The 72,089-nt window shown below is 41.5% G+C and overlaps 4 protein-coding genes across 8 annotated transcripts in view; 3 read left to right on the top strand and 1 right to left on the bottom strand.

The window, feature by feature from the left end:
• Nucleotides 1-5,131, top strand: part of b3galt2 (UDP-Gal:betaGlcNAc beta 1,3-galactosyltransferase, polypeptide 2) — an 8,191-nt gene extending 3,060 nt beyond the window's left edge. Inside the window, exon 2 of the mRNA XM_083767212.1 lies at nt 2,592-5,131. Coding sequence (XP_083623338.1) covers nt 2,926-4,347 — 1,422 coding nt within the window. The 5' untranslated portion in view covers nt 2,592-2,925 and the 3' untranslated portion in view covers nt 4,348-5,131. The remainder of the gene's footprint in view (nt 1-2,591) is intronic.
• A 27,337-nt stretch (nt 5,132-32,468) lies between these two features.
• glrx2 (glutaredoxin 2) lies at nt 32,469-40,880 on the top strand. Of its 5 annotated transcripts, XM_083766460.1 has the most exons (5): nt 32,469-32,531; nt 35,588-35,682; nt 36,575-36,632; nt 36,914-37,090; nt 40,395-40,880. In XM_083766460.1, the coding sequence occupies exons 2-5, from the start codon at nt 35,603-35,605 to the stop codon at nt 40,563-40,565; spliced, it is 486 nt and encodes a 161-aa protein (XP_083622586.1). In that variant the 5' UTR covers nt 32,469-32,531; nt 35,588-35,602; the 3' UTR covers nt 40,566-40,880. The 5 variants fall into 5 exon arrangements, with proteins under 5 accessions (XP_083622586.1, XP_083622588.1, XP_083622585.1 ...); XM_083766462.1 differs by lacking the exons at nt 32,469-32,531; nt 35,588-35,682 and adding an exon at nt 35,305-35,555 and having other exon boundaries at nt 40,395-40,864; XM_083766459.1 differs by lacking the exon at nt 32,469-32,531 and having other exon boundaries at nt 35,547-35,682; nt 40,395-40,879.
• A 2,561-nt stretch (nt 40,881-43,441) lies between these two features.
• On the top strand, nt 43,442-56,422 carry uchl5 (ubiquitin carboxyl-terminal hydrolase L5). The gene is made up of 11 exons (XM_083768171.1): nt 43,442-43,625; nt 45,336-45,399; nt 45,491-45,596; nt 46,248-46,373; nt 46,629-46,690; nt 47,486-47,616; nt 48,684-48,747; nt 49,572-49,674; nt 51,631-51,744; nt 53,339-53,437; nt 55,780-56,422. Exons 1-11 carry the CDS (start codon nt 43,550-43,552, stop codon nt 55,822-55,824), a joined length of 990 nt encoding a protein of 329 aa, XP_083624297.1. The 5' UTR covers nt 43,442-43,549; the 3' UTR covers nt 55,825-56,422.
• A 4,816-nt stretch (nt 56,423-61,238) lies between these two features.
• On the bottom strand, nt 61,239-63,991 carry LOC310859636 (regulator of G-protein signaling 2-like). Its single transcript, XM_083766290.1, has 5 exons — nt 63,847-63,991; nt 63,651-63,740; nt 63,301-63,362; nt 62,893-63,059; nt 61,239-62,097 (listed from the first exon to the last, which is right to left on the bottom strand). The coding sequence occupies exons 1-5, from the start codon at nt 63,942-63,944 to the stop codon at nt 61,888-61,890; spliced, it is 627 nt and encodes a 208-aa protein (XP_083622416.1). The 5' UTR covers nt 63,945-63,991; the 3' UTR covers nt 61,239-61,887.
• Nucleotides 63,992-72,089: the final 8,098 nt, after the last annotated feature.

The raw sequence follows: 72,089 nt of genomic DNA, 5'->3' as shown, positions 1-72,089 counted from the left end.
GCGCGTGTGGAACAATAATTAATTTACAGTAACTAATTGATAAAAATGTGAATGCGGGGGCAGTGCCATCTGTACGTCGTACGTCTCTGTCACTGCTTTCGGCTTCTTGCTGATTACTGACCGCTGTGGAACTGTTCGGCCTCAATCCGTGCTACAGTGTAACTGATTGGATTGCATAGAAGTGACAAAGATTGGAGGCGAGGAAATTAATTAATGAGGGAAAGCGTTAGCAAGTGCAAGAATATACAAGATAAACGGCCTGAACAACAACACGCACATGCATGCATATGCGTGTTGCCTGTGTGTGTGTTTTTGTGTGTGTGTGTGTGTGTGTGTGTGTGTGTGTGTGTGTGTGCATTACATGTGAACATGTACATGTTCACATCCATGTAATTAAATAGACAGTGGAAGTCTTTCAAGCTCTGATGTAAAGTATGTTAACCTTTACAACAAAGATGTCCTTCGCCTCTCTCGTCGGCCAGTAATTGCCTATATGCCCAGTAAACACATTTGGCTGAAAAGGTTAGCGTGTTCCCACCCAGCCACTTTCCTTGACGGATATGCAACCCACCACCAGGAAATGAAGACTGGGAGTTCAATATCAGGCCCACACATGCAGGGCTGCCATGGGATGTAGAATATGCAATTCTGTATTTTATGAATACTATAAAGGCCAAGAAAAAACGACACTGGCAACCAGTAAACAGATGCACACCGGAGAAGGTATTCAAACAATAATATTCAGTAGCGTATTGTGGTGTGTGTGTGTGTGTGTGTGTGTGTGTGTGTGTGTGTGTGTGTGTGTGTGTGTGTGTGTGTGTGTGCTTGGGTGCGTGCGTGCGTGCGTGCGTGCGTGCGTGTCTGTGTCTTTGTGTGTGTGTGTGTGTGTGTGTGTGTCTGTGTGCAGGCGCACGCGCACGCGCAGAAAACAAAATATTATTTATACAGAGAGCAAGGGGGTCAAGTGTGTGTGCATGGAATTGCAAGCACATAATGACTGTATGCACTATGCAGTGTCTGGTGTATATATAATTAGTGAATAGGCAGGATATATTTTGTGGTTGTTTGCATTTGTGAGTGACTGAATCAATGTGTGCACTCCTCATTGTAAATGTTACTCTGAGAAGACGTGTGTATATGTGCATATTTATGCAAGTTTATTTACTGCATGCGTGTGTACACATTTACCTCTGTGGTTATGTGTGCACATGCGTGTGTATATATGTGCGTGTATATGTGCGTGCGTGCGTGCGGTCAGTAATGGCAGCTGCCTAGGTGGTCTTTCTCCATGGGGGTAGCACACAGAGTCGAGGCAGCATTGATATAAGCTGCAGGTGGGAGGTGGATGCCGGGTGAATGAAGGCTCCATCGCCAGAGGCTGGCTGGCTGGTTGGGTGGCTTGGCTGGCTGGGTGTGAGTATAGAGGCTCCAGCACGTCTACTGCTTGCTGGACCCTGAAAATTCATTCTGACAGACGCATCTCCTCGCTGGCTGCCGGGCCACCGTGGGGGGCTGATGGCACACACTCGCCCAAGCGGCTCAGAGCAGCGTTAAGCCCAGCACCACATGTTGTGCAAAACCCGCAATTCATACTTCTGCCCCTAAGGCATTAAGCTGGCCGATAGACATGCAAGGGCAACGCCAGACTGCCATATAGTCTCTACTACACTGTATGTGTGTTCATTTGACTCAGTGTGTGCAGTATATACACACGAGTTACGTTTGTAAACTCTCTGAATTACAAGTGGATAAAGTAACACTCTGTATTAGTAGTATAGTGTTTGAAAGAAGACATTATTAGATGGTCATTGCTGTGTGGATGAAAAAAAGTGTGTGATATTTCACGGGAATATGCTTGACGTTTCGAACTTGCTGCAACATTAGATTCCTATACGGAAATAATATGTGTTACATTGTATTCTCCGCCGACTAAATCACACATCTGGACGCATCATGTCTTCATGGTCACACTAATGTACACAGTACTATATATACTGTATGCAGTGGTTCGTTCTTCATAGCAGCAATCCTTCCATCTTTTCACAGTCATGCTCACAACAGCATTTTCGCAAATCTCCCGTGTGTTCTCTACTCTACATATCTGCCCTGTTATATAAATCCCTATCTAATCAAAGCTCTACCACCACCAGCCTGGTGATTTATTGATTTGGTCTCCTTCATTAAAAATGTGAAGTCAGCTTGCATCATATAACAGAGGACACTGTGTGTGTGTGTGTGTGTGTGTGTGTGTGTGTGTGTGTGTGTGTGTGTGTGTGTGTGTGTGTGTGTGTGTGTGTGTGTGTGTGTGTGTGTGTGTGTGTGTGTGTGTGTGTGTGTGTGTGTGTGTGCATGCACGTGTGCGCATGCGTGTGTGTTGTTTTTTTGCAATGAGGAGATCGATACAGAATCATTACGAGCATGCCACTGCCGAACCAAAAATAGAACGGTGGCTGGAGGTTACGCCTGCAAATCGCAAACGGAAACACAAATTCAGCAACTCAAATGATTAACACGTGGCTCATCGCCAAACGTGTGGGAGCCACATATTGGACACTCGCCAAGCCTGTTTCTCTCTTTTTCTTCTTTTTCAGATGAGCGAAAACAGCCCCCTGAGGAGAGGGTGACCCTTATCCGCTTTGAAGGAGCCCGGGACAGAGAGCATGACCCCGTGTTTGTCTGCCGTGTCAGAGAAGAGCACGGGAACGGCCTCTATGGCAACCGACTCATCGCCCTCTTAGCTCCCTCTAGGAGCCCTATAATCACCCCTCTCTCTCTCTCCCGGCCGCCGGCAGGCAGGGGGGGGGGGGGACCACGCCACCCCGCTCCCCATCATCCTAGCGGGAGCGAGGCGCTCCACTCACGACTCGTCTGCCCGGCTCAGATAACCCTCTGGCTGTCGGCGAAACACATGTTTGACGGGATCGCATGCGATCGCCGCCACCGCCGCCGCCGCAGCAGCAGCCCGTTCCTGAGCCGCCTCCCCCGGCCCGCACCATGCAGTGGAGACGGCGCCACTGCTGCCCCCCCGTCAAGCGATCGCTCTTCCGGACGCACGTGGCGGGCCTCCTCTCGCTGGCCCTGCTCTTCACCCTCTTCCTGTTCTTCAGTCAGCAGGACTGGCTGCCGGGCGGGCACGGCGGCCAGCCCGGACGGGACAACCCGCTGGCGTACACCGTCAGGGGCTCCCGCGGCGGCGGTGGCGGCGGCGGCGGCCCCAAGGTAGAGGCAAACCAGAGCGCGTCCCTCCGGAGCGTCTGGAGGGAGACGGCGGGGGGGAACGCCATGATGGCGCCGAAGCCTCCGCTCAACCTCAGCTCCCAGCCGGCCGAGGGGGCCGGCGGCGGCGAGAGGGGAGGAGGAGGCACGGGAAGCAGGACAGGCGTGATGATGGGGCTGGAGGACTCCATGGGCGCCAACAACAGCCTGCAGAAGGAGATGGGCGTGGGCGGCCGGCTCAGCGCCCAGCCCTACCGCTACATCCTCAACGAGCCCCTCAAGTGCCGGGACGGCGCGCCCTTCCTGGTGCTGCTCGTGGCGGCCGAGCCGGGCCAGGCGGCCGCGCGCAACGCCATCCGCCAGACGTGGGGCAACGAGAGCGTGGCGGCGGGGCTGGTGTTCGCCCGCCTCTTCCTGCTGGGCACGCCCAAGAGCCTGGATGGCCACGTGCAGAGCGCCATCGAGGAGGAGAGCCGCGCGCACCGCGACATCATCCAGCAGGACTACCAGGACACGTACTACAACTTGACCATCAAGACCCTGATGGGCATGAACTGGGTGGCCACGCACTGCCCGCAGGCCCGCTACGTGATGAAGACGGACAGCGACATGTTCGTCAACACCGAGTATCTCATCCAGAAGCTGCTGAGGCCCGAGCTGCCGCCCCGGCAGAGGTTCTTCACGGGCTACCTCATGCGGGGGTACGCGCCGAACCGCCACAACGACAGCAAGTGGTACATGCCGCCGGAGCTGTACCCCAGCGAGCGCTACCCCACGTTCTGCTCGGGCACGGGGTACGTGTTCTCGGGGGACATGGCCGAGCTGATCTACCGGGCCTCGCTCGGCATACGCCGGCTGCACCTGGAGGACGTGTACGTGGGCATCTGCCTGGCGAAGCTGCGCATCGACCCGGTGCCGCCGCCCAACGAGTTCCTCTTCAACCACTGGCGGGTGTCGTACTCCAGCTGCAAGTACAGCCACCTGATAACGTCCCACCAGTTCCAGCCCAGCGAACTCGTCAAGTACTGGAACCACTTGCAGACCAACAAGCACAACGCATGTAACAATATGGCCAAGGAGAGGAACATGAGATACAGACACCGTAAGTTTCACGGAGAGAGGCCTCAATGACACATGCTGTATACTATACCACTAATGACAGCTATATAGCCAAATAATGGCTGTTGAGGGAGCTAAGCACCATATTATACTATAATTGGCAAAGAGCACAGTGTTTTTTGGTATTGTGTACAGTCAGCGATTAAAACTATTTTTTTAATTTGAGAGAGATGTTATGTATTGTAAAACCTGTAAAACTGTTTCTTAAAGGGGAGATCGAGGAGTCTCTGTGCAATGAGCATGCACACACAAAGTACTAAAGAGTGGTGATTGATGTGAGGTGCCCGCATTGGAAGGTGCTGCTGTAATGTTGGTAGAGGTTAAAATGTGAGGTCTCTGCTCTCTCTCTACACAAGTGTTATGTGACACTAATACTGGGTATCTTATACACTACTAGTGGGGCCAACTCTGACACTTTTTTTTTTAGAACACAAATTGTGTTTACACAGACAAAGGGAAATGTAAATGTATTATGTCGAAAGTTACACTACCTAAATATGAATGAAAACTATATTTGACGTGGACCAGTTATGCTGCCCAGCTGTTTCTCAATGTTTACTTTACAGAATTATAACAAAACAAAACAAAACAAAACAAACAAAAAAGACAATGAAGAGAAGCACAGGGTTTATTATCTGTCATATTCTGTATTTTATTTACAAATGATGTGAACGCACTCAGAATCCCATGTCAGAGATGACTGAGATTGTATTTTTTAAAGCTTTACATTGAGTGAGTCTGTGCACCTCTGCAAATGTGCAATGAATAATGAACAATTAAATGTATACTGAATTAATTTGGTTTGCATTTGTGTGTGTGTGTGTGTGTGTGTGTGTGTGTGTGTGTGTGTGTGTGTGTGTGTGTGTGTGTGTGTGTGTGATCCTGTATGAGTTGAATCTGTGAATCAGATTACATCATTTCTACCAGTGTTGAATAGCTTTAATTGGACACAGCTTTGGTGATTCCATATTTACGATGTATGATAGCGCCCCTCATAAGTTGTATGATACAGTAATTGGTGGTGGCATTGTTTTCCTACAATATAAGTCGGAAACAAATACCACAGAACGAAAAAAGGGGAAATAACATTTATTTTTTTGGTGTCATATATATAAATAACCCATGGCAGTCAGTAAAATGTAATTATTGTGTAAAATATACCCTTGAGCAACTCTTTATACTCTAAATAGAAACCACATTTCTTGGTTTTCAAAGATAAAAAAAAAGATGTGCAGCGACAAAAGGAAATCATATTGGTCTGAATATGAAATATTACAAACCAAAACACCCCAGATTAGATTTTAATTAAAAATGAACGCTCATGAATTTCAAAGGCTGTTAATGTTTACTCCAGATGGAATGCACAGCCACTGAGTGTGTGTGTGTCACTGTGCATGCGTGTGTGTGTGTGTGTGTGTGTGTGTGTGTGTGCGTGCGTGCGTGCGTGCGTGCGTGCGTGCGTGCGTGCGTGCGTGCGTGCGTGCGTGCGTGCGTGCGTGCGTGCGTGTACGTGCATGTATGTGTGTCTGTCTGGGTATGTGCAAATGAAAGTGAAAGTGGGTGCATACGTGTGTGCGTGTGTACGTGCATGTACAGTATGTGTGTCTGTCTGGGTATGTGCAAATTAAAGTGAAAGTGTGTTCGTGCGTGCGTGCATGCATGCATGTGTGTCTGTTCGTGCGTGCGTGCATGCATGCATGTGTGTCTGTCTGGATATGTGCAAATTAAAGTGAAAGTGTGCATGCATGCGTGCGTGCGTGCGTGCGTGCGTGCGTGCGTACGTGCGGGTGTGCGTGGGGGGCAAATGCTTATACACACTTCACTGCTCAGGGTCAGCAATAAAAAAAAGCCACATACGTAATTGGGCGATGACTTGAAATAGCCCATATCAGATTAAAGTAATCTAATTTAGTTAATGGAGAGCGGGGTTCATGTGCTTCATCCGCAGACACATCTGTCAGGCCCATTTTAATCACCTATTGCTGTGGGTAATTCTGTTTAGAGAGCTTTAAAGTGTAAAGTTCACATAATAACGCTATATGCTAAGCCGCTAATCACTTGGAAACAGGAATCTGAAAACCTGAAGACTGGTTTGGTTTGGTTGGCAGAATATGGATGTATACAGCATCTTAGACTAAACATCTACAGAATGGACGTACAGCATCTTAGACTAAACATCTACAGAATGGATGTACAGCATCTTAGACTAAACATCTACAGAATGGACGTACAGCATCTTAGACTAAACATCTACAGAATGGATGTACATCATCTTAGACTAAACATCTACAGAATGGATGTACATCATCTTAGACTAAACATCTACAGAATGGATGTACAGCATCTTAGACTAAACATCTACAGAATGGATGTACATCATCTTAGACTAAACATCTACAGAATGGATGTACAGCATCTTAGACTAAACATCTACAGAATGGATGTACATCATCTTAGACTAAACATCTACAGAATGGATGTACAGTACAACATCTTAGACTAAACATCTGCAGAATGGATGTACATCATCTTAGACTAAACATCTACAGAATGGATGTACAACATCTTAGACTAAACATCTACAGAATGGACGTACAGCATCTTAGACTAAACATCTACAGAATGGATGTACAGCATCTTAGACTAAACATCTACAGAATGGATGTACAGTACAGCATCTTAGACTAAACATCTACAGAATGGATGTACAGCATCTTAGACTAAACATCTACTGAATGGATGTACAGCATCTTAGACTAAACATCTACAGAATGGATGTACAGCATCTTAGACTAAACATCTATTCTACAGAATGGATGTACATCATCTTAGACTAAACATCTACAGAATGGATGTACAACATCTTAGACTAAACATCTACAGAATGGATGTACAGTACAACATCTTAGACTAAACATCTACAGAATGGATGTACAACATCTTAGACTAAACATCTACAGAATGGATGTACAGCATCTTAGACTAAACATCTACAGAATGGATGTACAACATCTTAGACTAAACATCTACAGAATGGATGTACATCATCTTAGACTAAACATCTACAGAATGGATGTACAGCATCTTAGACTAAACATCTACAGAATGGATGTACAACATCTTAGACTAAACATCTACAGAATGGATGTACAGTACAACATCTTAGACTAAACATCTACAGAATGGATGTACAACATCTTAGACTAAACATCTACAGAATGGATGTACAGCATCTTAGACTAAACATCTACAGAATGGATGTACAGCATCTTAGACTAAACATCTACAGAATGGATGTACATCATCTTAGACTAAACATCTACAGAATGGATGTACAGCATCTTAGACTAAACATCTACAGAATGGATGTACAGCATCTTAGACTAAACATCTACAGAATGGATGTACAGTACAGCATCTTAGACTAAACATTTACAGAATGGATGTACAGCATCTTAGACTAAACATCTACAGAATGGACGTACAGCATCTTAGACTAAACATCTATTCTACAGAATGGATGTACAACATCTTAGACTAAACATCTACAGAATGGATGTACAACATCTTAGACTAAATATCTACAGAATGGATGTACAGCATCTTAGACTAAACATCTATTCTACAGAATGGATGTACAGCATCTTAGACTAAACATCTACAGAATGGATGTACAGTACAACATCTTAGACTAAACATCTACAGAATGGATGTACAGCATCTTAGACTAAACATCTACAGAATGGATGTACAGCATCTTAGACTAAACATCTATTCTACAAAATGGATGTACAACATCTTAGACTAAACATCTACAGAATGGATGTACAGCATCTTAGACTAAACATCTACCGAATGGATGTACAGCATCTTAGACTAAACATCTACAGAATGGATGTACAGCATCTTAGACTAAACATCTACAGAATGGATGTACAGCATCTTAGACTAAACATCTACAGAATGGATGTACATCATCTTAGACTAAACATCTACAGAATGGATGTACAGCATCTTAGACTAAACATCTACAGAATGGATGTACATCATCTTAGACTAAACATCTACAGAATGGATGTACAGCATCTTAGACTAAACATCTACAGAATGGATGTACAGTACATCATCTTAGACTAAACATCTACAGAATGGATGTACAACATCTTAGACTAAACATCTACCGAATGGATGTACATCATCTTAGACTAAACATCTACAGAATGGATGTACAGCATCTTAGACTAAACATCTACAGAATGGATGTACATCATCTTAGACTAAACATCTACAGAATGGATGTACAGCATCTTAGACTAAACATCTACAGAATGGATGTACATCATCTTAGACTAAACATCTACAGAATGGATGTACAGCATCTTAGACTAAACATCTACAGAATGGATGTACAGCATCTTAGACTAAACATCTACAGAATGGATGTACATCATCTTAGACTAAACATCTACAGAATGGATGTACAACATCTTAGACTAAACATCTACAGAATGGATGTACAGTACAACATCTTAGACTAAACATCTACAGAATGGATGTACAGCATCTTAGACTAAACATCTACAGAATGGATGTACAGCATCTTAGACTAAACATCTACAGAATGGATGTACAGCATCTTAGACTAAACATCTACAGAATGGATGTACAACATCTTAGACTAAACATATACAGAATGGATGTACAGTACAGCATCTTAGACTAAACATCTACAGAATGGATGTACATCATCTTAGACTAAACATCTACCGAATGGATGTACAGTACAGCATCTTAGACTAAACATCTACAGAATGGATGTACAGCATCTTAGACTAAACATCTACCGAATGGATGTACAGCATCTTAGACTAAACATCTACAGAATGGATGTACAGCATCTTAGACTAAACATCTACAGAATGGATGTACAGCATCTTAGACTAAACATCTACAGAATGGATGTACATCATCTTAGACTAAACATCTACAGAATGGATGTACAGCATCTTAGACTAAACATCTACAGAATGGATGTACAGTACATCATCTTAGACTAAACATCTACAGAATGGATGTACAGCATCTTAGACTAAACATCTACCGAATGGATGTACAGCATCTTAGACTAAACATCTACAGAATGGATGTACAGTACATCATCTTAGACTAAACATCTACAGAATGGATGTACAGCATCTTAGACTAAACATCTACAGAATGGATGTACAGCATCTTAGACTAAACATCTACAGAATGGATGTACATCATCTTAGACTAAACATCTACAGAATGGATGTACAGCATCTTAGACTAAACATCTACAGAATGGATGTACAGTACATCATCTTAGACTAAACATCTACAGAATGGATGTACAGCATCTTAGACTAAACATCTACCGAATGGATGTACAGCATCTTAGACTAAACATCTACAGAATGGATGTACAGTACATCATCTTAGACTAAACATCTACAGAATGGATGTACAGCATCTTAGACTAAACATCTACCGAATGGATGTACAGCATCTTAGACTAAACATCTACAGAATGGATGTACAGTACATCATCTTAGACTAAACATCTACAGAATGGATGTACAGCATCTTAGACTAAACATCTACAGAATGGATGTACAGTACAACATCTTAGACTAAACATCTACAGAATGGATGTAGAGCATCTTAGACTAAACATCTACAGAATGGATGTACAGCATCTTAGACTAAACATCTACAGAATGGATGTACAACATCTTAGACTAAACATCTACAGAATGGATGTACAGCATCTTAGACTAAACATCTACAGAATGGATGTACATCATCTTAGACTAAACATCTACAGAATGGATGTACAGCATCTTAGACTAAACATCTACCGAATGGATGTACAGCATCTTAGACTAAACATCTACAGAATGGATGTACAACATCTTAGACTAAACATCTACAGAATGGATGTACAGCATCTTAGACTAAACATCTACAGAATGGATGTACAGCATCTTAGACTAAACATCTACAGAATGGATGTACAGTACAACATCTTAGACTAAACATCTACAAAATGGATGTACATCATCTTAGACTAAACATCTACAGAATGGATGTACAACATCTTAGACTAAACATCTACAGAATGGATGTACAGCATCTTAGACTAAACATCTACCGAATGGATGTACAGCATCTTAGACTAAACATCTACAGAATGGACGTACAACATCTTAGACTAAACATCTACAGAATGGATGTACAACATCTTAGACTAAACATCTACAGAATGGATGTACAGCATCTTAGACTAAACATCTACCGAATGGATGTACAGCATCTTAGACTAAACATCTACAGAATGGACGTACAACATCTTAGACTAAACATCTACAGAATGGATGTACAGTACAACATCTTAGACTAAACATCTACAGAATGGATGTACAGCATCTTAGACTAAACATCTACAGAATGGATGTACAGCATCTTAGACTAAATATCTACAGAATGGATGTACAACATCTTAGACTAAACATCTATTCTACAGAATGGATGTACAACATCTTAGACTAAACATCTACAGAATGGATGTATACAGCATCTTAGACTAAACATCTACAGAATGGATGTACAGCATCTTAGACTAAACATCTACAGAATGGATGTACAGTACAACATATTAGACTAAACATCTACAGAATGGATGTACAGCATCTTAGACCAAACATCTACAGAATGGATGTACAGCATCTTAGACTAAACATCTATTCTACAGAATGGATGTACAACATCTTAGACTAAACATCTACAGAATGGATGTACAGCATCTTAGACTAAACATCTACAGAATGGATGTACAACGTCAGATTTTTGTAACCCATTTTTTCCACCCAGTGTCAATTATTATCCAATGTAACCCTGGGTGCTACACTTCCTCTGCCACTGACTTTGCCACCGTGCCCCCTTATTAATTACCGTTTTCGTTAACATTCTTGAGATAATCACATAAAGGATCATCATTATCGTTTCATGAGGAGTTGTGTCATAGTACTGGACCTTGTTTCAGCATTAAAAAGCTTTTTTCATTCATCCAAACCTTTATTTTATTCCCGGAAGACGTCGAGGTTGCCCTCATTTGCGGCGGCGTTGAGATATACATCGTATAGTTAAAGTACCATTGCATTTTCACATCAGTACTCACGTCAATGATGAAACAAAACACAAACAAACAAAACTATAACGGGAACGTTTCCCTAGCGTGTGATACAATGTATATGTTTCAAAGCAGTGGCAGACACTTGTGAGGTGAGTAGGTCTGCAATCTAAGATTAAAATTGATCGCATTATGGGAGAACAGATCTTTAATTTAAAGATGGAGTGCCGTAATTTTTTCCCCAAAACATGATCAATAGGTATTATTATTATATAAGGAGCTATGTAACAATGATAAAAATGTAGACCTTATTAATCCTGTTCAGTTTCAGCTTCACCCAGCTGAGGTGGTCATAGTAGTATAAGCACCAGTGGCTTGCTCGAGGACATTTTGACACACAGCCAGGGCCGGGAATCAAACCTGGGACCTTGTGCCACCCATGGCTGCCTCTCTATACCCATTAAATTTTGGCAGCTCACAGCTGAAAGGTTTGGGAGTTTGTAGATCTGTTATTTTTGCTGTTATAAGTGCAACCCTCTTCCATTGTAGCTACCACAGAAGAGAGCAAGAGAAGCAATTTCCTGTTTCAGAACATGGTGCTATTCGGGGAACTGGTTCTGGCTATTTATCACCCGTAATTACAATGATGAAATATACTTGTATACACTAACAAGGCAAAGCAAAGGATTAATAATAGGAACAAGGCTGGTTCCGGTCATGTAGGTTAACAGATCATGAGATCAGTATACCAGCGTCAAGTTGCACTCAGCCCTTAATGAGAGCCAAGGATATAAGAGAGGTAAAACCAAGACAGAGATAGATATACCATCCTTTTCTAGGAGAGAGAGAGAGAGAGAGAGAGAGAGAGAGAGAGAGTGTGTGGAGGTAAGTGTCGTGAAGGAGGAGGAAGTGAAGGTATAGTATAGGCAACCATAGAGGAGACGGAGAGAAGGAAAAAAAGCGAGGGAAAGAGGTAGTGATGAATGAAGGGGAAAGGGGCTGTGACTGATCAGTATTGAAAACCTGTGCTGCTGTAAACGTGGTGTAAAAGGCGAGCGGGGGAAACGGATTGAGATGTCTGTCATGATGGAGTGCAGGCTGTGGCCTGGGCTTAACACTGTAGCTCACAGTTCCTCAGAAAAAGGCACGGACGTGAAAATGCACTTGAGGGGAAGACAAATATCGTGACCTTTCTGTTCCAGCCAGGCGGTGAACCTGCACTAATACGTCTCTGTGGGGCTCCGATGCAGTAAGATGAATTCTAATGAAAGTTATGTACAGAGAATAACAAAATTCGACAAAAAAATGATTGGCTTCAACAGAAAATGTGTTAGTTAATTTTCTCAGTAGGACAAATAGCCTTTGAAAGTGAGAAACAGAAAATAGAACCGTTCATTTTTCAGGAAATGAAAAATATAACATTTTCAGGAAATTAAGAAAACCTTATATATATATACAAAGCAATACAGCCTCATCAAAGTTGGTGTTGTAACTTTATATATTGCCAGTTACTTCCATGAGAGGGGGAGAGGTGGTGGAGTTAGTTGCTTTAGCTGAGGATCCAATGGAGTTAAGAGGTTTTGTCCAAAGCACTTTTTACTACTTTGCATTGGTTCAATATTTTCGAAACAACACACAGACGTAAAGGGTGTTCATAGCACTGATTTATGCCGACAGCAACAATATAAGGAAGTATAAGGCAAAAAACATATAAGGTAAGGGGGTAACTCAGACTTTACGGGGGCCAGTTTCGAATTGCAGTCGTCCGTAGGTGCCCTTTGAGAGCGGTTTTAAAGGAGTCAAGGGATTCACATGTCTTAATGGCCGTTGGTAGGGTGTTCCACATTCTGGTGGCATATAGGAATGAATGGCGTCAACAGAAGCCTTTCCGTAACGTCCGTAGTTTTTTGAAGTAACGCGTCCCGCGCTGTTCCGTGTCCCATCGGCCACAGCAGAACTCACTAACGCCTTCAGACAGATGGCATGATTTCAGCCAGGACTCAAGGACTCCACGGCGGGGGTGCATGCTGCCAGCGCTGGGCCAAAATCTATTTATAAATGTCATTTGACGGTGACAATCTACAATGCAAGGGGACGGTCGGCCTGCCAGGCCCGAGATATATAAAACAAGTCCAACCCTATCAGCATTTAGAGGTGCTTTCAGGGCCGTCTCCGGCCACAAATCAGCAGGGGGGCGTATACGTTTTTACAAAGGGGGCACTTCATTTTTCAAACCCTATAATGTATAACAAATACTCGCCTATTATGCGTTGAAAAAGGCTACGACACCGCAACAACAAACAAACAAAATATGTTGAGCATTATAATGTCTTCTGCATACTGTATATGACCTTGTATTTCTATTAACTATTCAATTAATTTTACATATATATTTATAATAATAATGAAGAACTTACAGATTTAACATTTGTAAAACATAGCAAAAATATTGGTAGGGTAGGGTACTACTGGACAATCTGGACTGGAGGGGCACAATGTCCAATTTGGGGGGGCAATGCCCCCCAATGCCCCATAGAGGCGGGTGCTTTAAAGACATTAGCTATATGGCTAATTTGTCATATCAGGACGAAGACTGTAGGTCTCATTATCAGGAATCAAAAATCTAATTAATTAAACAAATCAATGAGCTGGACTATAGCTTCGTTGATGGGAGGTGTATGAAGTTATACTTTATCCATTTACCGTATAAATAACTCAGTCTCAGCGTTAGATCAACACCGGGGCTGAAATCCCGCTAAGACGGCACTATTGGACAAAAATAGCGGAAATAGCAGATCTACAAGCTCACAACGTGTCGCGCTGCGATACGTTGAGAGCTTGTAGATCAGCTATTTCCGGGCGCAACCCAGCACTCTTTAGCTAGTGGAGATGCGGTGTACAACATGGATTTCTAAACCAATCTGTTCAGTGCAAAATACTGTGTTCACGTTCAGGAGACTTTGGGGGAAAAAAGCTATTCTCATGAATGCTGCCTTCCGGCATGGCATGGAGCTGAGGAGGGCATTTGCATTTCTTTCACCATGTATACAGTAAATGCTGCATTCGTGGTCTGGAGAGGGCAGTTGTTTTACAGACGGGTAAAAGGGCAGGGGCTGAAGCCCCCTTTGATGTCTATGTATGGATTTAACTGTGTGGACTGGACCAGAGCCATCTTTGGAAGAGTTACGACATGTGGACTGGACCAGAGCCATCTAATGGAAGAGTTACGAGTCACGACATAGAGGGGCGGAAACCTACTGGACCAGAGCCATCTAATGGAAGAGTTACGACATAGAGGGGGGCGGAAACCTCAATAGAAGAGTTACGACATGTGGACTGGACCAGAGCCATCTAATAGAAGAGTTACCATATAGAGGGGGCGAAACCTACTGGAGCCATGTAATAGAAGAGTTACGACATGTGGACTGGACCAGAGCCATCTAATAGAAGAGTTACCATATAGAGGGGGCGAAACCTACTGGAGCCATGTAATAGAAGAGTTACGACATGTGGACTGGACCAGAGCCATCTAATAGAAGAGTTACCATATAGAGGGGGCGAAACCTACTGGAGCCATGTAATAGAAGAGTTACGACATGTGGACTGGACCAGAGCCATCTAATAGAAGAGTTACCATATAGAGGGGGCAGAAACCCAACGGTCGAGTGCTGTTCATGCAGCCTGAAGGCCCTGAACTGAGCCAAGCTGGAGTTGGAAATACATTGTTTTCAATGAGGGCGGCGCAAACAAGAGCTATTTTAAGCATGTGTGCAACATGACAACTCTTTGAAAGTATTGTACAGTAACAACTAAAGTCTCTGTAATGTTTCTGTTGTACTACAAAACAATCTAAAATAAAGGGATTTAAGATCATTAAAGCTGGGCTGTTGCCTGAGTCCAATGCATTTCTGCCTACTACTACGGTCCAGGACTTGTCCCAGATGGTTGTCCCCATTCTCAAAAGTCTATGTAGGAGAGCCGCCATTGGACTGTCCCCATGAAGTGAACGCAGTTTGCGTAACTCTGTCTATATCTAAGGCTCTGGACTGGACGGCAGCAGCCCATGTAGCTTGTCGTTGATTCCGTCAACTAATACTATGACGAGAAATGTCTGTCGACTACCTTTTTTCACTGCAGTTTAACTAAATGGAAACTAAATGAAAACTAAAACAAAACTAAATATATTGACAATCTTGTCAACAAATAAAACTAGACTAAAAAGTTAGGAAGGGGCTAGTGAACAATAAGAGATCCAGTAGGCTATGTAATTTTACACTGGGTTGCATGCAAAAAAATAGCAGATCTACAAGCTCACAACACGTCGCACTGGGACACGTTGTGAGCTTGTAGATCGGCTATTTTGTACTGTAAAATCAGCCAGTACGACGGCATTAAAATACATTTTAGTCGACTAAATCAACTGTAGTATATAGTTGACTAAAATCTTATGATATTTATTCGACTAAAACTAGACTAACACTAAAACATTTCAGATGACAAAAATATGACTAGAGCTGAATGAAGTTTCATTCCAAAAAGACCATGACTAAACTAAAATAGAAATGCGCTGCCAAAAACAACACCGCTTATCCGTCCCACTCGGCACAGCCATAGCAAATCTCAAGCTAAAGATACATTACTAGTAGGCATTTTGTCAAGCACAATAATAAGCCTGACAAAATGCCCTATCCTAGTGAATCTCAGAGGTGTCTCAGAGCACCTGCTATGTTGCAATCTCTCATATTATTGCTTCAGGCAAATGTCTGTTGTTGAGCCTTGGGGACTTACTGTATGCAGTACGGTCTGGTAAAAAAAAGCTGTTGCAATGGTTCTTACATCTTTTCAGCAAGAGAAAAAAGTAATAAATCTCAACTTGGGATCCAGGCTTACAAAGCCACACTAGTACTGCTGTACTAGAGAAACGGTTGGATGGCACTTACACCCGCCTTCTAATGAGAGCGCAAAATCTGTCTTGGAAGAGCCACCCATCGACTAATCTAATATACGGCAACCTTCCCCGTGTTTCTTCACTAGTCCGATCCAGAAGAACACAGTTTGCCGGCCACTGCTATACAGAGCTGACAATGAGGTTATATCTTCCCTTCTTCTCTGGAGTCCTGCCTTAAAGCAGACCAGAGGTAGAAAACTGTCGTTCCTAGGGACACATGCATGTAAGCAGGAACTGGGGGTGGCAATGAAGAACCGGAAAGTCTGGCGTGGCATTGTGGAATCCATGATCTCGACCGCGGTCAAAAAATGATGATGATGATGATGACTGCTGTCCCGTCGCAGCGGGGGAAACCAGTTTTTTTGTACTTTATTCACAGTTTGCTAATAAACACAGTGGTGCGCTTTCAGTTCACAATGAACACATTAAAGCATTTGTTTCAACATTGCAGCATGATCAATGATCAACAGTAAAGAATTCAATTGTTTCAGCCATAAGCGGCGGGTGGATTTTACCTTTAGGTAGGCTATAGAATTGCGTGGGACGACAACAACGACGACGCAGATTTATTTATTTATTTACCCCAGATGGTCTAACAATGTCATGATTTGACCTATTGTGTCAGTGGGTGCTTAAGCCCTCAAGCACTCCCGGAGTTGACGCCGTTGCTGCTGTCGCACATATTTTATAAAACCAAACCACAATTGAAAATGTGAAACCTCTCGGTTTAAGTATAGGCCTATAATATACATATTATGTGTAATTGCCACTGGCACTTATAAGCACTCATTTCACTAAACATAACCACGCCTCAGCCAGAAGTCAGAGAAGTAATGATTGAAATGTAATTGTTGCACTGATTGTCTTAAAAAGGGGGGGGGGGGGATCTAAAGTAAATGGTAAATTTATATAGCGCCTTTATCCAAGGCGCTTTACATAGATTGTGCATAACATTCACACACACACACACACATTCATACACCGATGGCAGCAAAAACCATGCAAGGCACCAACCAGCACATCAGGAGCAATTATGGTTTCAGAGTCTTGCTCAAGGACACTTCGACACTAACTCTGGGGGAGCCCGTGTTTGAACTGGCAATCTTGCAGTTACCATTCAGTTACTCTACCCCTGAGCCACCGCCGCGTTATTTCGAAAGCAGTGCTTATCAGTTTGGAATGAGCAAACACTGTATAATGCCTATATCCTCATGCCCAGAAACATTGCTGACTGGACATTATACCTATCTATTATCCAGCTTTTATCTACCTTTTAGCAATCTATTCTAGTTCATTCCTCAACATGACATCACATCACATCATAAGTCCTCAGTGAATGCTGACTGGAAATTGAATGACCAAGCTAGTGGCCAAACAAAGATGCGTTCTTAAACAGAATGGTACTGCCCTACACTGTCAAATCCAGCCACGCTCATTTACAATATGGAGCATGCACACAAATGGAACCAAAATGCTGTAAGGCTCCATTTGGTTCCAATGTGTACACTCTCTCTGTCTCAGTGTTATAAATGGATAGATAAATTACCACATTCACTGTGTATAATGAACTCTGTATAAGGGTGGAGTACATTTTATAGGTTGGAATTTCAAGGGACAGACAGTACAGCGTTGCATCAGGCGATAAACACACATCTTTAATGGTGTTTCAACATGCATGTGTAATGGTGTTTCAACATGCATGTTTAATAAGGCATTAGAATGGCATATATAGTATAATATATACAGTAAGCTACTTCATTTATGTCAATGAACGTAATCATAGGCTAGTGATAAGAAGTGTTGGCAGCCGCCCTGCACTGCTATTAGCTGTCTTAATGCTGACATTCCTTTGGCGCCAATTATCTCTTCTCTGTCTCTGCACAAATCCTCAGAAAGTGTTAATTCATTCATTGAACTCCAAGAGCGTACGAATGTCACAAAATGAACTCTTAATAATAATAATAATTAATAACAATGATACAACAACACAAGAACAACAAAGAAAAACAATAAGTTAATAACAATCAGTTAAAACAGCATGTTGACAGCAATCAGTTAAAACTGTTGTAGACAGGTAATGCACGATTATTAGGTAAGTTCCTAAAATGGCTAATTTATAGGGTATAACAGTTTAAGTTCTTGTTGCAAGAGATTCCACCAGGAATCATGGTGCACCGATGCTGAAAGCAGCCTTTCCCAGTTCAGTAGTGACCCCTAGTCCCCGACGGTAGAATTCACATATTGCAATGATGGCTCCTTCACAAAGCCTTGGCTGGTGGAGACTGATTGCTTGATTGAACAGAGGAGAGGTCGATGTCATCTGCAGGGGTCCAGATCTATCGCTGAGAGAAGAGAATGTGACAAGACTCTGTGTCGACGCTGGCAGACAGGTGCGACAGTGTCACAATGTGTGCGAGTGAGGCCCTTCACTTCGGTTAACACCTGGTGGGAGAAAAGAGAAGGTGAGAAAAGAAGAAAGAGAGAAAGGAGTTGAGAGGCTCAAGTGACACATGACAACATCAGTCCAGACCGATGTATTAAGACTAACACTAGACAAATTGTGCTTTCTATCTAATAAATCACTTTTCTCTGTGACCACCGCGCTCTGACTCATGGTGCGTTACCCATTCAAATCATGCAATAGAAATAACGGTGATGCGTCGCACACACCAAGAACTGCTTTAGTTTGTATTCTTGCATAGTGAATGGTAGACAAACGTTCCGGCTATCCAGCCTTCATCCGTGTGAAGGCTGACAAACGTTTTGTCTACTATTCACTATACACAACAATAAAAACTAAAGCGGCTTCTTGGTACGTGTGTGAGATGCATCACCGTTATTTCTATTGCTTTCCATCTAATGAAATGGAACACTGCATAGTGCTGTTATGGAAAGACAACAGGCACAAAATACCAATTATTTTAAATTGAGAGGCATCACAATAGCATAACTATGAGCTCTATTCGCCCACGTATAAACACTACGGACTGCATGCACACGGGACGTTGACCCAGTGGCGCGGTGTAGTGTTTACACAAATATGCCGAAATAACAGTATCCTGTTAAGACTGGCTGTCACTACTATATAGTATAACGTCAGAATGAGTCTAACTGCTGAGCATGACAGCTGTGTATATAGCGATGGTACCGTATTCAACATTTGAGCCACGGACCACCATTTGATGACATTTAGCCTCTCAGACCCAAAACTAAAAAATATTTTGTTGTCGTTTCCATGCTGTATTGATGTTGCTATACCATAAGGACAGATGAAGGGAGGACAATGGAGGTGCAAACAAAGGATTTGGACAATGGAGGTGCAAACAAAGGATTTGGACAATGGATTTGGCTCCTTTTTGTGGCTTTGGAAAAATAATATATGGATTTATTTTTCACGTTTCGGGTCCCTGCACTATATGATACTTAACTATAATTTTGCGCTATATGACAGAAAAATCTATAATTCGTATACGATCCGTCTTACAAACTCAATGCTGATACTTGTTTGCCCCTAAAAGACAATGGCAGACCCAGCCATGCATGCACACCCCCAGGGCCCAGACACACAGTATGTGTAGAATTGTTTAACACAGATAAGATAACACAGCAGAGAGTATATTCTGCTGCCATCATCAATGCACAACAATAGCAACAAAAAAGATAAACAGTCGCATTCCAAATTCATGACCAGCTGTGATGGGCTGGGTCTGATTGTGTCACATGCACTTTGAACTGCACTCGTTGTCTGAAATGTGCTATATAAATAAAGATTGATTGATTGATTGATTGATTGATTGATTGACATGATTATCTTTGTAAAACATATGCATATGGAACAGACCCATGCATATTGTCTATTGAGGGAATTTGCACTATACTTTCATTAGTTCCACAAAAATGCTCTAATGAAATTGTACTCAGTTTTCTCACTTTCCTGGGATCTCAACTGAGATATCATGTCACCCCTTTTGGTATGCATGCAGCACACGCATGATTGACATAGGACTCACAGTCTCACACAATGAAAAGTGTGCCTGTGTGTGCGTGCTTGAGTGAGTGCGTGCGTGCGTGCGTGCGTGCACATGGGCACACACGCACACAGATGCAAAGCTCCCAGTCGGCTAATTGAGGTGATTGATGAAGTGGACTAACTCGTAACGTCCAAGTTTCATTAAAACAAAATGCAGGAATCAAGATAAAGGGAACGGAGGCCTAAATAAAAGTGACAGCCCTGAAATTGGAGCAGATATAAACCCACTTCTCACTTAATTCCTAAAGCAGACAATTTGAGACAAGCCACATTTTTGAGGCCCTCCTCGCTTTCCGCTATAATTAGTTTTGTATTATCGATGGCAGGGAAAGGAGTGGGCTCCTCGTCTTTGGCACAAGCTCCACGGCACATTTCATGTAGAATACATATGTCGTCACTTTCAGCAGTTCACTCGGCCAAAACCACGACTGCTATCATCCAAATTAAATAGTTTGACTAGAACAAACAAGGTGTTGTGAAAACCTATACATCTATTGAAACAGCTTTGCTTTAGCTGAAATTAGTAGGCCTACAGTAGCCAATGTTAATCAGAATGCTGTTGGCTTACATTAGCTGAACAAAAAGGTATTTACCAATAAAGCAAATTATGTATTAAATCACGGCATGCCACTAATGCTAGTGATATAAGCTTGTAGCTATTTTTGGGGTGCTTAAATTGGCAGTATATTATTTGGCCAGAAAACGAGTACTAATGAAGACAAATTCCAAGGGAGATAATCAAGCTTGATAGACTCAGACTAGGGCTGATTGAGGCCACACAATTTATTTTAAATAAATAAATATAGCAAATGAATCATGGCCTTTACAGTGCCCGGGGATTACAGCATGTAAATACATTCGTATTTTGATTTATTTTTGGTGTACAGTGAATAAACTAGTATGAACTATACACAAGCTGTCATATTAGTCTGCCCCTGAGACGTGTTTGGGGGACGGGGACAGGGACGACAGTGGGATTGGCTGATAAAAACACCTCTGTTTCAAAGCTGAGGCCATAGAATGGGGAAATAATGGGTCACGAACTGGATTGTGTTTGTTTTGTTAATAAAACATTGCTTCCCAGCCAGCAGCACTTAGTTGCTTGGTGAAAAACAAACGGCATCTTTAGACTTAGAAGAAGCCATTTCCATTATTCGTTTACTACATATCTTTCTGTTTTAACTTTTCACTTGGTCATTTGAGATTTTGTGCAATTAAACTCTGTTAAACTCTTCTTTGTGTCACTGTCTTTTTAGTCTCGCGTTGCCAGACTGTTGCCTCTCGCAATTTCCAAATGCTTTCATCATAAAGTCTGGAGCAACGGAAGAGCTGTCATTAGTAAAATATAAAGTGGAGCCTCCTCCCCACTTCTGTTTCGTCTTTACAGTCGCACACATTTATTCTAATATAAATAGAAAACATCTAAGCATATATAGCTTGTTGCTTAGCAGAAAAATAATAATAATAATAATAATAAAATGTAAAGATATGTTTTAATATATTTTCCTGAACGGAAATGGCAGCTTTCTTACTGGGATTTCGGGAGGTGTAGTTCCAGACTCTATATAGCATTCGGAGATTGTGGAATAGTTGTCTGGCTACGTGAGACTACTCTCTTTTGACATTTCAGATGTGGTTTTCTTTCCCCTATATCCAGTAATAGAAGCCAACACATTGTCATTTCCTTAAGGAAATGCATTATTCCTATCCTAGCAGCATGTGCAGCAGTGCACTGGAGCACACTCCTCAGTATGCGTTTCTAGTCCAATATACTGCAGAGCCAATCAAATGAAGCTATGGGAAAATGAAGGAAACCATGGGATGGTGGTTCCCAAAGTGGGGTCCGGGGACCCCCAGGGGTCCTTGAGGGAGTTCCAGGGTGTCCTCAGCTAAATGAGGAGTTAAATTAACATTGATTTTACAGAATAAATTGGGGTCTCAGAGATATATATGCCATTAAATGGGGATCCGTACACTAGTGCATGTCAAACTGGGGGCCCTTGAAATTAAACGCGTTGAGAATCACTGCTAGAGCCGTACAAATCTTCTCTTATGGGGGTCCCTGGCATATCTTTTCAAATGGGGGTCCGCGGGCCAATTAGTGTCAATTTGGGGGTCCTTGCCATGAAAAAGTTTGGGAACCACTGTATAAAGTTATGCACAGAACGTAGGTTACTGGGCAGGATGGAAATTTAACTAAGAGTTTTATGACAGCTTGGAAGCTACACTGAACAGATACTTTCTATGAATCATGCAATATATTACATAATGCTGCATCAGTAAGTACAAGATGATTGCATGTTTTATTATGAAACAATGGCATCATAGATGTTACCAAGGACTGGATGTTCTTGCCAGTACTGGCCTGTTTGTCAAAGAAACAATGAGTCAATGACTTTTGATTTGAATAGTTCTAAATCTGGTGTTAACTTGGTTTAGGAGAAAGACTTTAATTGGATTGGAAGATTAAAATGTCAAAAAAGAACAAAACACAACATTTTGTTAGAGATATAATTATGACAACTCACAAATTTAACAAATATAATTTGTATGCATGCTGACCATGCAGGCATGAGGATTGTCTTCCTTTTAAGTTGGCAGGCGATCGACCTCGAAAAATACAGATGGAGGGAGTGAAGGTCCCTGCAGAATGCAGCTTTTTTCGGATCTTTGTCTGCGTTTTTTTCCAGCAGTCTTTTGACCTTTACTGAGTCAAATCTTCAGTAAGTATTCACAACAAGCAAGACAACCTTATCAATGCCCACCAAACTCTGGTGTATCCAGGAATTATAAAGTAGGGTGCTATTACAGACATTGGGTTATCTGTTCATGTTTTCAGGATGATCACATTTGATATAACTCTTGAGCAAAAACTTCCCCAAGAATGGAGAACTAAGTTTTGTATAGCTATTGGAACTCATTGGGTTGCATGCTAGGTTGTGCAGTATAATGTTTGCCCATCTGCCCTCAGGCAAGATACCTATACCTGCACAGCATAACGGTGCAGAACTGCTTTGTTTGGCAAAAAGCTTCGTCCCTCAAGCCTAGCACGCACGCACGCACGCACGCACGCACGCACGCACGCACGCACGCACGCACGCACGCACGCACGCACACACACACACACACACACACACACACACACACACACACACACACACACACACGCAAACACACACACACACACACACACACACACACACACACACACACACACACACACACACACACACACACACTCTGTGCCGGTCTAGCGACTGCTTTTAACCTGTGATGTGCAGTTTAATTTTACTCACATTTTATTCAGTGTGTGCAATTTTTACATGGATTCAGGGAACAAAAGCTGTAGAAGCTTTACGCACGTGCCCCTCCATGTGAGAGGGATGAATCTACACTTTCTGGACATAAAGCTGAGATTTCCGAGAGATTTGTGACGGATATACTGTCTGTAGAACACCCATGTGCAACCTCCAAAGATTGAGTCCATCCTTCACTGAATATCCACCCACTGTAACGCTTTCATGAAGTGCTATACTGCTGCTGGTCCATACGCTACATCCAAAGGCACAACTTTAAGAAGTGATTCAGGGATTCAAGGTTGGCTGGTTCCTGGTCGAGCCAATATTACCCTCTGGAGGGTGGGGGCATCAATCAAGCTTCTCTGGCAGCACAAAAGCCTGGGCCTGTGTCTGCAGTGTAGTAGTTTAACTGTATAGGCCTAGAGTTTCTGTTTTTTGTTTGTTTTTCTTTTCTTTTTGGGCTTGTCCAGCAGTGTCACAGAAATCTGCCGGAACATTCAGAGAAAGAAATGAATAAATATTTTATCCAATTAAGTCACATATCGTCGCTGTCCAGCAGTAACCAGCTAACTCCATTTGTATTTATTTTTGGTATTTCATAAATAGATTCAATTGAACACCACACACTACCAGCTAACTCCATTGTACCCTCAAAGCACTCCACCCCCCCTCCCCCCACGCCCCCACACACAGCAATCCAAGTCCAAGTATCTGACAATATATATACTCCACAGACCCTGATATTGACATTCTTATCAAAGGTAACAGTATTCAGGTAGTATCAGAATTTAAATATCTTGGAATGACATTAGACTCAAACTTGACATTTAAAAAGCATGCTAAAAACTTAGCCAATAAAATCTAATTAAATTTATCTAACTTCAGACACATAAGACTATATATCTAACCACAGATGCAGCTAAACTCTTCATGCATGCTATGATTTTCCCCTCGCATAATATACTGTTTCACAACCTGGTGGTCACAGACAAATCAGCAGACAACTCTAAAACCCATAGAATCACTTTACAAACAGACACTAAAAACACTGGACCAAAAGCCCAACCGTTACCACCATTGCCACATAGTTCAAACATATAACTTATTTAATTTCGACAGCTTTAAACATTTTGCAGATGCTTGACTGCAGTCTTCTCTGTTAGAGCCTCCCATCACTGGAACAGTCTCCCCACAGAAGTAAGAGAGACCTCCAACTATCTGACCTTCAAATTCAACCTTAAGAGGTGGCTAAAAACTAATCAATTCTGTAATCATGAGTAATTATCAAGTCTATTTATCACTGGTATCACTATTCACATCACTCTGTGGTTGTTCTGTCCCCTGTACCAGGGGACAAAAAAAAGGAGAAGATGGAAATTAGTTAACTCTGGCACATTTACATGAATGTGAAAACTGACGTGTTGATTAATGAGCATTGTCCCTGTCAAATAAATAAATAAATAAAATACAATGCCAACTTTGATGAGGCAATATTGCTTTGTTTAAAAAATATAAATATATATATTTTAATTTCCTGAAAAATGAACATGTTGGACTTGCTCAGTCAATTGACAAACAGCTGGGACAGATTAAGAAGTCAGTTCAAGCTGCCAAGTTCAACATAATAAAAATGCTTACTTTTGGACAAAATGCTTTCCGCCTCTCAAAGCCCCATGGGTTGCTCTCGTCAGCTGCATCCTGTGTATTTGGGTGTATTCCTCCCATTGCAGGCTTTAGTCCTGCAGGATCCACTTCTTTCTGTCCTGAGGCGTGCTCCACCTCTCAGACACCCATCTCACAAGACGACCGTCCTAGACCTTCCTCCAGCAGCACTCTGCAATTACAAAACATGATTAATTTACCTGGAACTCATTGAGTGTAGCAGCACATGCGGGGGCCAGATGAATATGATGGGGTCTGTCTCTGCCAGATTCCCTCTGTAAACCCCCTCCCCACTCCTCTGTCCATTGTCCAGCAATTCTCATTATTATGCACATGGCAACCTTTCTTCCACAAGGTCAGCCTTTCGGACGTGATGTACTATTTACTGGAGCTACAGTTTTCCATTTCTACTTTGGTAGAGATAATAAAGTCCACTGTTTGCAAGAGGAACACCATCCTTCTTGCTTTATTGTAATTAGCTAATATGTCATCCATTAAATAAACCTGATCAATCCTCAGACTGTGGAGACTGAGGAAGGCAGTGGAACAGCGAAGGAGACAGAGAGAGAAAGATCGACAGAGTAAAAGGTGAGAAAAGACAAAGTGGGAGAGAATGGCGAAGCAGGCATAGTGTGTGTGTGGCTGTGCACGGCACGTGTGTGTGTGTGTGTGCAGTGTGAATGTGCGTGCGTGGGTGTGTATCTGCGTGCATATGTGCATACGTGCATGTTAGGGTGGCAAGTAAAGTGTGAAATCCAGACGAAGGTGCCATAAGAGAAACACTGAGAATCCTGTTAGTGAAAATGTGATGTCCCTGCAGGAAAACCTTACCCACTGTATACTGTACAATGTTCTACTGGATGCCAGTGAAAAACCGTATTTGCTAACTCTATAACAAATTTTCCTTTTATGTGTTTCTTTTGTGCGAAGCACTAGCTATATTGCCTTGTTGAAACATACGGTATACAAATAAAGAGACAGTGATTAGAGATACAGTATATTGCACAGCATGTCCTACCGGGGGGAACATTCTACCGGCTTCATGCTGCTTTTTCCCTCTTTTCTTTCCAGTTTACAAACAACACTTCATTCACAGCCAATGTTTTTAGCCTTTTCTCCTTTGTACAGTGCTTTGTATGTGTTGACATGTATTATTGATTGTGTTATTATTATGTTGATGAATTCAATACATAGGCCCACAATGGCAACACGACGGCAATACATTTACATTCACACTCAGTTATTGTCATTACATCTTTTGAGATATAACTCTCTCTTTTGCAAAAAAAAAAAAAAAGACCTGGCTGTCAAAGTATTCTTTGGTTTTCGTCATTGTGGTGAGAGGGAGCGATGTGTGGAGACAGCTGTCAAAACCATTCTGAACACATGGGCAGTCAGAGAAGACAGCCTCGCCACTGGAGACCATGCTGCAGCGACTGGCGAGAGACAGTGTGAAACATTTAAGAGAGAGACACAGGCAGGCAGCTAGACAGAAACACCTACAGACACATGCCAAAGTGTCTCAGGAAATCTGAAGGTTCCCAGTTCGATCCCAGCTCTCCTCGGCATTGTGTCAAAATGTCCTTGAGCAAGACACCAAACCCTTAACTGCTTCCCTGGAACTGTTCAATAGCTGCATGCCCATTGCTCCTAAAAGTTAGGATGGCTTAAGTGGCAGAGGACATATTCTATAGTTATGTGCAAATGTACTTTCGAAAGAAGAGAGAAAAGAAAACCATGCATGCGCACATACTGCATATGGCTGGCTACACACTGCTGGTACAGGCTGCTTCATTTCCATGGTAACCACTGATTGATTCCCACCGTGGAGTGAGAGGGAATATTAGTGGCAGCAAAGTGGAGCACGAGATAGACAGTGAAACCCAAGCACGAAATACAAAAAAAGATAATGTATGTAAAGAGGGAAGTAGGCTATACAGTCGCTGAACAAGCAGCTAAAACGTACAAGGGATGAGTTTGGGGTTCCTCAAATGAGATTAAATTCAGACGCATGGATTCAATGATTAAAAAAAATAAAATACAAATAGTACAAACATTGATAGAGAGATGCACGCATCGAGTTCCAATGTTCGAGATAGAAAAAGGCATATAGAAAGTGTGTGAGAGATTGAGAAGAAACAAAACAGCATGTAAGAAGATACATTCCTGTCTTTTTAGGAGACGTGATATTAGGGAAAGGCTAACAGTCATTGCAACAAGCTTTAAATATTACATATTGGAGCCTCAAGACATTAAAATCAATCGTCAATCTGTCAAGGAGTAGACGCAGTCAACTATTCAATCTGATCAAATACAGTATTCCCATAGCAGAAAATCAATCATCTCAGTGCCATGTAGTAAGAAAAGGAAAAAAAAGAATATTCCTGTCAGTCCTTATCTGTCTTTTCTTTTTCATCACTACCGACGACGGCTTTGAATCTGTTGCACTAGTTCATGGACTACTGATTCACAGATGTACTGATGAGAGACTTACTTAATATTCACTCATATATCCATTGTTGATAGGATGTGAATATTAATTCACAGATTCACTGTTACACCGTACAGGCTTTTTAACCTGTATTTAACCAGTATAGAACCACATTGAGAGTAAATTCTGTGTGTGTGTGTGTGTGTGTGTGTGTGTGTGTGTGTGTGTGTGTGTGTGTGTGTAAAGTGTGAACTGACCAAGAGGCATACATTTTACACAGCTTGGCCAGCAATAACAAATACAGGGCAATACCAATGACAGACATAAAACATACATACAACACATAGAACACCTAGAAAGTGCAAGAAAATGTAATTAAAATATAAAATAACAGATCGGCAGGGACACCACTATGAAGATAATTTTCTTTTCTTTCTTTAATTGGCTGCCTACACTACTGGTTACTGGTAAGTATATGTCCCATGGTAATCCTTTTCAAACTCATTAGAGGGATCAAGGAAACCAATTTGAGTCTGGCCTGCAGATCATTTCACAACCAGGCCCAAAATACGTAGTAGGCCTGCCTCATATTTTGAAGGCACGACAATGACGACATAGCACAGCTGTAGTCTTTACATACTGTATGCCAGTGGTTTCCAAACCTTTTAGACTGAGGCCCAAAAGAGAAATTTGATGGCTCCCCCGGGACCCAAACTAGTGAAAATAGCGGATCTATAAGTAATAAATAATTAAGAACAAAATGTAGAAAACCAAGAAATATAGGGACCCCAAAACAATTCTGTGTCCCACAAATTGGTCCCGAATCCCGACCCACTGTTTGGGAGACAGTGCTATGTATACTGTATTCACATGCTGTATTCGTTGCACGCAGGATGCTGCTAGCTGGCAGGTCATTGCCTGAGGCATCCCGAGCTCAGAGCCCATCAAGTTCTCCCGTGGGAACTAACTAATTGCAAGAAGAGGCGAGGGATCGAGGCGGAAGACCTCATTCTGTATGTCGGGGTACTGAAAAAGGACACTCGAGTGGAGAAGACCAGTGAGGGTCAGCCTTTTGAAAGTACCGCTGAGGACGACCAAGTAGAAGAAGTATGCATGGCTATATAGATGTATATTCATAGTCATTCATATATTCACTGACAGTATACGATTTATTGATAGACTGTACAGTGTATGTTAACTCAGTCATTCAGTGACCCATGCAGTGCAGAAGTCTTGTCTTTTCCGGTATTTCACTCTTACTGCTGTTGTGCTACTATGACTTATGACACCTGGATTTCCTCACAGGGATCACTAAAGGGGCATACTATCTTATCTTATCTTATCTTATCTTGTCTCGTCTCGTCTCAGCTTATCTAATCTTATTTTATCGTATGCTCTCTGTGAGGAAAGAATGATGGCCTTATCCTGTATACTCATCCTGTGCAGTTGGAGTTATTCTGTGTGGCTGCTGGTATAGTGGTACCTGGGTGTGTTGAGAGCCTGCCAGCCCTCTCAGCAGGCCTGTGGTACTGCACCCCCACAGACAACCTGAGATCTCGCTAGCCTGCTAGGCCTTTTCTCTCTCTCTCTCTCTCTCTTTCTCTCTCTTGCTGATGTGCTTTCCCGAGAAAAAAAGATTATTGTGCTTCTGATAAAGAGTTTAAGTTGCCGCAAGGTCAACATTATTCCCGCTTCAGATAAAGGAGAGGAGACAGACCTGCTGGTACTCTACTTGGGGGCTCTGAAGCCTGCTGATAAAATTGCATTTGGGGGAAGGATTCTTGAAAAAGATAAGCGAGAAGAAGCAGAGAGAGTGGGGGGGGGGGGGGCTGTATTGGGGGGTGATGTGTGTGTGTGTGGGGAGGGGGGGGGGGGGAGAGATGAAGCACCATGCGGCAACCCTGGCTAACAGGACATCATGTGTGATTGCTGCAGGCAACTCACCCGCAAACAAGGACAGGGACAAGCCATCTACGTATCTACCTTGGCCCACTGAGTCGTAAGGGCATGGTATGATTAGATGAATAGATTTGAAGGTAAGAATGATGCATTTTTACCATCTGTGGTAGCTACTAGGGATGCACCGATCCGATACTCGTATCGGAGATCGGCGCCGATCCAGGCTAAAATTCTAGATCGGGTATCGGATCGGTGGCCGATCCATTATCCGATCCGATAATTATGTGTAATTACAGTATGAAAACAACTCTACCTCCTCTGTGACACAGCAGTGTAGTATTGACAGTATAACATGTGGAATGCAGCCAGGCTAGCCTGCACACACATTAACCTGGTCTAATTGTTTCACAGTTATTAATAAATAATTCAGTGCATTTATATCTGTGTTTGTTACATTTTGTTTTACAAAGTTGGGAAAGTAATGTTTAAGTCAAGCCTTGATGTTGCCTTACACAAAATAATGATTCCAGACTCCACACAGTGAGGCATACAGCTTAATAGGTCATTACGTTTCTTTGTGGGGGGTATCGGATCGGTACTCTGTATCGGCAGATACTGGACCCCTATGTATCAAAATCGGTATCGAATGCCAAAAAGCCGGATCGGTGCATCCCTAGTAGCTACTATACCGTACAGTACGTAATACCTGTTCATGTTGCATTTTGTTGTTCCAAGAACAAGAAGCACAAGTGGAAACAAGTCTTTGATTTCACTGTGTTTTTATCCTTGATGCGTAATAAGCATACATGTACCTTTGGCATGTCTAAATGATCTCTATTTTCTCTCCGTCTCTCGTTCTCTTCAACACACACGCATGCATGCACGCACGCACAAACTTATAATGAATGAACATTATTGTAATTTGTACACACTCAGAGGTAAATGAACACTTGATTTTACAATGTAATGCACATAATTGTTATTTCCATAGCCATTAAGTTTCATCAAACCTCATTTTGAATGAGTCAGGGCCCGAACTAATAACAGAAAATTAGTTTAAAGCTAAATTCTTATTAACCTGTGCCTGAGTATAAGAAAATGCCAGGTATTTATTTAGAACATTTGCAGTTTGTGTAAAAGCAACTCTGCCCTCTTCAGATATAAACCATAAATTACATATAAATAACATGTACGTGTCAGACTTGGATCTGGGAAGTCGGAAAACATGCATGACGTTAACATTCAAACCACATCTAAAACTAAAGGCTCAAGTTAAAATAAATGAATTAATAAATAGGTAAAATAAAATAAATCTTAAAAATGTAGTTGGACGGTGGGTGGTGGTGCTCTCAGGTGCAAAGGGAGGGAATTCCACAGGCATGGGGCTATATGTAGCAGAAGGCCCGGTCGCACATGGTTCAGAGCATGGTGTTGGGGACAGGGAGAAGGTGGGTGTTGGAAGAGCAGAGGCTTCGAGTGGCGGGGTTTAGGGGCGATGAATTTAATAATTTTATAGGGGTGCTTTGCCGTAGATCGGTAGATATGCACTGATGTGTGAGAAAGGGAAATCTTGTATTCGGTCCCGAAGGAGATGGGGAGCCAGTGGAGAGAACGGAGGATGGGTGTAATATGGTCGTACCTTCGCACTCTCATCAGGATCCTAGCAGTGCTGTTTTGAATGTACTGGAGCCTCTGAAGTCTCTTGCTAGGGATCCTGATGAGTAGTGCGTTGCAGTAATCCAGCCTGGAGGTGATGAAGGCGCGTGGACGAGTTTCCCGGGTGGAGGTGAAAGAGAAGGTGGTGGCTGGACTGTGTGTGAAGGGGTTGGGGTGTCATCAGTCAGTGTAGCAGTGACAAGATATTCCATACTTGCTCATGATGTGGCCAAGGAAGAGCATTTAAGGGAGAACAGGGTGGGGCCAAGTACGGATCCCTAGGGGACACCGCAGGTAACAGAGTGTGTCCCTGACTGATTGTGGTTGTGATGCTATAAGATAACAAGGTAATGGTGATTCCGGATGTTTTTAATTGTAGCAATAAGAATGTAATCAATCAAATAGCATTTTTATAGAACATATAATATACAACGTTTTTAACTCAAATCAAATGACAGGAGGACATCTTTAAAACATGTATCAATGAATTATGAAAACAACGTAACCTTTTGTAGAGGCTCACGATGAGCATTTCTCATTCTGAAATGACACAGTCATAGTGTGTTGGTGTCTAGCTCTTTAATCTTTCGGGATCGTTTTATTGGCCATCTTGTATCAAGAGCTCCAGGATTACTGTGCTCAAGGAGCCGTGAAATCTTTTTTGTCACCTCAAACCACTGAAACAACTGGCATTCGCTTATCCTGTCCCAGAAACACATACTGCTCAGTGACCATTGTGACTATCGAAGCGGGTGCAGTAGCATCGAACGAGGCAACCCCTATAAACTGAGGTTGGCTCACACACACATGCATGCACGCATGGCTCACACACACACACACACACACACACACACACACACACACACACATGCATACTGTACATGCACGCATGTATACTAATACTTCCATCATGGCACATTCTTGGAACTACCACTATGGAGCATACTGACTGTAATGTGAATGTGGTTGCTTTTCTGTTGGGTGTACAATGCAATATATAGCAATAATAATCGCAATAAAAGCCAGATTATTTCCCCCCATTTATAGGCTGTAGCAATTGAAATTCACAGGATAAACCCAAAGGACATGCAGGAGGTTGGAAATCTCTATCTTGTGAAGTATACGTACGCTACACTGGTAACATGAACACACCCCAATGTGCAGTTAACCTTTATGTATTTTAATAACCTTCCAGCCTTCCAGTCAGGACTCAGTAGGCAGACGGGCCTGTTCAGTTCAACCTGCGGCATGAGTGCAATCAGGAATGGTGCTGAATCTGCCATAAGTCCGTGGTGAGGCATGCTTGTCCACTGGATGCAGTGAGGCTGGTGGGCAGTGGTGGCAGCTTACAATTTTCACAAGATCCTGCTGCATCTTGTGGGCTGATTACACTGCTATAGCACTGCTAGGCAAATGCATGCACCAAGCCCAATATTAAATCAACACAGCTTATTGCTATGCTGCTGCAGGACCAAGCCCGGGCGTGGGTGAAATGTGTCTGCAACTCACTCCTATAAGCACTTGAGGGGGTGGAGGGGGGGGGGATCACATTTCTATGGGCACTCTAGATGAATTAGGCAATCTTACAGCCTGTGGTAATGATTAATAGTGATGGCCCCATAAATTGTGCTGCCTGAGAAATATATTGCTCTATGGTATAGTATCTGTTGTTTTGCACTGTGAAGCCACTGTGTGCCTTTGAGGTCAGTACTTAGATAAGCAAACCAGCGATCGAATGAGACAGCAAAATAAGCACTCATCCACATCCAACCCACCAAATAGGATGATTATAGGTTGGATCCATCTTAGGTGTTCATGAATTATGAAGCGTTGAATTTGATACACCGTCTGATGTGAAACAGAGCCGGTGGAAACAACACTGTGAGATATTGATCACACTTAACGCTCATCTAAAGTTAATCCTGTTTGCTCTTTGCTAGTCGAGGGTGCAGAATGGTAACACATGCAAAAGCTAACGGTCAATTTAAACTTAATTTCATGATGGTGTGGCTATAGCCAAAAATAACAACTCATCACATAATGCCTTGTTAGCTTGCAGATCTGTTCTTTTTGGCCCGTGAAACCACTGTGGGCCAGAATATCCTGACCTACGTATATAGGCCTAAATTAGGCATAAGTAGTCTGGCTACAGCACAGCTCACGTTGTGACTGAAAGTTACAGAGTGAAAAATCACAGTGACACGCACTTTACTTATTCGCATGGTAAGTGCTATAGATTTTAGTGTTAGTTTATTGATGAACTGACTAAAAATGAATGATTATGCACTTTGCCAATTGCCCATTTAGCAGAATCTCCCCAGCACTCGATCAAGTCCTGACCGAGAGCTATACTTTGATCAATGCAGACCACAACTGAGATTTTTCTACACAGCCTAAAGCAACTGCGGCTTATGTCGAGAAAATGTAATGAAATATATGGGTCTGGGTGGAGAAATTGGGAAAACAAACCAATGAAACTCATCACGTTGTGTCCTAGAAAATGTTAACAGATACGGTGAATTTATTCAGCTAAATAACAACACTGTGACGATAAACAGCTATGGCATTTAACTCTGCCTGTTAAAATATGACATCTGGAGAGCATGCAACTAATAAAAATGGCATTGGTTCAATTTCAATGATTAAAACAAAAGGTTTTAGAAGGACAATTTATTAACTAATGGCACCATTGTAATGGGGGGGGTGGGGGTGTAAACTGGAATAACATTATTCTGTGATCATTGTGATAAAATGCAGCCATTATTCAGATTGGCAGAAGAAAAATCTAAATAAAGTCCAACACACTGATTAACTCATGCTAAAACGACATGATGCATCTCAAGGGACCATATCCTGTGAATTAAATTAAATTTCAATATATATGCTTAGACTGTAAAACATACTCATATAGGCTACTGGTTTAATCAGTTATCAGTAATCAGTTTAACCATAGTCATAGACAGTTATAATAAAACAGACTCAATTGATGAAAAACGTTGCCCAGTCAGACATGCTTATGCTTATTATGCCCCCATGTGTTCACATATCAGAATGCACCAGAGCAAAACTGGTATGGATTGACATTATGTCCTTCTCATCCCAGTCAGTTCTTTGTTATTCACCTGTTTTTAATTATGCATCCGGAGTGATCCGTGTGAATTATGGATGGGACCGTGACTTTGGAACATTTGAAACATAAGGAGAATTAGAAAATAGATGGGCACTGTCTATTATAGGCATTGAATAAAATACCGGTATTCAAACTATTTAATTTACATGTTTAGGTGTTTTTAATTTTGGAGCAAAATTGAAAAAGAAATCAAGCAAACAAACAAACAAACAAACAAACAAACAATTCAATCTATTTTTACGTTTGTTCACCTTTATTTTTGATTTTGGACTATTAGAAGCTCGGGTTACCCACAAGCAATTCAATTAAACCACGGATATCCCAAGCCGTGTATATCCACAATTACCTAAACATGAGAGAGATGTGCCATATATGCGCACGCACGATGATTCCTTTGATGATTTAGCCCTTGACCCAAAAGATAAATTAGCCTATAGGCTACATGTAATTCCCTGGGACCCAATTTAGTGAAAATAGCAGATCTACAACTTAAGCTTGTAGGCTATTTTCATTACCGGTACTTCAATGAGCATATATTTTTTTATTTCATTTGTCAAGGAATTACTCATTAATTTGGTATTAATTCATGAAAACTATAGCTATTTGTGGGAATATTTATTTTAACTTAAGGACAGCTAAACATGGGGCCAGCCGCCAGGCTGTTTTCTGCCCCCTCAATGTCGTAACTCTGTCTAATGGCTCAGGTTTAATGGTTATCCCCAATCTTACGGTAGCAGTACTGCGCATGCGGACGGGGGTTGAAGCGGTGTTGACTGTCACTGGACTACATTTTTATTTAAGCCTGATTTAAGCAGTTGTTTCACGCCTGATTTAAAATGTTACGTGCCTATCCTAAGTTTATCATCTGTAGCTCGGTTCTGATACCTTTACTTTATGGAAACGATACTGCGAAAATGGTTCTCGCCACTGTTTTTTTGGACGGCTCGACCCCCGTTCTACCGATACAGGGATATATTCTCCGTACGTAACCTCTTCTCTCTCGGAGCTAAAGGTAATTAATATGACATGCATCCCTCGCTGCAGGGGCTTCTCTCAAACATGAGGCAAACGGAGCTGAAGGACAGCCCCCTTCTTGTGGATCTTTACTCTCTCCATGTGCTCACGCCCAGAGAGCTTGCGTAAGTAAAGAAACTACTTCCGGGGGTATATATCCACGTAAGGTAGGCATTGTGCTGTTGCCTGTTAATTTGTAAACAGAGCAAAACGCCCTGGGCACTCACTGACGGGCAGTCAGGCAAACGTCGAGACAGACAGCAGGGAACATAACCGCATGTTTCTTTTAGATCGGCTGTGGCATTCTTTTTTATTCGCTTGTTATTGCTCCTTCTTCTTGACCATGATTACTCCAGGAGGATGTCTGACTAGACTGGCATGGAACGGTTGCCGAAGGTCATTCCCGCTTCTGCTTAAAAACAAGTTATTAACCACCTCTCTTTAGCTGTTTACACGAGTCGTTTAGAATAACACACCACTAAATCATGTTGCCAACGATCGTACTCAAATTAAAACACGAATTGTGTGCTAACATTGTCTGCAGTGGCTCGTTCACGGTGCTGTAAGTAAGGTTTCCACTGGCGCCTGTGCAACGCTGCCAGTGCTCCCACTCCTCCCACATCAACAGAATGCATGTCAAGACTGGTGTTGATCAAGAGCAGATTATTAATTGGATTGTCAAATCCTAGATTAACACTGAGGTTAATCCTGTGTGTGAGTGAGTGAGTTGTAGTGAGGTAAACGGCAGGTCAGACAGCACAACGACGAAGATATTGCATGATGGAGTTGATTTCTACTAGATGGCCTGGCATTTTCCAATGCATAGTTCTATGTGCTCTGATCGCAGACGTCAGATTTGTTTCTTCTTATGATGTCTTCACATTTATAAGGTCATTGTTTGAAGGACTTTGAAATTAAGTAGAGAGAGAGAGATAAATGGGAATGTAAAACACTGAAAGCTATCACTGGTGCTATATAACAGCAGGTCAGATACTAATGATTGTTTTTGTTGTTTAGAATGGGAAATTTCACATCATCTGGTCTGTCCAGTTCAGCGTGCACACAGTATGTTCAGGTACGGAGATGAGATATTAAATGAAAGTGTGTGTGTGTGTGTGTGTGTGTGTGTGTGTGTGTGTGTGTGTGTGTGTGTGTGTGTGTGTGTGTGTGTGTGTGTGTGTGTGTGTGTGTGTGTGTGTGTGTGTGTGTGTGTGTGTCAGTCAACAGGCATGTTTGTTGACTCTTAATTGCTCCTTTTTGCATCATTCTTTTCAAGGGCATGTGCATAAGATTGATTTGTGTTCTAATTTATTACTGCGTCTGCTTTTTATCTTTTATTTTCTTCTGACCTTACAGGAGGTGGTGTCGCATAACTGTGTTGTAATATTCTCCAAGACAACGTGCCCCTATTGTAAAATGGCAAAGAATGTTTTCAATGAAATTGGTGCAACTTACAAAGTGGTTGAACTGGACGAACACAACGATGGGAGGAGGATGCAAGAGGCTCTAGCTCAGATGACTGGTGCTAGAACGGTAATTTACTTTTTTTCATATTTCAGGATCTATATTCACTGACAAACTTATTAAGTCACTGAGAGGCTAAAGCCGGGAAATGTTTACCAGCCAGCTGCGCTGCTTGCCAAGAAATCACTTCACCTTTTTGTTCATTTACTAAGGTTGTTAAAACAGTTCATTTAGTGCAAATAGTGTTCAGGTAACCGCATGGTGTTGTCTTTACGTTTGCGTTCGTAAAGCGGTCAGCAAAGTTTGACTTCCCCCGTTCACCCCCTCTCCTTCGATTCATAAAACGCCACTGGTGAACAGCTGACTTTAGTACCTGACTGACCAACGTAGCACCCAACACCAGGTCAACCGTTTGTGAATGGTGTGAAGACCATTGATTCAATTAAAAACCATAACTATTTATTTTTTAATGTTTTTTTAGGTGCAGCGTTAACTGTGAAATTACGGCTTCTCAGCCATGAGCCATGCATTCTGAACTGTGGGCATTCCACCAGTGCTAAATACATCTATGGTAAATGTCTTTATGTATAACTAGATAAAGTGCCCCTCTGGTCACAGGTCTCCACCAGGGCAGGTCATGTTGTGGCCTCCTGGTGGTGCTATAATAGGCCAATGTGAAAAGGGTGCCATTTCTTCTTACGCCTTGGATGGCAATTGGATGATTTAAGGCATCTTGTTCCAAAAATATGTTTTGGAAAAATCCACCTGTTGGTGGCGCTATAACAGGCCAATGTGAAAAGGTTGGGATATATTCCTCAGCCTAGTAGGAAAGTCTGTGAAAGGTTTCACGTAAATTGCACGCTGCGTTCATGATTTGAGGCTTTTTGTTCAAAACGGGCCTGCAAACTTTGAAAGCCAATGTTAGCCAATTAGGATGGAATATGAAATATCGGACAGATCCGGCTTGAACACATGACTATAGAGAGAGAGTGTAATGATTTGCGGGATTTTTGGACAGAATCTGGAAGTTCATCGTTGGCATATTAAAGTGTGTGAGCAAAATTTGTCATCGACCGGGTGCCGGAGATTAGCTGTACACAGACGGACGGACACACACACACACACACACACACACACACACACACACACACACACACACACACACACACACACACACACACACACACACACACACACACACACACACACACAGTGCAAAACATGCTCTCTCCCCATGCCTTCGGCCTGGTGGAGACACTGGAGACAAACTATCACACTCTGCACCATTCTTTCAATGATTTGCTATTTCTTGCAGAATATTGGCCCCAAGCCAGAACAATTAGGCTAAAGTTCATGTTAAAAGTGATGTAACCCACTGTTGAGGAATTGGAGTCACTTCATATTTCTAACAGAAGTTTATTGACATGATAGTGAGAAGTACATTAAACAGTGGTTAGTGGTAAGAAAAAAGAAAATTATACTATTTGAGTATACCTGACGAAGGCCCCTGAGGCCAAACGTATTGTTTCCTGCTCTGTTGTCAATAAATTGTTTTGGGAGCTTTTAAAAACGGTGCGCGGATCTCCAAGGGAGAAGCTTGCGCCATCCAATCTGTACTCAAACTGTAATCCAACAAATTCCAGGCCTGTACAGCATGGTGTCTTGATTCTTTAATATTCAGAATGATAGGCTATATGAGAACATACTTTAAGGCAAAGAGTGAACAACATGAAAAACAACACCGTTGGCCATTACCTAAAAGTGAATATAAACTACGGTATTATGCCACACCAAAAATCCATCGGAACGGTTACAGAGACGAAATTGAAAACATCCCATATATGATCTGCTCCTATTTTTCATCTATTACAAACTTTGCTCGCAACTTTTCATTGCAATAATGTTGTGCGCATTAATCTTGTGTTGTGAGCTTGTGAATCTATTGTTTTTGGTGAATTTTTGCCAAATGTTTGCCTAATTTGACACGCCCAAAAGAGGGTCGCTAGGGTTCAAGTGGTTAATGTATCTACCAAACTATACAAGTAATTTAATAACTTTACTATACTATTACTATTATTAGAACTGATTGTTGCAGCACATCACAGATTTACAAAGTAAAAGAGTGGGTGAAATTTGTACAATAATGAAATTATTGTCTCCACCAGGCCGAAGGCATGTGGGGAGAGTATGTTTTGCACTTCGTCCGTCCGTGTGTCCGTCCGTCCGTGTGTGTGTGTGTCCGTCCGTCCGTCCGTGAACAGCTAATCTCGGCCACCGTTAACCCGGTCGATGCCAAATTTTGCACACACACTCCCTGGATGCCAACGATGAACCTCTGCCCCAAACTTTCCAGAACGGCCTGTTATAGCGCCACCAGGAGGCCGCTTTGTGCAAAACAAGTTTTTTCACAGTACACCTACAGATTTTGTCCAAACATCACGCAAATTAGTACACAGTCTCTCTAGAGCCATTCAACGAAACGGGTCTTTCACATTTCTCAGACTCCATCCTGATTGGTTAAGATTGGCTTCCAAAGTTCACAGGAGTGCTCAGTTTCAAACAAAATGCTGCAAATCATGAACACATTGCGTGATTTCCGTGAAATTGTGCACGCACATTCCCACTAGGCCGAGGACGAAATGCCACATGAACAATTTCAACTCAGCCTCAAGGTGGCGCTATAACTGGCCGAAAAGTGTTTTACCTCTAACTGCACAGATCTGTGGATAACCTGGTGGAGACCTGTGCCCAGAAGGGCACTTTTTCTAGTTATAAATATTTTGTATCTGGTCTGACTGAGACAGACCATTTTTGTTCAAGACAATCTCAAAAGCAGCAAGTTGTAGTTAATGCGTGTTAAAAATAATCACCCGTGGCTTCCTGTGAGGTTAGGGTTTAGGGTTTGGGATAGTGTTAGTGGTGGTCTGACTAACGGGAGGTCGGACCAATGACATGTTACCGGTTTTGAAGGAGTCATGGGATGACATATGAAACCGCTCTCAAAGGGCACCTACGGACGGCTGCAATTCGAAACTGTCCCCCGTAAAATCTGAATCCCTCCACCACCCCTTTTCCCCTCACTGTATATGTTTTTTCCCCCCTTTTTACCTCCGTTATGATGATTTCCTGTTTTTAGCTATATAGAAGTGTATATTTGTACGTCTCTAAATGTTATGATGAATTGAAAACAGTGGACCCTCTTGTAAACAAGTGTAATGCTTTATGGTGTCGTCCACTCACAGTTAACAGTTTTTGTATTGAGTTGTGCTTGAAAAGTACTGTAATTCTGCAAACTGTTAATACATACTTCAATCAATCAATCAATCAAAACCACATGAATGTGATAATGTGACGTGTCCCTGGTTCACTGCAGGTGCCAAGAGTCTTCATCAATGGCAACTGCATCGGGGGTGGCTCAGACACCAAGCAGCTTCACCAGCAGGGGAAGCTATTGCCCCTGATCGAGCAGTGTGCTCCTTGCTGTGCGGCCACGTCCAACTCCGAGGGCTCGGGCAGTGGCCAATTTGAGTCGTCGACTAAATGACTAACCGTTCTTGTATTTCTTTATGGTCAACCTGTATTTATTGAAAGTGTGCTTGATTGTGTTCTTTTAATTGTACATTTCTTGAGAACTGTTCTGTTGTCTATTTATCAAAATGCGTTGAATATTGTATTCGGTGCTACAGTACCTCTTTATGGGTTTCTTTTTCATTAAAGGGAAACGTCACCCTTTTTGCAAAATAATGTGTTAATGACGTTTAGAAGATTTAGAACACTTTCGTGGGGGTCTTTATATGTGTAATATGTGGTTTTAGATATTTTAGATTTTAGCAGTGAGCCCAGTGTCTCTGATGTCATCGACACTGGGCTCACTTCCTTCCTGGACTACAATTCCCATAATGCTTTGGTGCACTGCCTCTCCTTGTGGATAGGGGGAGGGCAGTCTTACTGCCTGGGCACACTTGAACTTCCATGTGCGGCCAAAGCTGTCTTTTGCGTAATTTCCGGGTTTTTAGACAGCTGGTGGATGGAAATAAAGCTCCACCCACGCGGCAGAATGCCGCTGGAGCAATCTTTTCCGGGAATCTGCCGCGTGGGTGGAGCTTCTTTTCCATCCACCAGCAGGAAATGATGCAAAAGACAGCCTCTTTTTAATCTTAAGTGTAGACACAGCCTTACTGAGACAACATGGAGTCCAAGGACTATTAAAAGAGGATAGGAAGCGAAGACCGTACGGTGGACTCCATGTTGCTCCCTGGAAGGAAAGAAAAATGCGCAATGGGCTATATGCAGCTAACACTTCCGCGTTCAGCTTCCTTGGTCTCAATTGCGTATGTTTCTTTCCTTCCAGGGAGCAACATGGAGTCCACCGTACGGTCTTCGCTTCCTAACCTTATGTAATTAACCTTGATGTAGTCCAGGAAGTAAGTGAGCCCAGTGTCGATGACATCAGAGACACTGGGCTCACTGCTAAAACCACATATTGCACACAAAGACCCCAGGAAAGTGTTCTAAATCTTCTAAACGTCATTAACATTTTTATTTATTTTTACAAAAAGGGTGAAATGTCCCTTTAAAGCTGCCATATTTTAAATAAGACTCTTGAATTTGAATTAGTGCTGACATTTCTGCATGGTTGATTTATTGTACATATGAATCTGATGTAATATTGCAAGATATCTCAACACTCCTGGAATTCCATAAATATTTGGAAAGCAACACGTGTCTTTTGGGATTTTATTGTATTTGAGTAGACTCGATTTTATTTAAAAATAAATGATGTTGCTTTTTTTTATACACAACCATTAAAGTGGTCAGTGATTTTGCATTTTAACGCAGGTTTATCTGAATTGAGGATTCCACATTTTTCAGCATGTGCAGGGTTTTCTTGGCCAAATTAATAGAAATAAACATCACAATACCATAGGCCTACAAGGCATACATGATTAAACTTCAAACCCATTTTCATAACATCAGATACTAGTAATAAAGTATTATTACTACGATTTGTATTAGTAATACTTTAGTATTTGTTACTCAATTGGTTCTTATCTTAAGGTGTTATAAGGTGGCTTCTATCTATCAGATTATCGTGGCCACATATTAGGGTGATACAATAAATCAAGTAAATTAGTCACTCTCATTTAGTTTCTTGCTTTTGAGTGCCATCTGCTGGCAAAACAAGATACTGTAAAGTCAATTCAAGCTTCATTGGCATGAGAAAACATACTGTTTACATTGTCAAAACAATTATCCACGGATATCCCAAGCCGTGCATATCCACGGCCTATTCCCACTACAGGCTGAGGAAGAATGGCCACTTGACAGTTGCCTCACACGCAACTTGGCCTGTTGTAGCGCCACCATGGTACACACACGCACACACACACACACACACACACACACACACACACACACACACACACACACACACACACACACACACACACACACACACACAAACAAACACAAACAAACATTTTGCCAAACATCACACACTCCTATCCTATCCTCCTGGTGGAGACCTGTGCCCAGAAGGGCACTGCATCTCTTAGGGCCCATTTAACCATATAATGCATTTGGATGGCAAAAATGGCAGATCTGCTTAAATTCAGTGTCTTGAATGAGATGTGCTGTGAGTTTGCATCTGCTATTTTCCAGCATAGGACCGTTGCACAGTGAAGTATAAACAAGGCTTTATGATTTATAAGTCGTTTTTAGAATCCTCCTCCTGTTTCAAAATAACTAAGACAGTTTAAAATGGGTAAAGTTATATAGGCTACAGTTGGAGCGCCAGGAGCGGGTATAAAGCTTTTTGAAACAATTAAATAGCAATGTTTTTTGCAGTCACATTGGGGCAAATAGCAGCATTATTTAAATAGACTTTTTAAATAGCATATAAGTAAAATATAGTCAGTGTGTGGCTGCTGTGGCATAGCTTTCCCAGATCCAGCGCCGGCGGTTACACGACACCGTTGTACCACGAAGTAAATATCGCTAACCTCGCATCACCAGGCTTTCCACCGCAAAATATCGCAGTCACAGACAGTTTTGCCATGTTGGCTTATTATAAGCGACTGTGGTGGTCTTCTTTTTCTGTAAAGTTCTTTGTAAAGCAAGTGGGCTTGTTTCCCCAATCTCGTTTAAACCAGTGATTCTCACACAGTCAACGATCCACTAAGGATCCTACATCTGTTGTGTCAGGCAGGAACACCCATACAACATTTGTGTTAGGTAGATATTATTCCACATTTTGTCACATTTTCTTTTCTCCCATGATTGTTTAGCTCACAAACAATGGTTTTGTTCATTATTTTGTTGATAATTATATATTTTTTGCTTCTAGATTTGGGCTTGTTTTCATGGATCTTGTTGCTTGTTATTCTCACACAATCTGGCAACCCTGGTCCCAGAGGCACACACACACAGTCACACACATCAACATTGAACATTGCCTGCCAAGTCTCAACAACCACTGGTTTGCAGAGAAGGTGTTTGTTCTGTTGGTTTTGATCATCGACAGTAAACATGTCTGGAAGTGCAGGAGAATGGTGTCTGATGGAGAGCGACCCCGGTGTGTTCACAGAACTGATCAAAGGTTTCGGTGAGTGGAGTGGGAGGGAGGATGGGTGCAACCACGGGTTAGCATGAAGGCTCGTTTATGCTTGGTCTGGACCACCCTTAGCAGCGAAATGTCTTATTTGATCTGCACAAACAAACAAACGTGTATTTCCAACTGAAACAAAAGCGTGTAGTACACATTTTCAGTTGAATAGTGTCCAGTGCAATGCTCGTTCTGCGACGGCATGGATGCTTATTCAATGTAACGTGGCTTGTTGTGTTTGGCTAGCTTGTGTAACTATCTTGCAGGCTGTCTTTAGTTTAAATGGTCAGATAAATCATACAAAAGAATAATTCCATGGTGATATAATAAGGCGTTATTCCAGAGCCATGCACTTCGTAAATGTGGCCTGGAGTCAAACGCCAACCTATCGTTGCATGATGTGTTGAATTGCATATGCGTGATATTGACAGACATGCTAGCTATAGCCTAGCATTACTCAGCGTCCATGGGCGGGTGAAACAAATCCTGGACCTCATTCGTGAATAGTGGTTTGCTTTTCAACCCGTTTCATATCATCAAGGCCAATCATTTATTCAGAATTTGAGCCAATGTTTTGTTGTCGGATAAGATTTTGTCCACAATTCCATGCTGGTATTGATGTTTGGTTCATTCAGAATCATTAGGAGATAACGGCAAACGTTGATCAAAATAACTATTCTTCTACATTCTCTAATTGTGTAGACTTCTTGTAAATTAAATGATGCCAGATGTTTAAGAATAATGTAACTGTTGATTGAGAGTGTAAAATGAAACCAAATGGACCCTTATGTTATGGGTCACTCTTAGCCCCTCTCGGAACCCTCCATAAATCTTTTCTGAAATTTGGTTGTCGATTTGTGTAGGGTCCCTGTCCATAACTATATTTTCGTATGGGAATTTTGGAACGCGGACATAAATATGCTCCGTAACATCGTATCTGTGGCGTTTGACGGCCTTCTTTTGTTTAAGTTATTCTGAATTCGTGAACTATAAGTACCTATATATACCCCTGCGAATATCTCCTGTGGTGCGAAAGCCGTTAAGTATTTTTAATCTTTGTTTGACCGATTTGGTTGCTTTATTTCTTCTTGTTTGTTTACCGTTTATTGTACCGCCTCCCGGTGTGCGGTTGGCTTGTGCGGCTACGTCCCTGCCTCTGATCTGCTCTGTCATAGCTATAGCGCCACTAGCTAGCCAGATAGGCGGTACAATGAGGTGTCAATAAACAAGGAAGGAAGAGAAGAATCAAAGCGACCAAATCGGTCAAACAAATACTTAACGGCTTGCGCGCCACAGGAGATATTCGCAGCGGCATGTATAGGTACTTATAGTTCACAGATTCAGAAGCCCTCAAAGGAAAAAAAGTCGTCAAAGAGCGCAGACAGGCCGTAAACACGGTGTTTATGTTTTATATATGTCCGCGTACCAGGTGGCATGGTACTGCTGGAACAGGACCCCATGGTCTGTGTCGTCAAAAATGTCAGAAACTTCAGTACCATTGGGTTCTGCTTGGAGGGCTAGGTCACTCTCAAAAGTTAAAGATCTATTTAGTATTTACCAACTTTCCATAATTTAGCTGGGGACCACTGATTTAAAACCACTGCTGTAATGTGTTAATTTCTCTGCAGGGATTATAAAGTACATCTCATGTCAGCTTCCCTTTCCAATAAATTGTGCTATAAACTGCCCTTTTGTTTGTGTGGTTTTCAGGTTGCAAGGGAGCCCAGGTTGAGGAGATATGGAGTATGGAGCCAGAGAATTTTGACAACTTGAAGTAGGTTTAACTTTCACATGCTTGCACGTCCCATTTAATTTGGCCTCATAAATAAAACATTTTTTGTTTGTTTTAAATGTTATTTTCCCAGACCAGTTCATGGGTTGATTTTCCTGTTTAAGTGGCAGCCAGGCGAGCAACCGGCAGGATCGATTGTCCAGGATTCAAGACTTGACAATATATTTTTTGCTAAACAGGTATGTGTCCAACTTCAAGTCCAAAACGATGCATTGCATTCTACTGTGTGGGGCGTTATCCGCTCACATCACAAGTGATGTTGAACTTTGCAACACAGCTAATATTTTTCATGTCATGATTATGAATTGAATACCTAGCACCTGAATGGAATCAAGACCACAATAACCTTTTTCAGTGCTATCCTTTTAGACTAAGTGTTTGACTGTACTCTGTGCTGTTTACATTTCTGCCTAATAAAATATTCAATCAATCTAATCTTGCTGAGCTCAGTAGCTGCAGCTCTGGTTAAACCAGATATCGCTCACAGAATCAATTCTGCCTACCTTTTGTACTACAGCTGTGCTGAATGGTCAACCGCCATGCAATTTGGGCTTATATGGCAGATGAGCTGCAGCACACAACTATCACACTCTCAGTCTTGATTACTCCTAAAGGCTGGAATATGTGGAAATGTGATATCATGCATTGCGGTCAGTCATTAGTTGCAAGTTTGCAAGCAACTCTTGGATCCTATTTTTGATACCTGGCATCTAGAATTGCATTCCAACCCTTGACGGCACCAAACGAAAATGTCTCATCTGATTGTGTTTAAGGCTGTTAAACTCAAACTTAAAATAAATTAAATTAACATGTCTCCTGTTTATTTCCAGGTCATAAACAATGCTTGTGCTACCCAGGCAATAGTCAGTGTGCTGCTCAACTGTACCCATTCCGATATGTTGCTTGGTGACACCTTGACAGAGTTCAGGGAGTTCTCGCACAGTTTTGATGCTGCTGTAAGTTTGTTTTTCTTTGGCGACAATAGTATTTTAAATTTTGTGTCAATAGTATTTTTAATGTTTTTGTCTAGATAGCCTTGACATTTGATTTTGTCTTAACATTTGGTATTGTCTTTAGGACTTAACATTTGGTATTTTCTTCAGATAGTGTTTGTGAATATGACACATGTAGTAGCCTGTTGCCTTGATCAAGCTAAGCCCCCTGACATCATTACGTGCAATAAGGATTATGGATCATGTCTCTCTCCTTAGATGAAAGGTTTGGCTCTCAGCAACTCTGAGGTCATCCGACAAGTCCACAACGGTTTTGCCAGGTAACTTGATCCTCATATCGAGCTCCATTTAATTGCCTGGCTGCTAGTTGTTCCTGGTAAACATGTATAGAGATTTGTTAGGCACAACTTTGATTTAACAAATTAGGTCAATGTGAGCTTGCAATGTATTGGTTACCAACCATGCAGTGTTTTATTGCTTTCCACCAGATGGTGGCACTCTAACACTTAATATTTCAGAATCTTTTTTTAACATTTCAATTACAAGTCTCAAGTCATGTCTCTCTAATGGATATACTAATGGTACTCAACACAATGTACTTGAAAAAGGGGAGAAATTTATCTGTTTCTTGCGAATACACATTTTGAAGCATTCAAAAGTGAGTTGACAGCCTCAGCTTTGTTTTTCATGATTCTGCTTTTGCAATTTCACTCGGTACGAAGAAATGGAGGATTTGCTTTATTTTTGCTTTGAATCAACAGATTTAACATAATGCGATCTAATGTGGTCCCTGTAAAACAAAAACAAATAATATGGTGCTAAATCACAAAAAGTTGTCTCAAAACAGTTTGCATAGAGCAGAAAGCCAACATCACAAAACATGAGGTCAGTCCGCTGCCCCCCAGGTTGGCAGAGGAAGTGCAGTGCCCAGGATTACATTAGATAATTTACACTGGGTGAACAAATGGGTTGCAAAATCGTGGGATAAAAACCCCTTTAACGGGAAGAAACCTCAAGCAGATCCAAAGCTCTAGGGTCGTAGGCCATCTGCTAAATCTCCACTGCTAACAGGTGTAATGCATCATAATTCAGTGTGTGTTTGCTTCCATTCCCAGACAGCAGATGTTTGAGTTTGATGCAAAGTCTTCAGCGAAGGATGAGGACGCCTTCCACTTTGTGAGCTATGTGCCCGTAAACGGTAGACTATATGAGCTGGATGGACTCCGAGAGGGACCAATTGACCTAGGTAAGAATATGTTATCTATTATTGGATTACTCATGCATGCATTCGTTTATTTTTATTTTTTTTAATAATCAGGTTCCCTGCATATATATATATAGGATGGCTGTTTTCCAAGTGAGAGAACAGGGAAATGGAGCACAATATTAGCATATGTTTTAGCTCTTTAGTACAGGGGTTTGTACATATGTGTATATCTGTCCCGTCAAAAGTAATCATATCCCGAGTCTTGTAATGGATGCTTCACAGGGCTGAAATTGCACCTGAAATTTTATCTGCAACCTAAACGTATATTTAGGAGCACCAAGCAATTTCAAAAACCGGTACTTGCTGTAATGAGACCAAAATGAGTGCTCCCTGCCATTCAAGCGTGCAGTACCTTCTACTCTGAGCTGCATTGGCTGTAGATGCAAATTTAAAAGCGTGTAATTTACTCATTGATGCAACGGACCAGGGCTGAGCGCTGCATCGCTGACATTTCACCGCTTTCAGTATCTGCATTGTCACTGCGTGTCAGAAAGTACATTTTCAAGTATTTAAGTTCAGAAATGACCCGAGATGTCTTCTGAGGGAAAGACAAAGTGTGTGTGTGGATCAAGTCATAGGAAGAGACGGTTGGTTGACAGCATATTGACAAATGTACATGAACATGACAAAACTTACAATTGATAGCTAAAGATTGGACAGGGAGGACGCTATTATTAGAATGTATTTCATGTTTGTAATAGGTTATCCTATTTAAATAGCTGTTCAGAAACCTTTCTCATGAAGTAGGATTCATGAAAACCTGCCTATTGTCGTTCCACAAAAGGCTTAATTGCAGGTGGCTGTATCTGTCAGATGTTGCTTATACATGGTAGTGAAATGTATAATTATTGCCAAAACAACCATTTAGAATAGATCATACTGTGATAATGAAGCTAATTTGAGTTCAACTTTTGTCATCATGGCCCATTTAATCGAAAACTTTCCCTTTTCATAGTGACAAATACTGACCATTATACATGGACACCTGGAATGTAAAAAATGTTTTTAATATTATTTTTCAAACTCTTATTTGTCTTTTACTCCAGGCACATGCAACCAGGATGATTGGATCAATGCAGTACGTCCAGTGATTGAGAAGAGAATACAGAAGTGAATATCCCATTGATTTTATTTGGCTTAATTTGATGTTTCCAATACCTTTTGAATGACTCAATTTGTTTGTTTTCTTTTGTATTTCTTATACCTTTTACCTCTTACTCGCCTGATTTTAAAACCTGTATTATATTAGCCTAGGATTATATAACTATCCAGAATAATTCTACGTCCACAAAGTATGTAATTCCATTTGGATTGGACATGGCCAGTTTTATTAACTACTGTGTGCACCTGAAGTATTTAAGGCACAACCTAACACAACAACCTGACTGTGATAATACTTTATCTGGCCCTCCGGGAGTGTGTTTACACTTACCTTTTTTGGCGACGGACCTAGAATAGATTCTTTGCTCTTTTAGATATTGTTGTTAAGAGATACCTAGGAGATGACTTTAAAACAGCTGGAAAAACCTTAGCCCTCCTCTAATTTTCTTTTTATTTAACCTTTTACTTTCAGTTAAAACATTTTTATTGGGTGTTTTCCTCACTATGTTTTAAATCCAGGTAACAGACTCTTAGATGTGAGCGATGTTTGGTAGACTTCCAAGTTTATGTTTATTTAATTTATTTTCCCCCCTTTTTTCTCCAGACAGTCTTTGACACCAAATGTGGTTAGAGGAGGCTTAATGTTGTGATTAGAGTGATTTAGAGTTGTTTCTGTGCTTAATATTTTCCATGCAGCATTTTCTTTTTTCCTATTTCTGTATTGGATTTAGTTTTCCTGCTAATCAAACATAAAAATGGCTTCTCTGGTTTGACCATATAGGATATATCACTCCAAAGTTGAAGTATGTTTTTCTCTCTACCCTTTTTATCAGGTACAGTGAAGGAGAGATTCGGTTTAACCTGATGGCCATTGTGTCAGACAGAAAGATGATCTACGAGAGGAAAATCGCAGAGCTGCAGACCCAGCTCACCGAGGTGAGTGGAGGCAACCGAGTGATCATATTCCAAAGAAGGAAATGTTAGTTTTGTGATTGCTTACGTTTGTGGCCACAGTATTCGCCCCATAAATGAATTAACGCAAAGCCAGTAGGAATTTCGACAGAAAAAAAATGTTTTGAACATAAAATGCATTGAATGCTGAGTAGCTTCTACTTAATTATTAATATTAATACAAGTATTTTGAGCATATCTTAGCCAGTTGTGATGCGGTCATTGCTAAAATTTAAGTTGTATGAAAACGACGGAATTAAGGACGGGTAACTGAGTAAAATCTAATTTAAATGTTGTACTGTCCTTGTGAATACTCGACCTCAGTTCCCTCTTCAGAGGAAAGGAGTAAAACAAAAACAAATGTTAATCGGTTTACTGACAGTGTTAAAATGACAGCGTACAGCACAAAAATGGAACTGCAGAATAATCCTTCAAAATGGTAATTTTGCTAGTTGGCCAGCAATGAAACAAAAACATACTCTCTCATCAGATTTAGCCGTGACTCATGAATGCCATTCATGCATCTGTGGTTAGAGCCAGCTAAGTGGCTCAAATTGAGATCCTTCAATTTGAGTGGTAAATGGTATTACGGGACGGGGGTGTTTATTCAGTCCTTCCGTCTTTGTGATTAACGCCATAGTCTCAAATGCACACTTGTCAACATGACGATCATCGAGGCCTACCTTCACAACCCAGGCCTACCTGAGCTGACCGAGGAACACCCCCCCTCCCCCACACCCCCAGTCAACCCAGGGCTACTGAGCCTTCCCCATTCCCACCTCAGCCGCGGATCCAGGTGTCCCTACAGACAACCATTGAGATGGGTCTGTCTGCAGGCATTACCAGGTCCAACGGCGCCACCCCCCTCATTCCACCACCCTCCCCCATTCGCACCTCAGCCTACTTCAACACCGACGACATTATCTCTATTGTCGCCTCCAACGGTCTTCACCGGTTTCATTTGAATGTGAACAGCCGTGGTCCCAAACTGGCTGAAATCAGACAAAACGGTAAGGCAAAGACAACAAGGACCCAGAGATTGAAATAGAATAGAGAATAGAGTTTCTGTCATTAGAAATGACAAACAAACACGGTGGTGGTGTGGTGTGTGCATGTATATTCACCAAGATACTGAATACATTGCTCGTACTGACTTGCAGCATGATCCGTGGTCCGTCCATGTGACACCTAGTGCCATTCGTGTAGACTCCATCCAGGGAGCAGTAGGAGGCAATTAGCGGGCAAAACGGCATTAGCAAACCTTAATGAAAACAATGTAAACTGCAAGCTGTGCGACGTGATGCTAAATTGGCTTTGAAGATGAGGCGTCCATCACCGTCCATCACTAGTTCACCCCGGGATCGCGTCGTCATGTTGACAAGCGTGCATTTGAGACTATGGCGTTAATCACAAAGACGGAAGGACTGAATAAACACCCCCGTCCTGTGAAACGATTTACCACTCAAATTGAAGGTTCTCTGTAAAAATTATAACTTGGCTGGCTCTAACCACAGATGCATGAATGACATTCATGAGTCACGGCTAAATCTGATGCGAGTATGTTTTTATTTCATTGCTGGCCAACTGGCAATATTACCATTTATTCTGCAGTTCCATGTTTGTGCTGTACCCTGTCATTTTAACACTATTTCAGTAAACTGATCAACATTTAACTTTATTTTACTCCTTTCCTCTGAAAAGGGAACTGAGGTTGAGTATTCACAAGGACAGTGCAACATTTAAATTCAATTTTACTCAGTTACTTGTCCTTTATTCCCGTCCTTTTCATTCATCTTACATTTTAGCAATGACCACATCACAACTGGCTAAGATATGCTCAAAATACTTGTATTAATATGAATAATTAAGTTGAAGCTACTCAGCATCTAATGCATTTTATGTTCAAAACAAAACTCCTATTCATTTTGTTTCTCTTTCCAGGATGAACCAATGGACACAGACCAGAGCAGCACCCTTCTCAGCTCCATCCAATCAGAAATAGCCAAGTACCAGCTGCTTATTGAGGAGGAAAACCAGAAACTCAAAAGATACAAGGTGGGGTCCTTTTTCACTCAATGACTAAAAGCATTTTAGTCCCCTTTGCAAAGACATGGGTACTGGTTTTGCTGCTCATAAATCATATATTAGCAAGAATTATGTTAAATATATTTAACGGAGCCGTCTTGTGTGAACGAGCGGATCCATTTGGTTACACTGCCAAAGTAGTTTGATTAAAGGTGATATAGACAAGTTTCCAGTGTTTGTACACAGAAGTGAGTGAGTGTTTCCAAACAAATGCATATCTAGCTCCACCCCCCTCCCCCCTCATTCTATTGGCTGAGCCAGGTCACTTCAGGCTATGGGATTGTTGTTGCTGCTGGGACGGATGCTATGGATATTGCGCTCGTATGGCTAAATATGACATTACAAAATTATGAATTTCTATCGATATCTTAGTTACAACAATGACATTGAGTTGACATGTTTTTTTAAGGGTAACTGTAGCATAATCGCAATATCACACCGAGTCCCGCAAATGATGAAGTAGGAAGTAGAGGAGACTCACTGGCTCTCAATTCAATTCTCTTTTATTTGTAATCGTGCATATAAAACATATTGCCCCTCAAATGCCCCATGCCACTACAGCATCGTTCATTCATGTGAACTACTCTGTCCACGGTTATTCATTGCAATGAAGAAAAATCGCTATGATGATCCGCGGCGGCCTGTCACCGTTGGCAAGCACGGGTTGAATGCATGCTTCAAGCCGGCCGGCCGGCAGGCAGTCGCCGCGGCGGTGCAGGGTGAAATACTATTACTCACTTCCACTTCCACCATTTCAACAAAAGCACATACAACCCACTCCACATGAACGAGAACGATATTGATGTAGGCCTAAACAGGAGTTTTTATTGGGGTCTGAGTTGTTCTGTGACTAAGGATCCTGAGTTCTGTGGGGTGCTTATTGCTGCTGGTGTTGTTCAGTTTCACACCACCCAACCATGCACTATACATAGCGATTCTCATAATTTCAATAGGCTTACATATTAAATCATAAACATACTATTTCACATGAACAATGTTAGTGAAACTAAGATATGGGGATAATATTATACATTGCAATTGAAATCGCATCGCATTTTCATTATAATACTGCAGTGCTGGGTTGAACACACCGTCACTGCCTCGCGCTGCAATTAGCTAAAAGTTTAAATCCCCTCTGACATCCCGAGTAGTAAACTGTAGTGGATATAAACAGCGCATTCAGCCACAGGGGGGGAAAGGGGGAGTGTGCTGTTGCAGGAGAACACCTCAGCATCATAATATAGGGAAAGATACAGGGGGAAAAGGCCAAAAGAATACATTTATATATATTTTAAATTTTGGCTGAAAACTTGTCTATATCACCTTTAATGTCTGACGACCGAAACGTTGCTCAATAAATCTAAACTCAAGTGAAGACAGTGTGCGGGATTATCTTTTCTCTACTACACTGCCAAAGTAAAATTATGTGTCTACACTACAGCCAGTTGGCGAGCGAAACGAGCAAATGGATATTTTTTTTACGACCAAAGTGAAGCGACTGGAAACAAATGCATATCTTCAGGTTTGAACGCACCTTAACGCAGCACTTTGACTCTTCTTCTAGGTTGAAAACATTAGACGAAAGCACAACTACCTACCTTTTATCATGGAACTACTGAAGACGCTAGCAGAGTACCAGCAGTTAATACCACTGGTGGAGAAGGTAAATATTTGTCTGTTTCTTCTCAAACATTTTCAGACATGCGAGAGTGTAGATTTTCGGTGAAAATCGCCGTTTATTTAGTCCAAATATGACACCTGTGTGATTTATGCAAATGGAGGGTGTGAGGGGGTCTGTGGGTGGGGGTGGAGCCCGCTGCCCGGAGCATTTTCTGACGGACTCACGGACCATAATGAACGATAGGCCTATGCTGCTTGCATCTGCCATAGAGGCATCATGTGTCGCCACCGTGCGCTCCACGGAAAAAAAACATTCTGTTTGTGCGGGCTCGGCGGGAGTCGGGACAGACGGTCCAATTTCGACACACTGGGACTCGCCAGTCAATCCCATAGAGTTTAGCTGCAAGTTCTACTAGTTAGCAACGTTAAATAAATAAAGCGTGCATGCGCGTAAATAAATGAAACGCTTGATACATAAAACTAGTAGGCCTACATCCCCTCCCCTGTTGACTGTAAACCATTCCAAAACATTTTATTTTTATTATAATTATTTTGCCAGTGAATATTATTTCTATTTTACATGATGTGAAGGATTTTGAGATGTCAGTGTTGGACCTGTTGCTTGCAGAAACAAGCTGATCTGTTTTTTAAAATCACAACCATGTGAAGTGAGCGGCACTCTTATCATCGTACATCATCCATTCATTGTCATTGCTTTCATGGGAATTTTGTGTAGGACAAAAATAGCCGATATATGACATTAATTCTCCATTCATTCTCAATGGCATTTAGGAGAAAAATCTACACTATAGCTGAATATAGGAGGGGCTAGCGCTCCTCAAACTGTTTCTATCTTTATCAGGAAACATCTTGCTCAATACTGACTAGATTTGTACTGATTTAGTAAATAATCATCTGTCATTTTTGAGTGGTGCAACCACTCCTATAGACAGCTATGTGTGTGTGGCTGTGTCCCTGGGTCTGTCCCTGTGTCCCTGGGTCTGTCCCTGTATCCCTGGGTGTGTCCCTGGCTGTGTCCGAGCACGGAAATAGCGTTGTAGCCTTTTTTCACCACCAAGTGTCACTGTTGCACAGCCTAACACACAGACACACACAGGCCCGGTACAGCACCACTCACTTCAGACGGGTCTGATTTATTCTATGATCTGATCAGGGAATTAATTTGAACATCTTTCTACATACTGAGAGTAATAGATTTGTACTGATGACTCTTAAGTGTAGTATAACCCTACTGTCCCCCACGACCCCCCCCCCCCCCCAAAGTGGCTTTAGTAGCGATAAAAACGTGTCGAGCCTTTTTCACCCTGGGCCTGTTTGCATGCCTGCATTTTATAATGTCCAGTGGTCGACGTGGTTCTCAAAGTGGGGTCTGGGGGACCCCCAGGGGTCCTTCAGGGAGTTCCAGTGGGTCTCCAAATGGACCCTTATGGAAGTTATGGGTCAAATGGGTTAGAAATGTCCCAGAGATAGAAATGCCTTTAAATGGGGGTGGGTCTGTAGCCTAATGCATGTCATATCTTTTCAAATGGGGCTCCCCGGAATACTAAGTGTCAATTTAGGGCCGGGGTGAGGGGTCCTTGACAGGAAAAAGTTTGAGAACCACTGACATAGACTAGAGATAGCCTGGAAACCAGATGAAAGGTGAAAAGGGTGACCAATCAGAGCCCACTAGTCAAAGTGGGACACCTTTTGCTGTGACGTTTGTAACCGGCCCTTGGAAATGAATCTTCCATGCCGAAGTTCCAGACTAATGTCTGCACATACTTCCTAATGGGGTCCGCACGTAATTCCGACGGGGCATTAGTCCGACATGCGCTGCTCCCGGTTATGGTTAGGTTAGGGTTTGTTATCGTTTGTCGGACCAATGACTAGAATGAACTAAGTACTGCACACCTTCCTAATTATACATTTATTTTGTTTGTTTTGGTTTCAAAATTCATAAAATTCTCTCTCTCTTTATATATACAGTGTATATATATATATATATATATATATATATATTAAAAGGATAAAAGAAAACATCTTTTGAATATATTTTTTTAATGTAGGAAAAGAAAATAGATTTTTACTCGAGTCGTGACCCATAAAAATGTGTCCCTGATCAACAAATGGGTCCTTCCTGACCCACTGTTTGGGAAACGGTGTTGGTGTGCGCCCGGCATCCTTTTCTTCTCTCAACCTTAACCGTAATGTCTCATTGAGTTGATGAATGACACGTTTAGCCATGTTTGGCATGCTCATTTTAAACTAAACCCTCTCTGACACATGTCAATATTTGTAGAATTATGGAGAATCAATATGTTTCATTGCTCTGACATGAATGCGTTAATGGATTTTTCCTTCTTTCCTTTTCTGTGTCCCAAGGCTAAGGAGAAACAGAGTGCCAAAAAAGCCCAAGAGGCAAAGTGACAACACGACCTCACACACGCAAAGTTACATCAATTGTCATATTCACGTAATGGGGCCCTGGATTGTCTTCAGTTCCACTTCCAACCCGCCTTGGTATCCAGTGTGCATCAGTGGTTCTCAAACATTTTCATGTCAAGGACCCCCAAATTGATTTGTATTAGGCCGCAGACCCCGACTTGTAAAGATGCTGTGCCAGAGACCCCAATAAGATTTATATAAAAAGTATTACCTGTATAGCCGATCTACAAGCTCACTGCTGCGTTGTGAGCTTGTAGATTGGCTAAAAATAGCCAAGTATAAAATAAATAGGGTTACAGTAGTTATTATTTTAATGCTATATTAGCTGATTTTCCTGGGGCCCCCTGGAACCTCCTCAGGGACCCCAAGGAGTCCACGGACCACACTTTGAGAGCCACTGCAGTAAACCGCCCAGATACGCATAAGGGCTACTGGTGCAGCAGAAACAACTGAAAGACCCCTCCTCCATATGCATATATATTCATATATATGTCCGTCATCTGTACTGCATGATTGAAGGAACAACGTGATCAAAATATGTTCTGTCTTATTTTCATAATAAAGTATCTAGATGTTTGAAGGCGGTTGGCTCCATATTGTTTTCATCATCAAGTTATTTTGGCAGGCCTAGTTTTCAGTAGCCTGGGGTCCACCTATGCTTTCTGAGGCATAGGCAGCTCCTGGGAGAATCTAGACGCAGCTGCGTGACATGAGACTAATTGATTAGAGCGACAGAGAGAGAGGAGTGTGCGTGTACGTGTGCGTCAATTTAACAAAGGTGCAGACGATCAGAAATCAGCAGAGTCATTGACGTTTGCGCAGTTGCACTACTGTATGCTGTATTGAAGTGGACTCTGACTTCTGGGTTGAGGCCTAGTTTTCAGTAGTCACCCAGCACATGGACAGGTCTGTTCACACATAAATGGGAGGATCCCAACCGGTTCATATCCATATGTTGCTCTTGGTTTTGTTAACTACATATCCCTATTCTGGGAACGCCGTAATAGGCAAAGCTTTGACAAAAAACAAGTTCAATGCGCTGGCGCACTGTGATCTGTTGTGGGTGGGCTTGTAGATCGGCTATTTTCGCTCTTTGAAACATCAAAGTATATGGGGTTTAACTGCAAAGAGCCCATGCGGTTGAAAACGGCTGGCTAGGTCGTCCTCGACATGCCAAAGAATGTTAGAATTCACAAACATTAAGGTTAGAATTCACTAACATTAAGAAGGTTAGAATTCACTAACATTAGGGTTAGAATTAACTAACATTAAGGTTAGAATTCACTTGCCACATAGACCAAAACTGGTTGGGGTTTCTGTTCACGAAAATGTATTTAAAATTATCTTTATTTTTTTATTTCCTTTTCTGCTAAGCAGCAAGCTATATAGGCTATGCTTAGATGATTTATATTTATATTAGGATAAATGTGTGTGACGAAGACGAAACGGAAGTGGGGAGGAGGCTACACTTCTGCTTTATATTTTACTCATGACAGCTCTTCCGTTGCTCCAGACTGTATGATGGAAGCATTTGTAATTAAGTACTGTACCTACTAGTACAATTTTTCTGTGTTTGTCTTTTTTTTATATAACTTTGTTTATTGTTTTTTTTCACAGAAGCATCATTGAAATATTGAGTTTGAAAAAGAATAATTAACATTAACAGCTTCTCTTAAATAAACCCCACAAGTATGACATAAAGGACAACAGAAAACAAGACAAACAAACCTTAAATACAAGATCAGTAAAAGTAGAAAAATAAAAGGCAGACAAAAACAGACAAAACAACAGTACACAACTTCATATATATATGTAAAAAAAAAAACATAGGTACATGATACATCCATAATCCAATACAATACAATCCAATCACAGTATAAGCTACTTTTAAAACAAAAGTCCAGCAGACCTCACTCATCCCCAAGCAGAGACGGATTCAAATTCTGAATTAATTGAAAGAATGGACCCCATATCCTCCCAAACCTATCGGAAGAACCATTCAAAGAGTGTCTAATCTTCTCCAGTTTTACACAGTACAAGGTGTCCCTAACCCAATGAGTGTGAGAAGGGGAAGTGGGCGATTTCCAGTTGGTCAGAATTAGTCTCCTCGCTAACAAAGTGACAAAGGCCAAAACATCCCTCTCTTGTTTAAAGAGCGACGGTATTGAGGGAAAAACACCAAACAGGGCCCCCAAAGGTGTGGGCTCCACTCTTTGCCCGACTATCTTTGATAAGGAATTGAAGATATCGGTCCAATATCTGTGTTTGTCTTTTACTTGAGTATGTCAAATATTCAGTACTTTTACTCTACATTTTAGAGGGAAATATTATACTTTAATTACTTTGTAGATTGTGATTATTAGTTACAAAACCTACATTAACCACTTCAGCCCTATACACATTTCGGCCATTTGAAAATAGCAGATCTACAAGCACACAATGCATTTTCAAAAGATTTTTGCACTTTTGGTACTTTATATACATTTTGATGCCTATACTTTTGTACTTTTACTCAAGTACATTTTAAATTCCGGACTTATTTCTATATTGCAGAATTGATACTTTCACTTAAGTAAAACATTTGAGTACTTTTCCCACCACTGGTTATGCCCAAAGTGGCTTGCTTTTACATTGAGCTTCACTAAGAAGTTTGGAAAACACAAACTAATATTTTTCATCGTGACAAAATATACTGTACTTGGTCAATGTGACATTATTCAACAACCAGTAATTGTATTATACAGATTTCACTTGTAGAAAATATGAATCTTGTTATAGTTTAAACCTTTGAAGCTCATAGTGCTGTGCTTATTTCAGGAAACATTTTGCGAAAGCCCATTAATGGCCAGTTTCTGTGTGTTAATTAAACTAGGGTACTAGGAACAAATGCAGTTGAATAATGTTTAAGTAGAGTATTTTTGCGTAGTTTGACTTAAAGGGTAAGACCACTTTTTTGAGGTTTGGGTTGTGTAGTTACTTTGCCATGATGCAACTCCAAATGTGGACAAGAAATAAAAAAATACTGCTCCAGTGATTAGAAATTGATAATTCAAAATATGCTCCTCATTGACTTACATTGTAGCTAAAACAGCTCTCAAAGTCACTCTTTTGGTACGTAAACAAACACAAACAAAGTTGATTCAGACAATATAGAGCATCACCAAAACTCATGTGGTTTTATTTTTTCATAAAAATGTTAGATTCCTGTTGATTTTACTATTTGAAGATCTGGATCCGGATCCACGGATCCAGTCCGGGTTTTCTTCCCAATAAAATGGACAAATCAACAGGAAGATAACATTTTTATGAAAAAATAAAACCACATGAGTTTTGGTGATGCTCTATATTGTCTGAATCAACATTGTTTGTGTTTGTTTACGTACTAAAAGAGTGACTTTGAGAGCTGTTTTAGCTCCAATGTAAGTCAATGAGGAGCATATTTTGAATTATCAATTTCTAATCACTGGAGCAGTTATTTTTTATTTCTTGTCCACATTTGGAGTTGCATCATGGCAAAGTAACTACACAACCCAAACCTCAAAAAAAGTGGTCTTACCCTTTAACATGTTATAACATGATCTATATAAGTAGGCCTATACCTTTAAAGGGTATTGTTGTGATTTTCATTTTGTTCATAATCGTCATATACAAATTTAGACTCCACGCCACTTTGTTTAGAAAGTAAATTAGTTGGCTTGCGTAGTGGGACGTATTTCTGTCGCCTGGCTGTGTATTGTGTAACATGGCCTTCTCTATTTTTGACCGTCACTGTTTACATAACACACTTGTAAGTACTGCTTGGATCTGATTCCACTATTCTCATGCCAAGTTCCATCATGGTAACAAATTAAACTCCCAGCTCTTACTATTACTATCCTGGGAACAATTTGTATTTAAAATCAGGCCATACGCATTATGCAAATCAAGGGAGCACTTATGTCAAAACCAAGCGCTCCCTTATTTTGCATTCTTCTGCTTAATCCATAAATATCTTTATTATTTATTTTACTTTTGGTTAAACAAAATTATACTTTATTAACAGTTATTTTGGGTTTCGTTGGTTTTAAATGCTTACACACAACGCAAAAGTCAAGGTGATGATAGCAGAGACCGTTGTCATCCTTTTCTGGCCTGTAGTGTTGCGTTGTTTAAAAATATGACGGCAGTGACTTGTATTATATTTACATGCGTACCATTTTGACACTACGGCTATTAGCGTTCATCTGTCCTGACACTAGTTTAAATAGTTTGAAGGGTAGGCGAGCCGCCAGATGAGACTGTGCAGCTTTAACCTATTAAGACCTATTCTGTGACACCTTGGCTTTTTAACCACTTTATCCATTTATTTTAAACTTTAGCTATTGAAAAATAACAGATCTACAATCTCATAGCGTGGCAGCAACTTCCGCGCAACAATCTTGTAGATTGCTGCTTTTGAAAAAAAAAAAACGTGTGCAAATCTTTGAATGATGTATTCTTTAACAGCAAAGGTTTTTTCTTTTTTAAGGCATGAATCACTGATATAAAAACCCAGGTTTTTCAGAAAACTGTCGTGACTTTTGAAGACATTTTTGTAGAATCTTGTCTGGGGGTCTCAATGGGCTAAAGTCTGGCCATGTGGTACAGGACCCAGTGTTGTTAGAGACGGTGTCGTTAGACTCGTTACACCTGTGAAATGTCACAACAGAAGGCCAGCGGTCCAACCTTCTGATGTTGGGGGAGGGGGGTGTCTGCGTTCTGTCAGTGCTGTACAATGAGCTCATGGCTGGGAGCGAACACTGTTTTAAGACATTCTGACCTGAGATCAGATTCTAAAAATGTCTGTTTGAAAATGACAGTTTTCCGAAAAAGCTATGTTTCTATGTCAGTCGTTCTTCGATTTAAAAAAATAGCAGACCTACAAGGCCACCGAGTGGCGCGCTATGAGCTTGTAGATCTGCTATTTTTCAATAGCTAAAGCATAACATAATGCTAACACCAAAAGGGGTCCCCGCCCAAAATGGGTTAAGACACAGATCTGAACATAGGCTGTTGTCCGTCACGGCGTTCCCCTTTTCTACGTTTACAGTGCAGTCGGTACGTAAAAGAGCATTTTTACTGGAACTCGATGACGCAGAGCCACCGGCTGCACAAAAAGGAGAGGAATGTTCATCAAAATGTGGGTTTTTTGTTTTGGTTAACTGCCGAAGGAACGCCAGCAACGCTGTATATATTACGGGAAGCTGTGTGCATGCGCGTGTGTGTGAAAATGTGTTAAACTGTCTATAGTGTCTAAACAATGTATGACGTTTTATATGAAATGTATAATTTTTGCATTGTTGTGCATTAGACGGACAGTAACAAAAGTTGTCAGTTGAATCATAGCTGCACAAACATTAACTTTATTCTTGGAGCAATCCAGCTGCCCCCACATTCAACATCGCATTATTATTTACAAATACAAAAACATTCCATTATTATATAAACGACACACAAGTCAAGTCCTCCTGCTGCTTGCTGCCATTTGTGTAAACTTTCAAGAATTCAGACTACCTCGGAAATGTATTCTGATTCTGAATGTGATAACTGTATAAACAAGAGGGCATTTAATATAGAAAATGAACATTCACACGTGCAGCACTCTGTGGAGAATAAATATAAGCTGTGGTAAAGTGCCAGCTCGCGCAGTAACAATCTATGCATATTTACAGTACATTCTTTGCTGTTGTCTAGTAGTGCAAAACTAGTGATAACTTTCTTTGGACTGAATCCCAACTCGGCATTTTAAATCCAATACGGTAACACTGAATCCAGCCTAATGGGGACCAGTTTCATTAATTGGGCTTCACTTTCCCGGACGGAAAGGATGGAAAGGTCACCTCTAATTTCAGCAGTGGTTTTCTGGTTTTGCTTTTTTTTCCCTCCATCCATTGTTCCAGATAATGTTATATGCAAGTCTTTGCATCTGGGTGTGTGTGTGTGTTACTGTGTGTGTACACACTTCCACCCCAGTGCACGGCATGCAGCTCCATCATCAGGTCTCTAGTTGTCACAGTGGTAAACAAATTAGTCCGTGGTGGCGTGTTGCTGTTTGCCCTTGGCCTCAGCGGCGGCGGCGGCGCACAGTTCTTTGTAGAGATCAGAGTAGATGAAGCGAGGATAGCAGTTGTTCTCCATCAGACTGTAGATCCTCCTCTGTGCCGACAGGAAGCTGCTCTCGCTGGGCCTGCCGAGGCTCTGCGTGATGGCGTTCTTGGTGCGGAAATCCAAATTGATCTGTGACGACGAAAAGAGAGAAACGATCGACGTAAGCCTGAGAGCAAACAGTCTTAAACACGCGAGAGCTGCAGTGTTAGCCAAGAGCTTTAATGATTACCAGATAAGATTTATTTCCCCCTGTTTTCCTGTTTTAACAAACAATTTGTGTGTGTGTGTGTGTGTGTGTGTGTGAGAGAGATAACTGTGTGTGTGTGTGTGTGTGTGTGTCGGCTCACATATACTGTACTACACATACACAGTACCAAACTATATACATTGTACACACAATCCAAAAAGCAGTGGTTCTCAAAATGGGGTCCAGGGACCCTCAGGGGTCCTTGAGGGGGTTCCAAATGGATCCGTATAAGTCTGTAAACTCTTGAGAGTGGAACCAAATGGAACCTTATGGGTTCATTTGGTTCCATGTTGTACATTCTCAGTGTTATGGGAGTCCTTGAAGTGAAAAGGTTTGAGAACCACTGCTAATAGTTATTTCACTATAGAGCGTCGCAGTCCCGCCCCCTTTCATCACGACGCCAGGCCCAGGAAATAGTTTCCAATGCATTTTTCCCATGGACAAAATGTATTTATTTAAAGACCTTATAACTAAACTAAGCGACAGAGCCAACTCTTGTCGTGACAAATCATGACAACAAACACAATATTTTGGACCAAACAAATAATTACAAAGAAGAAAAACAACAAAAAAAGTGTTGTAACCTGCCGTTTTCTGCGACGCTCTATACAGATGTGTAATTGGAATTTGATTGTTTGTAGCACATTTCCTGTTCGATCCTACGTTCGTATAGTTACCTCTTTGGGAGCTTCGCTCCTGATGAACTCTTCGTAAATGCGTTTGGCCTTCAACGCAAGCTCCGTCTGTGACGTGGTGCTCCTGTAATCCTCGCAGGCCAGCCAAAATTCTATGTTTTCCTCGCAGAACTCGGACTTCAGGAAGACACAAAATGCAGCTTTTCCATCTATTGGGACAAGACAGGCAGGAAAGAAACCGTTAAGAGAAACCCGCGTAGCAATAACAGGCTCTGCAGGGACATATTTGCTTACAGTATACAGTAGCCTACACTGTCACTCTCAGCCCATTACAGCCCTCATTTTATTGTTGGTCATAAAACTCATTCTATGACCATTTACTATGTAACCTTTGAGACCATTTATATACCCCCACACACCCATCAAGATATGGCACAGAGTAACTCTTACATTTGTGAGCGAGTAGTTTGTCAAGTGACTGTGCCCATTGTCTCACATCATCAGCACTTGGCCTGAGGGAGAAAAAAAGAAGAAGAATAAATTCACATTAGAGTCGCTTCTACACAGAGGTAATTAGGTCTTCATGCCACACGTATCCGAAGAAATGAAAAACAATGCAATGATTACATTTCGTAATGAATAGTCTTAATTGTAGGTAAATGCAGGTTTCCTTCGTAATTTGATTATGAGTTGAGCATACAATCAATGGTGTAAATAAATTCACAGCTCATGATGACATATGAATGTGATACCTTTGCAGTTTTAGTCACTTATTCCTCAGTGAATATGGGTTATCTTACCTGTATGCTCTGTGTTTCCTCGCTTTGGACTTTGAGGGCGAAGACTTCACCTTAAATAAAACCTGTATTCTCATCTTCCAGGTTTTCCTCCTGGAAAGAACGAAAGAAATCAAACAAACGTCATTTAAATATTCTATCCGACGTGATGCTTTCCCCAAGGTCATCACAACCACAGTCAGTTACATTTCTAACTCACTTAATTTCCTTTTTCTCTGCTGTTAGATCCAAGCTTTCCATGCAGTTGGTGAATGCCATGCTTCTTCTGCGTGATACACTGACCAGGCTATCTCTCATGGTTTAATCTCTCAGGTCAATATACGCAAGTCTCCTATACTCCCTTGTGACCTGTCAGCCAACTTTATAGTTTCCCACTGAGCGCCGTTCCACTGTTTGACAGACAGTAGGCGGGACTGGAATGAAAGATCTTGAAAGCGATTGGCCTTGCTGTGTAAACACAACTTGCCCTGGTATGACTCTCGGGCTCGAGGCAGTGATAGGCTGTCATTGCATAAACATTCCCCTCCCCGAGTCTTCTGTGTACTTCCATTTTTACATCTTAAGGTCGAGAGAATGACGTAGTAGGGGCCGGCTGAGTGCCCAGTGCCTACTTAAGAAAAGAAAAAAAGTTCCATTCAGGGATTTGTTTTTGTGTCTAATTTGACCAATATTTGCTTAGTATGTCTTTGAACTGAATGTAGCTGTAACTATTTCCCAGCATTTCTGCAGTTGCCATAATATATTTATATTAGGGCCGGGACTAATTGCGATTAATTTAGATTAATTAACTACAGAAAAATTAATCGCGATTAACTACAGATAAATTAATCGCACTTTTTTTTCACCGCGGAACGTTTCTCACTGGGCGCTTTTCTATAGTACTGAAAACTGGAAATAATAAAAAGTCACCCCATTTTGTGTTGCCTAGAACTGGAGGTCTGACAAAAAACAGTAACAATATGAAGTAAGTACAGCTTTGTGATGTCACTGAGATGTACTTGTTACTGTTACTAATTTCTTTTCAGACCTCCGGTTCTGGGCAACACAGAATGGGGTGACTTTTTATTATTATTTCCACAACAGGTATATTAATGACAGTAAAATGGGATACCAAAAAACATTAAAAAAAAAAGGTTTCTTGCTGTTCTCGGGTTGAATATTGATATGCGATTAAAATGCGATTAATCTAGATTAATTAATCGCAAAGCCTCTGATTAATTCGATTTTTTTTTTAATCGAGTCCCAGCTCTAATTTATATAAAGAAGAACAACTGGTTATGCTAACGAGAGCTCATCACCTGTCTTCCATAGTCTAATACAGGGGTGCCCAAAAGGTAGATTGTGATCTACCAGTAGATCACACAGGCTGTGCAGACATTGCCCTAAAAATATGCAATTTAAATTAAAAAAAAAAAAAAAAAAAATTGGCATCTGCCACTTGAATTAAGGTGACTACACTTGATTGATTGACACCAACAAGGGCAGCTCAAACACACAATGCAATAGGCCTACCAATGTTTTCAAAAGTGTTTCGCACAAACATCAGTATTACAAAAAATGAAAAATAAGTGCATTTGTCTAATATAACTATTTTCAGCAATGGGATAATAATATATATATATATATATATATATATATATTTTGGTGGGTAGATCTGGTTGAGCTGGTAGTAGTAGCTCTCAAGTCTAAAATGTTTGGACATGTGCCACACGTAGCAGTGTCATACTCATCAGAACAGTAACAATCGTCTCTTGTTAAGGTGGTATGAGGAATCGATGTGTAACGAGGGAATTGTGCTTCTATGTATTTGCTGTAGCCTATTATGCAGTATGTTCTAGTTCCCAGTGAGTGATGCCATTGTTGGTTTAATTAATCACCCAGGGTGTGTTGTCGGTGTGGTATTTATTTAGTTACGATGAGCTGTGCGGATAACATGATGAGTGTGTGTGTGTGTGTGTGTGTGTGTGTGTGTGTGACTGTGTGTGTGACTGTGTGTGACTGTGTGTGTGTGTGTGTGTGTGTGTGTGTGTGTGTGTGTGTGTGTGTGTGTGTGTGTGTGTGTGTGTGTGTGTGTGTGTGTGTGTGTGTGTGTGTGTGTGCGTGCGTGCGTGCGTGCGTGCGTGCGTGCGTGCGTGCGAGTGATGTAACATCCTCTGAGCTATGAAATGAAACACTTGCAAATGCAAGAATGTTGGCAGCAATGAATGCATTCATCTGAAATTCCTTTTGCCATCAATTTGCAAAAGCTCTATAAATAGAATAAGTCTGGTCCCAAATAGAATTGTACGACACTGTACGTACTGTACTGTAGTACAGTATGTCAAAGTGTCTATTCGATTGATGCACACCTGTGAGGCAATACAGTGCATATGAGCACAAGCATTCACCTTATTGTGCAATGTCTCTGCCATCTTGACATATTTGACTATTATTTTTAGTCGGACGGGTCAATGTTATCAATGTGTCAATGTTGTCAAGTAAATATTATGATTTACATTTAATTCAAATGTTATGAAAATGAAGTGGAGGGATGGTAGTCCTGCAGAACACAGTCAGGCAGTTGCACGTTCATTGCATAAGATCAATGTGATTGTCTGTCTGTCTCTCACGCACGCACGCACGCACACACACACACACACACACACACAAGATGTGTGCACAGAACACAGAGGCCCTTTATGTCCCTGCACTCAGGTGGGATAGGACAGCAAATGGCTTGAACATGTATGTGTGCTTTGGTCAAACCTGTAGGACCACTTCTTGCAAGGTAGATTAACCTCTTAAACCCTCCGTGCGTACTTGCTTACGCACGTCCGATAGCAAAATTAGACGATCTACAAGCTCGTCACGTGACACATTGTGAGCTTGTAGATCTGCAACTTGAACTGTTCGCTGAATGCTCACCTACTTTCACTGAATGTTCATCCGTTTTTTGTCCGAAAATGTTCAACTATTATTACGACGTGCTCGGAATAGGGATGCTAGATTTCATGTTGTTTTTTTATATGCCTCGTTGTGTTCGGCATCAATCCTGCTGTATTTCCATTTTTAGTCTTTGTTTGGCATGCAAATTGTCTCTAGTTTTGAATATGTAGCTACAGTACATAAAGCTACTGGGTACAGTTGTCAGCGATGACATATAATGGGGTACGGTGTAAATAATGGCCAACTTTCTAATGCTAGCTTTATAAACGGTTTATATAGGCTGTATTGTCTGATCATTTTATTTAATAATAATGTATATTATTATTGTGATGCTGATGCTGATTAGAATAGCTATTCATTTATTATTCAAACTGCAATAGCTATGCAGAACATCAATTGCAAAACAATTGATGAAAATGTTCCAAATATTTGACAAGACACTACGAGTTTGAAGAATGTTCAATCGTCTGGTGAGTGCAACATACTGTGCACGACTGTGGCTCAGGAGGTAGAGCAGGTCGTCCAATGATCCATGGGTCGGCGGTTCGAATCCTGGCTCCTCCTGTCTACATGTCAAAGTGTCCTTGGGCAAGACACTGAACCCCAAATTGCTCCTGATGTGCTGGTTGGTACCTTGCATGGCTTCTGCCGCCATTGGTGTATGAATGTGTGTGTGAATGGGTGAATAATGCACAATCTATGTAAAGTGCCTTGGATAAAGGTGCTATATATAAAAAATGCACCATTTACATAGTGCACGTAATGCAGTTGATAACATTCCTTAATCTAGTTGATATCTTTCAGCAATTTTGGTATCGGTCATCGTTGCATGGATGCTGATGAGTGCCGTCATCATATCCCAGAAACACCAGCAGGACATTGTGTGTCCTAGTGGAGAATTGGGTCGACACTGTAAACACAATACAGAGTACATGAAGACTAATCGCGATTGGCAAATTGTTTAAGACTATCAGCGGTACATATGCGTCACCGCCGGGTGCGTGTTGTTTTGATCCCACTTGGATCCTTCTCTCCGCCAGACCCAGCTTTACTTCTCTCTCTGCCGGGTGAAAACATGGTGTCCGGCTCGCGTGTTTATTATGATGTGCGGCCTGTGTGTAAGCAGCTGTCTGTTTGGAAGTGGACGAGGATCCGCGCCAAGTTTCCACTAGAAGGCCCCGGCGTCGGTTCCGTCCCACACGCCTCGCACATAGATATACAGTAAGGTGATTCCCGGCACTGCTTATGAAAGTTTGTCCTTGTTGGATGCCTGCCTTGCCTGGTGTACAGTTTGTACCTTTTGAGATCTTAGTGGTTTACAGTATATTAGTAAAGGCCACGTGGCTCAGGCACGTGGCCCGGTGTTGTTTTCTCACAGCGAGAACAGAGGGACGCCCCGCAGGTTTTGAATCCGACCGGTGCCTTTTCCGTGTGTTCTCCCCGACCCCGTGGTCAGTCACGTGGGTTTTCTTCCACGTGGCACAGTTTTCATCTCACACCAAAAGTTAGGTAGCAATACGAGTCGTCGCTGTCTGGCAGAAACCTCCTATCTCCACATTTCAACTTTTTTCAGTTTTTCCTTAAATGAATGCTCTTAATGTCAGGTAAGAGTGTCGCACAAAAGTAGTGAAAATAGCCGATATACAAGCTCACAACATGTCGCATTGCGACGTGTTGTGAGCTTGTAGATCGTCAGTTTTCACTATTTGAAACTTTGAAAATAGTAATAATACAAGAGGCTTGGTTTTGGACAACCATAGAAGTCCATGCTAATTATCCATAATGTATAAACCATTATTTGTCTCAACCGCTCAATTATCAAAGTGAGTTTTCATTGCCTTTCAGAGCACAATTTCCAAGTTCAGAGCAAATCATTCATACAAGCGCTATACTCCACAACAAACCTCGCAGGTGTGCACAATTAAACGGATACAGACTTATTAGCTTGCAGATGAGATGATTCCCAACTATGAACTCTGGTTCCCAGTTGTCTTCATCCTATACTGCGAGGCTGATAAAGCCACAGGAGTCATACTTTAAGGATGTATCTGTTTCTGTCTTATCTGTATCTGTATCTGTCTTATCTCTTGATGAGACATCAAGAGATAAGAGAGAGAGGGAGACAGATAGGGAAAATACACAGTGTTCTCTAGTGGAGAACAAAAACAAGACCCTTCTCAAGTGCCGAGAACTATAAAACTCAATGTTATGACTTACCCAACCCGTCCTGCGTACGTCTGTCTGATAATATACCAAAGTACCGTATTCCCATTCCAAACGAGTTAGAGAGCACAGTGGTCTGTACCAGTAACTGTATTGGTCTGACATCATAGCAAGGGCTCAAAATGTACACTATTGCTCTACACTATATTGTCAATATTTCCAAAGCCCAAATATCGATTGTACGTGAAATACAAATGGATATAATACATATTATTACGGAAGGCAATCATTTGATCTGAAACTCGACTGCACTGGTATAATGGTAGGACGATTGTGATGATGATGAGAATCCAAACTCTCATTATATAACCTGTCAAAGACGAATATGTCATACCTACAGTATAACCTTCTGAAGTTCTTTATTTAGGAATGACCCCTAGATAGCGTCTCGTTTTCAAGAACCTGTGTTTCAGAACTTAATCTGTGCTTCCTAGATATTAGGACAGTGCTTCATTTTGGCAGAATTCTAAGGCTGTAATTGATTGTTCGTGCTTCATGGAGCACATCCCACAAATCATGGCCACTTCCTAAAAAGGGGTTATTTTAACTTGTATTTACTAAGGGAAGTTGCTGAGCGCTAGTGCTCTTTTACAGCAACACCCTGCGAGCGCACACGCACGCACACGCACACACACACACACACACACACACACACACACACACACACACACACACACACACACACACACACACACACACACACACGCATTTCCCAGTATACCACACAGTCTTATTCTGTTGACCACTGAGCAGCTCCACTGGAGCATTTTGGGCTTCAGTTCCTTGCTTAAGGGCACTTCCTCGGTGCCATACAGTACAGACAATTACATAATTACATAATTACACAATATTAAAGGCTTTGGCTGAAAACAGCAGATCGAGGTCTGCTGTCGCGCTGCAACGCGCTGTGAGCTCGTCGATCGGCTACTTTCAGCGAAAGTCTTCCCCACGATAGCAGAGAACAGAAAATCCACTAGTATCGAGCCCTGAGGGACTCCAGTCAACTATAAGGGTTGATTTGGTGGTTAGATTGGTTAAAGACGCCACGGTTCATCTTCAGTTGTGCACTGCAGCATGCAGGGGTCAGCAACCTTTTTGACATGACATGTTTTAATGTTCTTGATAGCCAGTGTGCCAGATCAACACTTTAAGTTTAATTACTACACCACATCAAAATGCATTATTTCCAACTGATGTTGATTGTCCATAATACATATCAATATATTTCACGTCAGGATGTAATGATCATTAGAGCGACCACCTATCTCTCATACTCTCTCCCCAGTTAGAGTTGGGAGTTTGAATGAATGTATACGTATAGAACTATATGCAGGATGTCATTTACCCCTTTTTTTATATCTAATTATAATTTTAAAAGAAAGATCCTCTATCTCACACTTATGCCAGCGTGCCAGTGATCACCCTCCCCCCTGTGCCAATACCACTGCACTGCAGGGCAGCTCTGTGAAGGACACAGCTAGGGAGCCGGCTGCTCTCTGAGAAGTGGGACACACTGGCGCTGCAGGGCCGATGTGCACAGACATATTATATATGTAGTCTTCGTGTTTGAGCACAAAATGCATTTGGGGAACCCACAAATGTTCGCGTTTCGGGCGCACACTGTGCGACACCCCCCACACACAAGACACGATCATTCTACAGTTGTGGCCCCCAGCCTAATCTAGTCGATCGAATACCCCTGTGCTACACTATATTGAAAGAGGGGCGCCTGTTTATCCGTCCGCCTTCTCCTACCAAACCACTCTGTTTGCATAAAACTCTCCATGCTCAACACCTACTGCATGCCATAGGACAGTGGTCTTCAACCAGTGGTCCGGGGACCACCAGTGGTCCTTGAGGTGGTCCCCAGCTAAATGATGGAGAGTTGGTAACCAAATGGACCCAGAGCGTAAAATGGAATTTGGTTTCATGTTACGCTCTGAAGAGTTTGAATATTGTTAAACATCTGCATTACTTAATTTACAAGAAGTCCACACAATTAGAGAATGTAGGAGAATTGACAAAATCCTATCCAATGATGCAAGAACATATATTCAACGTTTTGGATCTGAGAGGCTAAATGTCATCAAACGGTGGTCCGTGGCTCAAATGCTGAAATAAATGAATACATAAAATAATGGGCCTTGATACGAAAAGGGTTGGAAACCACTGCCATGGGAAACGCACTACCTTGCGTTGCAACTGTCATATAAACCGTACAGTTTTCATTTGAATGAAATACTATGTTATTGCGCAACATATTACTGTGACGCAAATTACATCACATTTTCGGTAACTACGCAATTCCTTCTTGCGAAAGTCGTTGATGTCGTCGGGCAGAAAACTCTCATCTCCCTGTTTGAACTTTTCAAGCTCGAAAAGCGTCACAGAGGGACGCGTTTTGAGCTTGTAGATCTGCTACTTTTTTAGCTATTTTGGAATTTGAATCCTGAAAAGTAACTGATTTGGACATAATGAGGTTTCCACCCAACAGAGACAAAATGCACAAAAAGGTTTTGGCAGTGGCAGTGACATCTGAAATGTATACCGTTGAAATATATTGGAGAGAAACAAAATCATAGCAATAGCTCAGAGGTTCTCAAACTATGGAATAGGACCCCAAGTGCAGGTTAAGTGATGGTGGGGTCGCACATTGACAACTGCAAGAATAAAAATGTAATCCTTTTATTTTCGTCAGTCTGTTTTTTGAAAAGCATAGCATGTGAATGCAGTTCTCTTTTAATTTTATTTATTAATTTATAAATGCGTACAGAAACCCTTTTCCGTGGCCTCTAAACTATGTTGATAGGACATAATCAGCAGGAATCACTGTGTTCATTGTGCTTTTTGAGGTCAAGTGAGGTCGCCAAAAAAGTCTGTAAGAGCCAATACGTCTAGCCTACAACTTGTTCTGTTTGTCTGGACCAATCAGCACCACATTTCTTGTGCAGCTGAAATTGTATATATATATTTTAAATATGTTACCCCTAATTTTATAATGGGGGTCAATGGCATTTGGATTGGACTGAACCAGATAGATAGGTAGATATTGATTGATTGATTGATTGATTGATTGATTGATTGACATATGACATATGGTGCAACTTTTCACATTTGTGGCTCCCACTATATGGGCACTTCTGGAGGTGCGCTCTATTATCCTCTATAGAGGTCACTTTACATGCAGCGGCCTTATATATGTTTCAATCGTTTCAATTGAAACGGGCCTCGAGCCTCCAGGGGCCTCCCCCCCCCCCCCAAAAAAAAAAAGAAAAGAAGAAATAGTAGTAGTAG

This window comes from Protomyctophum parallelum, assembly GCF_964188405.1.
Source record: "Protomyctophum parallelum genome assembly, chromosome: 6".
NCBI lineage: Eukaryota > Metazoa > Chordata > Actinopteri > Myctophiformes > Myctophidae > Protomyctophum > Protomyctophum parallelum.
The sequence above is the reverse complement of the archived record's forward strand: the minus strand, read 5'-3'. Positions and strand labels throughout refer to the sequence as shown.

Bases quoted from the DNA above. Each gene is read 5' to 3' on its own strand.
- glrx2 (XM_083766458.1), top strand. From the start codon at position 35,835: ATGTTTCTTTTAGATCGGCTGTGGCATTCTTTTTTATTCGCTTGTTAT. The intron at 36,633-36,913 runs GTACGGAGATGA...CTGACCTTACAG, and splicing joins CGTGCACACAGTATGTTCAG to GAGGTGGTGTCGCATAACTG. The intron at 37,091-40,394 runs GTAATTTACTTT...GGTTCACTGCAG, and splicing joins AGATGACTGGTGCTAGAACG to GTGCCAAGAGTCTTCATCAA.
- uchl5 (XM_083768171.1), top strand. From the start codon at position 43,550: ATGTCTGGAAGTGCAGGAGAATGGTGTCTGATGGAGAGCGACCCCGGT. The intron at 46,691-47,485 runs GTAACTTGATCC...TTCCATTCCCAG, and splicing joins GTCCACAACGGTTTTGCCAG to ACAGCAGATGTTTGAGTTTG. The intron at 48,748-49,571 runs GTGAATATCCCA...CCTTTTTATCAG, and splicing joins ATTGAGAAGAGAATACAGAA to GTACAGTGAAGGAGAGATTC.
- LOC310859636 (XM_083766290.1), bottom strand. From the start codon at position 63,944: ATGAGAGATAGCCTGGTCAGTGTATCACGCAGAAGAAGCATGGCATTC. The intron at 63,363-63,650 runs GTAAGATAACCC...TTTCTCCCTCAG, and splicing joins AGGAAACACAGAGCATACAG to GCCAAGTGCTGATGATGTGA. The intron at 63,060-63,300 runs GTAAGAGTTACT...TTGTCCCAATAG, and splicing joins CAAACTACTCGCTCACAAAT to ATGGAAAAGCTGCATTTTGT.